Source organism: Rhododendron vialii, chromosome 11a (assembly GCF_030253575.1).
Source record: "Rhododendron vialii isolate Sample 1 chromosome 11a, ASM3025357v1".
NCBI classification, from domain to species: Eukaryota; Viridiplantae; Streptophyta; class Magnoliopsida; order Ericales; family Ericaceae; genus Rhododendron; species Rhododendron vialii.
The window spans coordinates 16570806-16642894 of NC_080567.1; the positions used below are offsets into that span (position 1 = coordinate 16570806).

At 38.2% G+C, this 72089-nt stretch overlaps 3 protein-coding genes, 1 long non-coding RNA gene and 2 pseudogenes across 18 annotated transcripts in view; 2 read left to right on the forward strand and 4 right to left on the reverse strand.

The window, feature by feature from the left end:
• The first annotated feature begins 5241 nt into the window (after window positions 1-5241).
• LOC131306683 (uncharacterized) lies at window positions 5242-8212 on the forward strand. The gene is made up of 2 exons (XR_009193972.1): window positions 5242-5616; window positions 7909-8212. It is a non-coding gene; the product is annotated as an uncharacterized LOC131306683 (long non-coding RNA).
• Window positions 8213-26036: 17824 nt separating this feature from the next.
• Window positions 26037-54970, reverse strand: LOC131306662 (pumilio homolog 3-like; annotated as a pseudogene).
• LOC131306921 (uncharacterized) lies at window positions 29623-35629 on the forward strand. Its single transcript, XM_058333353.1, has 16 exons — window positions 29623-29649; window positions 30335-30839; window positions 30974-30991; window positions 31085-31250; window positions 31311-31406; window positions 31487-31927; window positions 32027-32354; window positions 32426-32815; window positions 32909-33046; window positions 33191-33394; window positions 33482-33623; window positions 33706-34244; window positions 34460-34525; window positions 35116-35229; window positions 35374-35426; window positions 35536-35629. The coding sequence occupies exons 1-16, from the start codon at window positions 29623-29625 to the stop codon at window positions 35627-35629; spliced, it is 3321 nt and encodes a 1106-aa protein (XP_058189336.1).
• LOC131306663 (DNA-directed RNA polymerase V subunit 1-like) lies at window positions 35395-48618 on the reverse strand. The gene is made up of 3 exons (XM_058333059.1): window positions 45349-48618; window positions 44563-44933; window positions 35395-36194 (listed from the first exon to the last, which is right to left on the reverse strand). Exon 1 carries the CDS (start codon window positions 48560-48562, stop codon window positions 47717-47719), a length of 846 nt encoding a protein of 281 aa, XP_058189042.1. The 5' UTR covers window positions 48563-48618; the 3' UTR covers window positions 35395-36194; window positions 44563-44933; window positions 45349-47716.
• A 4348-nt stretch (window positions 54971-59318) lies between the features above and the next one.
• Window positions 59319-68013, reverse strand: LOC131306922 (uncharacterized; annotated as a pseudogene).
• Window positions 68014-69843: 1830 nt separating this feature from the next.
• LOC131306676 (uncharacterized) overlaps window positions 69844-72089 on the reverse strand; it is a 7236-nt gene continuing 4990 nt past the window's right edge. For 4 of the 15 annotated variants that reach the window (XR_009193969.1, XM_058333080.1, XM_058333081.1 and 1 more), the window contains 3 exons: window positions 71468-71516; window positions 71306-71377; window positions 69844-70390 (listed from right to left, as the gene is read on the reverse strand). Coding sequence is in view for 5 of the 15 variants with exons in the window: in XM_058333080.1 (XP_058189063.1) it covers window positions 70272-70390; window positions 71306-71377; window positions 71468-71516 (240 nt within the window). In the remaining 10 variants the exon portion in view is untranslated. Of the gene's footprint in view, window positions 70484-71305 lie in introns of all 15 variants that reach the window. The other 11 variants (XR_009193971.1, XR_009193970.1, XR_009193964.1 and 8 more) reach the window with 8 other exon arrangements.

A 72089-nucleotide genomic window follows, 5' to 3' on the forward strand; every position in this document is an offset into this window, starting at 1 on the left:
ATCACGCTTTCTTCCCATCCTCAAAAAACAAAAAAAGTTTCGAAGCTCCAATAGCAAAGATCGTAATAGTTTTGCTAGGCAATATCTTTCTTCTCTAGCTTTATCAAAATTTCATTTCAAATTCCATGTAAATACCCAATTGCAATTTGAACACTCCAGATTCTATTGCTAATCATTTTCCATAAGTACATAACTTTCTTAATTAATTCCATCCATCCTCTTTTCAGAATAATCTGCAAAAACGATTTGCCAGAGTATCCAGCATTATAAATAAAAATTCAACAAAACATAATAAATGCGCCCATGCAGTAATCTATTACTCTGTTCTGTACAAGAGAAATATGTTTGCCGTTTCATTTACTGATATTGAAAAATTAAATTCACTTACTATTTTGCAATCCAAAATTTCATTTCAAACTCGATTAGGAATAATAAAAATAAAAAAAAAAGACACATAACCACATACAAATTAAAACCAACACCATATCATCCATACATAGAAATCCTAAGCTTAAATAACAAATAAATTCTACAGCGTAACCAAACCCATAGATTCACTTGCAAACATTCGATTCCTGTTCATGATCCCCTAGATCAACACCGCAAGAGTAATTGCTATAACTACAACACTGTATCACCTAATAAATATAACTACAGTTAATACAGTGCTGGAAAGGCAACTAAGACCAGGGATACACTCTCTCAATGCCATCACCTATGAATACTATTACATTCACATCCGTTACATCAAACGCAATAACGAGAAGAAAGTCTAACGGTTGTGGATTTAGAGCATTGAAGAAAAGTTCTAGACTTGAACGATCAACCTGGTAATTTATTCTAGGGACAGCCCACCATTTGTTTCGCATATGCAGAAAGATTTCATTAACACCAGTATCATGAAAAAGATCACGAAAACGCTTCCCAAACACCTGCTCAAAATAATCATATAATTAATATAGTGTGTATTGGTATATACACATGCACATATCTATTGCACCTATAGAGTACTGAAAAAACCAAACCAAACTTCATTATACTATACATACAAGAGAAAAACACGAATTGAGCTCGCAAAGAAACCAGAAAAATGATACAGAGATAAAGACAAACAAATAGAGAAAGAGAGAACAAACATGTATAATTCTTTAGCTAGGCCAATAGAGAATGAAAACAAACTGATGGTTCAGATGAAACATTATGGTTTTGAGAAGTCGATATAAGTTTACATAAATGACTTAATTAAATTAAGTTCAAACCTTAAAAATGCATTTTCCAGAACCACAGTCATATCCAAATTGCATCATAGTATCCTTAGTCGACATTATTGATGGCAAGCAACTGGTACGGAGGTAACCTGCTCATTAATCACATACTGTAGATTAAAAATACCGCAATCATTGCACACATTGAACATCCTTAAAAAGACTTACTTGGTGTGCCTAAATCGTCAGCTATAAAAGGCATAAGGGATGACTCTTGCAACTCATGAGTAGTTGTAGACCAACCATAATACATAGGTTCCAGGTTAGTCTTTAACACGACAATATCAAAGATCCAACTGCGTTCACAACCAAAGACAAGCTTGAAACCTCGCCTCAGCTTATGGCTATCCCAAAAATCAACCCAACCTTCTCCAAATTGATTGTGTATAATATGAACAGGCCAAATTCTCCCACATTTCTTCAACAAAATCCATATAGAAGACTGAGATGAATTGCCAAATCTCTCATCCCAATCAGGTAAAAACTACATAGAAAATATGAAACAAAAGTTAGATCAATTGAATAGTAGTGCACTACAAGATACTACAATAAATAAGACAAGACTAAATCGTGTAATCATGCCAGCTATCTGTGGAAATATCTTTGCTAAACCAACATGGCCCTTCATCTGCATTTATCAGAATTTACAAATCATCATAAATATCAAAACTTGAATACGACAACAAAGGCTATATGGTAATTGGACAAGTGCTAATACATACTTTCATGGCTTCTAATCAGGAATGAAAACCATATCATCTTATCTGCCCATGCAAGCATTGCTTCTTCAGAATTCCAAATTTTTATTGATCCAATAGGAAAAATATACCCATACTTCTCTCGAAAATCAACACACGCTTCATAAATAATCATATTCTCATTAGTCAACACAGAACAAGCTACTTCCTCAATATCACCTACAAAGTTGGCAAGGTAATAAACACTCCGAGCAGCTGCATTGGTGCATCGATTGTGTTTAGGAAAGCACCAAACAAACGAAAATTCAATATCCATTCAGGTACACGAAAATGTGTTGTACCTCTGAAATAAGACAATAAGTGAAAACAAATTTAGTGTTAACTACTAGGATTAACAACACTTTAATCAATAGTGATGCAGCGGATGCTAATGAAGAACGGAACTACTAAATCGAGTCTGAAATCCGTTGATTCATAACGAATATCCGGAGATCAAAATCCTTTTCTAAACCTGTTTAGTCAAAGAATACCCAGGAATAAAGGCAACAAACACTTTGTTGATTCTGTAGAATACCAAAGAATTTTGCATAAAAGAGAACACTCTTTATAATTTCATTAATCATCCAAAAACTGAATAACCCTAAAGCTTACAACTCAATTTATAGTAGGAGAAACCCTACACACTAGGAAATAAAGAAAAAAGGAAACTACCAAAGTTAGAATCGAGTCTTCTTAATCAAATAATTCTTAAAATGAAACTAAGTAAACTAAATTGAAAAACTAAATAATGTAGACACTTATTTCTATAATTGCAAGATTCCTAGCAAAGTAAATAAAACAAAAATAAGGAACTTTATATTCTTTTTTAAATAATATAATCTTTTCATTCTGCATCATTCTCCCCGTCTTGAATAAACTCGTCCTCGAGTTTACATAGTTGAATTCTCCGAAACACATATGCATCGTTCTTGCGCTTCAAATTAACTTGTTCAACCCCAAACTGTAAAGAAAAGTCTTTAAAAATAAAAGCAATATTGTTTGTCACAACTTGCTCTAAATACGCAATCCAAATATTCTTCTTCACAGTAGCTTCAAAATATTCCCAAAAATGATCCGTGAATTGATTACCCCAACAAATTTCACCACCTTCAACTGCTTTACTATCTTGGAAATAAAACTCACTTGTCAAAGTAGAATTGGTGCATCGTATGAAAGATGGGATATCACTGCCGAGAAGAATACATGAGCCGTTGATGAGAATACGGGTTGCTTCCTTAGGTGCCGTTGATATGCCCATTGGGGTGTAGTTAAATGCACAATTTTCTTTCACATGATCTTGACTCGATTTAATATTGGAAATAGGAATATGTATCCCGTTAACTACGATGGGCAGTGGACTGATTTCATAATCATTCTCCCCCAGAAAATTATACTTTCCATCTGCAACATGCACATCCTCAAAAATTTTGCCTTCACAATCTTCAAACTCTTCACCTACGTATTCATCAAATTTTGGAGGCAAATCCCAATCAACTTGAGATCCCAATGAAAAAGTATTCGTGTTAAAAAATATTTCACCTAATTCTTCCTCTAGTACATCGTCAATAGAGTCTCCTACGTCTCCCTCAACTAGAATTTCTTCTATAATTTTGTTTTCTCTCACACCAACCTTTAAGATTTTTTCTGGTGTCATACCTTCTTGAAACTCAGGAAAGTTGATCTTTGAATCAGCCTCCCAAAGTCGCCGATCATGATTACAAACCACGACTGCCCTTGTCCTCCCCGTTGCCTGATGGTTACCTAGCAACGGTTTGGTGATAGAAACACCATCCGAAAAATCTACCTCTGTTGGAAGGCTAGGTTTAAACGGTTGGCGGTGAGGCAATCTCCCAACTTCTAGAGTCTCGAGGTGTTGTATAATTGATGCAACCCTTCGCTTTAGTAGTTGAAATCTTTCCTCCGCTCGAGCATCCCGAGCAGCATCATCTCGCTCATAGACTTCATCAACATAAGTTGTACGACCTCCTCTTCCACCTCAACCTCCAGCACGTCCTCCGACCATAGTCAGGATTAGAACGAGAGCTCTGATACCAACTGATGCAGCGAAAGCTAATGAAGAACGGAACTACTAAATCGAGTCCGAAATCCGTTGATTCGTAACGAATATCCGGAGATCGAAATCCTTCTCTAAACCTGTTTAGTCAAAGAATACCCAGGAATAAAGGCATCAAACACTTTGTTGATTCTGTAGAATACCAAAGAATTTGGCATAAAAGAGAACACTCTTTATAATTTCATTAATCATCCAAAAACTGAATAACCCTAAGGCTTACAACTCAATTTGTAGTAGGAGAAACCCTACACACTAGGAAATAAAGAAAAAGGGAACTACCAAAGTTAGAATCGAGTCTTCTTAATCAAATAGTTCTTAAAATGAAACTAAATAAACTAAATTGAAAAACTAAATAATGTAGACACTTATTTCTATAATTGCAAGATTCCTAGCAAAGTAAATAAACCAAAAATAAGGAACTTTATATTCTTTTTTAAATAATATAATCTTTTCATTCTGCATCAAATAGTGAACAATTTCAGCGTGCATCAAAAAAATCACAGGACGTACATATGTGTGTTTTCTTTCCGCAACCCTTATTTTTTCGAATCTCACTTGTGCTATTAAATCTATAACCCGTACAAAATGTAAACTACCAATATCATTACATCTAAAGCGCTACGCTATCCAATACTAATCATAAATGCAGAATAAATACCTGAGGAATCATTTTGGCACACAACTAATATTCAGATTTGCAGAAAAATCATCGTCATAGCAAATATCCTAACAGACACATACGCAATAGAAAAGGTAACCAAATTAAAGCGCGTAATGCGTACAGTTGAAAGCTGATTTTTGAACCAACAATAACAAATACAATAAATACATCCAACTAAACAGAGCAGTAACCAAGGTGCGGGAATCAATATTAATGCAAAAAACTAATACTAAAATCATAAAGATTTACAAAAGAATAAGGAAATAACTCGGCTGCAATAAGAATCGATTGAACACACACATCGGCATGCAGACATCATTTGACATAACAATGAATAGTGAAGCTGAGACAACGAAACCTTGCTTGTACAATTACGTCTATCGCCTAGAATAGGGCTTTATACTGGTAATAGCACCCTAACTGTAGAGACCCGTGATTTTTTTTTTTTTTTTGGGCTGTATGTTTTTTTATTTTTTATTTTCCTTTGTTAATGTACGGCCCGTTGAGATAGACGGTTCGGATATTCGGTGTGACATCTTCGTGGGAGGATATAAGGGTAATTGGTCGAGAGGTGCGCATGTGTGTGTGGGGTGGGAGCATGGGATTACTCCCCATGCCAATAATTTCACCAGGAGACTACTTTCTCCCATTTCTCTTTTTCTCACTCTCTCGGCCAAACTCTCTCCTCTCCTCTGAAACCCTCTCCTCCTTTCTCTCTTCGATCTCAACACCTTAGAGCATGATTCCGGACGAAGTCCAAGAATTAAAGTTGTTCTACGGAGCACGGGCTTTCCGAATATCCAAGAAAAATCATGATCGGACCACGTGGGAGTTCGGTTGACTTGGTCAAAGGTTCGGGTTTTGCTCAAAACCCATGAGGTAGGGATTTCTTACTCTTGTTATGCGTTTATACGGTGTTTATGTACCTAGATCGTATCTTGCTTCGTTGTTTAAGCTTGTTCCTTCAATTTCCGAAAATCAGCAGAACAGGGCCTGTGTTTTTGGGGTTTTACGCCTTCTTAAGCTCAGATTTGAATTTTGGTTCCTTCGTATAAAATAGAGTAGACTTAGAGCCCGTTCTAATGCCGCTGGAATCATACAAAACCGTTGAGAATTGAATTGATGGTGATTTTTAGAAAACTGGTCTGCAATCTGTCTCGTGTTCTGGATTTCAGCCCACTTCAAATGGCCATAACTTCCTCGTCCGATGTCCGTTTCATGCAAACTTTATATCGATTCGAAGGTCTTGAAGTCAGATTTCATTTGCCACTAGAATCGTCTTAAAACTCTTAGTACACAAAAAGTTATGTTCGTTTTAGTGGAGGTGTGTCAATCTGTCATGCTGCGCAACAGATTCGTGTAGCCTGGGGAAAACCCCTGTTTAACCACCCTTTGAGGGCAGATTTGACAAGGGTTCCTTCGTGACTTTTAAGCTTCGTTCAATCGCGCAACTATTGGGACTAGAATCGCTCAAAAATATTAAGAACTCGATTTATAGTAATTTTTAGAAGATTGAACGAAAATCTGAAAATCTGGGCAGGGTATCGGGCTGCGTTTTTTTTATTTTTTTTATTGTTTGTTATGGTTAAATGACGCTATTGGTTATGGGTCCTTGTGGGTTTAAAGATTAGTAAGTTGGTGATAATTTGGCGTTGGAGTCATTGAAAAATATTGAGTATGCAATTTTTAATGATGTTGTATAATCGTTTTAACTCGATAATGGGTGTGAGATTGATTATGGATGGATTGTGCATAATGAATGATGTTTATGGACCTATGATTCGAGTGTTACGGCTACGTGTGACATCGAACTTTGTATGTATAGTGGTGTGACATGTCATAGCATATGGACAATGGATGGAGTCGTATCCAACTTCAGATGTCGACGAAGGTTACGGGGCCTAACACCGCCCGGAATTCACGTCAATATGGACGGAGCCCGGTTCACCTTCTTGGTGGGACCTTGGCGAGGGTTACGGGGCCCAATACCGCCCGGAATTCACGTCAATATGGACGGAGCCCGGTTCACCTTCTTGGTGGGACCTTGGCGAGGGTTACGGGGCCCAATACCGCCCGGAATTCACGTCAATATGGACGGAGCCCGGTTCACCTTCTTGGTGGGACCTTGGCGAGGGTTATGGGGCCCAATACCGCCCGGAATTCACGTCAATATGGACGGAGCCCGGTTCACCTCATTGGTGGGACCTTGGCGAGGGTTATGGGGCCCAATACCGCCCGGAATTCACGTCAATATGGACGGAGCCCGGTTCACCTTCTTGGTGGGACCTTGGCGAGGGTTACGGGGCCCAATGCCGCCCGGAATTTACGTCAATATGGACGGAGCCCGGTTCACCTTCTTGGTGGGACCTTGGCGAGGGTTACGGGACCCAACACCGCCCGGAATTCACGTCAATATGGACAGAGCCCGGTTCACCTTCTTGGTGGGACCTTGGCGAGGGTTACGGGGCCCAACATTGCCCGGTGCATTGCTTTGCATCACATATCACGCATTGTTGATTGGTTGAGCTAGACTTATGACCTGTGTCACTTGAGAAATGAAAAGAGAGATAAAGCTGTTAATCTAATGTTTGGCTTGTCGTTCGACTTTGAACTGTATCTTGGATTACTATCTTTCCTCACTGAGCCTCTTGTTCAGTACAAATCAAGGAAACTAGTTCTTGTTGCATGGAGTGGCTAATACTTGAGAAATGAAAGATAAATCAATTATGTTCAAAAAGGAAATCCAATGATATGTTTGTGTTGTTCTGCTAATAGATATACTCATTGTCATTAGCATCTTGGGGTTCGTTGTACATATATAATGTTGCTCACCTACCATTGTTGGTGCATGATCATCACATATTCGTATAGATCGAGGCAAAATGGAGTAATTGCGTAGCGATGGACAAGTGACGGTTGAGGATAAGTTGTGGTCTAATTAGGATAATTCGAGTTGGTTTATGCTTCTAGTTTGACGTATGAGCTGTTAGGAATACCTTTATGAAATTATGATCCCCTGGTTGTAGTATGCTCGTTTGTGGTGGAAAACTCACTTTTCTTTATGGTATCTCGTCGCATCACTCAGTCTAGGTGTATGATTCATCGCATTTTCATATAGCTTGCGTATAGATTTCCCTACTGGGCTAGTGTAGCTCACCCTATCATTTTCAGGTACGATTCAAGGAAGTTGACATGGAGTACATGTTGTGCATTTGTGACCAAACCTTTAAAAATGTATTCAAGAAGGATTTCATAGCACAAGATCTGAAAGAGTGTTTTTTTTTGGAAAGATAGTATTTGTAAATTGTAATAATATTTTCCTAGGATATTGGTATTTTGATGATTTGGGGCCTTCGAGTTGGAATGTAATATTTGAATTTTATTTGAGAACAGTGAACAAAAAGATCTTTTGGGTATTATTTGTATTACAGCGAGGACTTTATTTATTAAAAGTGTTTATTATTTATGTTGAAAATCGAGGGCGTGACACTAACGAGAAAAAAAGAAAGGAAAAGTAAGTACTCTGTTGTATTTTTAGAACAAGGCTTTTTTAAAGAGTCCTGCTATAGGGCAATCGACGGATCCCGTAGGGAAATCGTACCAACAGCCACACTGGGCCGTCTCTGGCCACCAAACGGCAGATCCGAGCTATCCAAAAATTCTAAAAGAAAAAATACAATGGCGCCCACATAGAAATCAATGGCATCTTATGTGTGTATGGTGCTTGATCTAAACACCCTATTTTTCATATATATACATATATACACAAAAAAAGGAGTTCAAAAAATATGGTATTTGGATCAAGCACCCGGCCTGGTTGGATGCTAATAAAATTTTGATCCTATAGTTTGATCAACTACGCTTCAAGACAATATTGGGCTCAGACAATACATACCAATCATAAAAGTACTCATATTCAAACCCTATTCAAACGGTAGCAGTAGTGGAAAAAAGAATATCCTCCATTATTGAAAACCTTGTTTTACTCGAAACCCAATAAAAAAACCCTTGTACTATTTCAAACTCTGGATCCCAGAACAACAGGAAAGACAATTCAAACCCTTGTTGAAATCAAAATCTACTCACAAACCAAACAAATCGAAACCCTAAAAAAGAAGTATTCCATTTCGTAACCATACGAAACATGAAATCAACGAAAGAGAAACACACACACACACACACACACACACAAATCAACCTGAACGGAAACCATACCTGAATTTACGAGCAATAATCGACTGCGTACCAAATCGCCACCAAACCCTTTTTCCTGTGCCCCACAGATAACAAATGGGTCAGCAGCAAAAATGAAAAAACCACTCGAGGCTTGGGATTGGGAAAAGGAGATAAGCAAAAGTGATTTCAGCCAAATTCTACCCCTCTACAACCCGATAAAACCCTCGTACCCATCAAGATAAAAAACGGGGGTAAAAAGAAAAGAGACGAACGAATAATAATCTAAAAGCAGCGACAACAGCTTCCTGTCAACCCTATTTGATACTTCTTATATTTTCAATCCTTTTTAAGCTCCATCCAAGTAAGGCCTAAAGACCCTTTTTTCTTTTTGGATCCGTAGGCCTAAAGTCTTGGAACGTAACGAAAATAGAGGAAATGAAAGGAAAAATTAAAAAAATCCATCCATAATTGTTTAATTCCTGCTAAGAGGGAAGACAAAATAAAGTAGAAACAAAATTACCCAAAAAAAATTTAAAAGTTGAAAACAACAGAAGAAAATGGGAGAAAAAAAGCGAGAAGAAGAAAACAACTACAACAAAAGTGAAACCAGAGAAATGACGAAAACCAACATCTCTATACAAAAAACGCATGAACCTGTCAGATGCAAAATATGGAAATACAAACTTACCGCTGAACAAAACTTCAAATGCCAGAAGCTAAAACACAAAATAGAATGAATTTTTTGAGAACACAACCAAAATATTAAAAAAGTCAAAAAACCCATATTAGTAATTTGAAAAATGGACAAACAATAGCTCAGACCCACCCCAAAACACGAAAAATGACAGAAACGCTCTTGTTTACACCAGGTATATGCCAAGATTAATCCACAAGAGAAATAAATTTCCTTTTCTTTCCACAAGTTCCAAACAAACACTAAAGTTAAAGAGAAATAAGCAAAATTGTCTTTTTACATGTTTTCTTTTATTTTCCAAAAAAAAGGGTTAATATACAAAACTACATAAAATTGAATATCACTCTTGAATGAGAAAATACATTCTATCCACCATCAATATAAAACCCCACTTTTGCATCACAATTTATTGGGGAGCTCACTAAGTATCTATTATTGTAAAATTTAATTCTTCAACTTTCCATACATGTAAGTAGCCATATTAATGTATTGCCAATCCGGGTTTTTTATTATACAAAATATTCTTGGCACATACATAATTCATATAAAGGTGTTTTGGAATATACGTGATTCATATAGGGCAGTTTTCATCATTTCACGTATTTTGTGATGGGTCCAATCAAATATAATTTTAAAATGGATACATCACTATTTAAAATTCACAACATGAACAATTTAAAACAACAATAAAAACATGATAACTACAAAAAGTGGTGATAAAAATTTAAAATTTCACACCACTAATAAAAAGAATTTTAGTTCCTTTACTTATTCTGCCAAAATATTAGTAAGTTCCAATGGTTGATTGTTTTCGTACTTGGATTTCGCGCCCAAAATAAAGTAACTTAACGGTTATGAATACAATGTCAAACATATTTAGGAATAAGTGGTATTCTGCTTTTTTTTTTCGAAAAAAAATTTAGAAAAATAATGTAATTTCAAGCTCAAAAATCATGTATTTATGCAAATAATTTTTATACCGACATGGATTTTGTTTGATAGATCTCATTAAGATCTTTTAAACAGTGCCAAAAAAATAAAAAAATTATTTTTCATTCTCATTATATTTGAGTTTGAAATTACCTTTATTTTTTTAAAAAAAGTTTAAAAGAAAAAACGAAACGGAGTATGTTATTATAAAACCACTCTAAAGAAACCCACGGGCGACATTGGCGGCAGAAACCAGGAGACGCACGCTCGGACAGAGGGAGATCAAAAATTGGAAGAGAAGGTTTCGTCTCCAACACAACCCAAACACCTGCGACACAAACCCTTTAGGTAATTTCCAAACCAATACTCTGCAAGATCTTAAATAGGTTAGTTGTTATTCCCAAATGTGATTTTATGTTTCAGTGATCTGCGTTCACCCCACGAATATTACTGTGCATATCTACACGACGGCAAACACAGCCCTTTGCTTATGCAAAAACAGATCGCTCCCCTACTATACAACAAGGCCCTTGGTTTGTACAGAAATCCACTGCAAAAATCACTATCCTTTCTTTACAATGTTCGATTGAAACAATTCTAGGATTACCCTTCTGTTCATTTTGTGTCTTGTTCATATTAATACCCCGGTTTAACTGATCTATTGAAAACTTATCGCATAACAGTGTTTCATCATAGTCTACTTTCACATGACCTTTTTCACCTTTTGCAAATTATCATTTAATTAATTATGATGAACTTTTTGGTTAATTTAAAGATCAAAGTTCAAATGAAGGCAGCATCTTGGCCTCTTGTGTTACAAAAAGACCGTAAAGCTTCTGATTCACCTCCAAGTGATGAAGATTCACATGGTTTTATTGCTCCACCAAACGGCCCAAATTCAAATGAATCAGTTTCAAGCAAACCAACAATTTCATTGAGCATATTCAAAGAACAAGTTGTTGAGTTCATGCAACGTCTAAGAGCAATTGATTCAAAGATGCCATCAAAAATTAGAAATATTATTCTTAAAGAACCTGTGTTGGATTTGGTGCAAGAATGCCATTCTATTGTTGAGGATGAATCTGAGAAAGAATTTTCAAAGCTCGAGGTTGAGTACTATGCAGAATTGGCAGAAGATTACATCAATGAAGAACGTAATGATGGCATGAATGAATCCGACACTTTCGGTACCCTTTAGGATTCTGTAGTTATTCTGTAATATACTTAATGGGATCTTGTAATAACTATATAGGTAGGTACGTATTTTGTAATTTTACTTTTGGTTCAACTGTTGGACAACCATGTGATATGCACAGTTATCCTATTGTCAATCTTAAGCAACAACAGTATGCTAGCATAATTTTTATATGGGAAAATTTCAAAAAAGCCCCTGAACTTTCTGACAACTTGCAAAAAAATACCTGGACTTTCACTATTAACAAAAAAACACCTAAACTTAGCATTCCGTTAGCAATTAAACCCCTGCCGTCCAATTCCGTCAATTTTTAACGGAATGTGTTAACTTTTTATTTTTTTACTTTTTACATTCAAAAATTACTTTTAACTCTTTCTTTTTTTTTGGTAAATAAATATGCAATTAAGTTCTTTTTTTCTTATTATTTATCGAAAATTACTTTAACCCTATTTTTTATTTTCAAATTTTACCTTTCCACCCCCCCCCCCCCCCCCCCCCCCCCCCCCCCCCCCCCGCTCTCTCCCTTTTTTTCTTATTAGAATCGACTCCACACCACCAATTAACCCCACAACCAACCGCCAAAGCCTTAGCCACAATTTCAAAAATTCAAAAGTTCTTTTAACCTCCTCTTTGTAACCTTTTCTTTTTTTTACTACTTTTACTTCCAAAAATTACTTTTAACTCATTCTTTTTTTTAGTCATAAATAAATATGCAATAAATAGTAAAAATGGGTTAAAGTTATTATTATAAATAGTAAAGATTAGAGTTAAAGTAATTTTTGATAAATACTAAGAAAAAAAACTTTATTTCATATTTATTTACTACTAAAAATAAAGAGTTAAAAGTAATTTTGGAAGTAAAAAATATAAAAAAACAAGAATGCTAAAAAAAAGAATAATTTCGAATTTCTAAAATTAGAGCTAGAGCTTTGGCAGTTGATTGGTGGAGTGGGGTTAAAGTTCTAAAAAAAAAGAAGGAGAGAGAGAGAGAGAGAGAGAGAGAGAAGGGGAAAGGTAAAATTTGAAAGTAACAAAAAAGATGGTGGTTAAAGTTATTTTTGTAAATAGTAAAAAATAGAGTTAAAGTAATTTTTGATAAATAGTAAGAAAAAAAAACTTTATTGCATATTTATTTACCAATAAAAAAAAGAAAGAGTTAAAAGTAATTTTTGAATGTAAAAAGTAAAAATAAATAAAAAGTTAACGCCTTCCGTTAGCTCCATCCGTTAAAAATTGACGGAATTGGACGGCAGGGGTTTAATTGCTAACGGAATGCTAAGTTTAGGTGTTTTTTTGTTAATAGTGAAAGTTCAGGTGTTTTTTTGCAAGTTGTCAGAAAGTTCAGGGGCTTTTTTGAAATTTTCCCTTTTTATATTCTCCCTTTCATATTTGATTACCATACATTACTTTATATCAACTGTATATTTCAGAATTGTGCCTACATATCCTGGTACGCATTGGTTAATGTCAATGGAGAACAAGAAGATGCAGCTTTCTCCAAAAAAAGAGCCCCAAAAATCTCCAACATAAATCGTGTTCTCCTCTTGTTGCCAAATATAATCAAATTCTACCAACTGACAATGCAACTAAAAGGGCTTTAATAAAAGACATGAACACATGGTTTTCAAACATGATATACTATTCTTTCTTGTATTTCTCTCATCACCCTAAGTGCAGTTATATTCTTTTAATAATATATAATAGTATTGGCTTTGCTATCAAGCTTAAATTTACACAATCTTCTAGAATTTATGAATGCATCCATTACAATTAATACCTAGGATCTATATTACCAATAACATGCTCCATGTTCAACTTAGTTGACTTATCTAAGATCCCGCTTGATTCTTAAATGGCTTTTCTCTCTTTCTTAGCCCAGCTCTAAACCATCAACAGCGTCAAACAACTGCAGGAATCTACTGATTCAGATTGGAATTTCATGCAAAAGTTATGCAAATAATTCACATATTATACATATACATCATTGATTTCCCTAAAATAATGCATCAATAAATCCTTCATATTTATATATTAAATACAATCTACTCGCTATCACAATTGCGTTCCACAAATTATAATGTCACATCGACGCGCGTAGCGCGTCAACATCACACTAGTTAGTTGAGAAGCGTGATGGTCATAGTGTTAATATCAAGTATTACTATGGATGTTATGATCCTCTGCAATATCCATTGTTGTTTTCGTACGGAGAGCCAGGATGGCATCGTGGCATTAAGAGAAATAGCTCCAAGAAACGTGCTACTCAATTAGCTGATCAGGCATTAGGTAGATCCAACGCATATACAACGCTAGACCAACTTCTCGATGAAGAATCCCTATGTAAGTTTCAGAATTTAATAAGATCTTTATCCCCAAAATTTGTATAAACACATACTTATTGGTGTTGCTTTTTATCTGCAGATTATGGGGATACTTCCCGAAACCAAAATACCGTTTCAGCTCGTGAGTTTTATGCATGTTTGTTTCAAATACGTCCAAAAATTGATTCTATAATCTTAGAATCAGGTAGACTCCTCCAACAATATGTTGTCGATATGTATGTCAAAATTGAAACTTCAAGATTGGATTACTTCAGACATCACCAAGATGTAATAAGAGCAGATTTGTACCAAGGAATTATCGATAGCGTTGCACAAGGAGAATCAAGGGGATCCAAAATTGGAGCTCCTATAATCCTTCCTGGATCATTCATAGGGGGGCCGCGGCACATGCAAAAAAGATATATGGATGCAATGGCATTAGTGGATATATATGGGAAAACAGATATATTCTTAACTATGACTTGTAATCCCAAATGGATAGAGATTTCCAATGAACTCAAGGCACATGAAGATGTGCAAAATAGGCCTGATCTTGTTACCAGAGTCGTCAAGAGCCAATTTGATCAGATGAAAAAAGAGGTGATCAAGAAGAAATTATTTGGTCCTGTTCAAGCATACACTTATGTGATTGAGTTCCAGAAAAGAGGTTTGCCACATGTTCATTTACTGCTAATCCTAAAAAGAGGCCATAAGCCTACAACACCGGAACATATTGATCAATTTATATCAGCTGAAATACCTGATGAGAGTGAAAATCCACATCTTTATGCGACTGTGTTGAAACACATGATGCATGGTCCTTGTGGGAAGCTTGATGCAGGTAACGTTTGCATGAAAAATGGTAAATGCAAAAACCATTATCCCAAAAAATTCACAGAGGCTACAACTGTTGGAATAGATGGTTATCCAATTTACCGACGAAAGAATGATGGTAAGCAAGTGCGAGTGCGCCACCAAATTCTAGATAACAGATGGGTGGTGCCTTATAGTCCATATCTATCAGTTCTGTTAGATTGTCATGTGAATGTTGAGATTTGCTCAACTATAAAAGCTGTTAAATACTTGTACAAATATATCTATAAAGGACATGAGAAAATCGTCTTCAAAATCATTGCACAGCGAAACAATGAAGTTCTGATACAATGCATTAAATCTTTTTATATTTGGTTAATGAAAACAAACCAATAGTATTCGAGTGTTCTCAAATCACGAGAACTAGTACTTAACGTTGCTAGATCTACATCATTGATTTGTACAACTCAACAAATCTACACAAATGCTTTACACGGCACCTCTCAAATTGCATACAAGTACAAGTGTTGTCATTCATCAACTTATGATAGCCCACTTATGTAACCTATAACCTACGTATAAATAGCCTGCATCCTCTGTCTCATAATGTTTACTCTGTCCGCCAAACAAGAATGTCAAAATAATACATTTTTTGCAAGAAAAAATAAAAAATTCTACAATAATTCATTAGATATTGATGAATTCTTTTAATTTATGAAAAAAGTTTTAATTTTTTCTTGAAAGAAATTAATTGTTTATGAGTCCTGATTTTGCGGACCGAAAAAACAATTTGAAACGGGAATGTTATTTATAAATCTACTTATTTTCTATCCACAACATACATATATAGGCAACTTTTGCGGGGTCAAATCCTTGATATTATTTAGCCATTTACAAAAATGTTATCATTAACATAAACCACTCAAAACTTAACGCATTCTATCAACCCATTTTCAATAATTAAAAAATACCAACATCTTACAATGTTAACTTTATGAATAGAATAAGTTATTGTCAAAATTTAGTCCCCGCTGATAATAACTATGTTCACAAACTATTAATAACTTTTTCGTTATTAAAAATAACATGATATTTTTCAATAACTTATTTGCTATTAGAAACTTACTAACCTCTCAATCACAAATAAAAATTAACAAAATTTCCACTACTAGCAACCTCTTCTTAGGTAATTCATAATAACTAAATTAGTAGGATTTAATTTAACAAGAATAATATTGTATTTACAATAGTTAAGACCTAGGATCTTTACAAAATTTCTAGAGTTAACTTAAAAAGCAACAAAAGCTAAACGATTGTTGATAAATTACAAAAAGAAAAAAGAAAAAGTAAGACCATCGAATCGAACATGAGGTAAAATTAGTCCCAAATTGATTAAAAACCGTGTTGATGGGTTTCTATTCCATCTGTTAATAGAACAAACAGATTCAAATTAAAATCCAGGTCATTTAATCAAGTACAATAGTTATCAAGACAGAGCCTAAAAATTGTTGAATTGCGAATCCAATCCAAACCGAAAAAATTGGTTTAAGTCTTTAGTAATATGGTTTGGTCATGTGATTTAACAAAAAAATAGAAACTGCGTTTTGTGATTTGATTTATAGATGCATGTTGACAGTTATGGTTCCAAAATAATATTCCCTCCGTCCCATAATGTTTGGCATTTTCAGGAATGCGTGCCATTTTTAAATTGCATATATCTTTCAATCCATAATGTTTTAGGCAATTTTTTGAACTTTGTATAATAGAACAAATTAAACTCTATCAAACAAGATCCATATTGCTTATAAAAAAATTATGGATTAAAAAATATTGTTAATTTTTTCATAAGGCTAGAATAGTGAAAGTGCCAAATATTATGGGACGAAGGGAGTACCATTTCTCTTTATTGATAATCCCCACATATTGGTTTGATTTTTGGTTTACTACAAAACTAAGGGTGTCAAATGAGCGAGTTTGAGTCAGATTGGGTAAGTTATAAGCGGGTTGGATCTTTAATAAGTTATTGACCCATTTAGACCCGATTAGTTAAGTGTTCAATTATCCATACCCAACACAACCCATTTATTTAAAATCAAACTGAACCCGCTCATTAACGCAATTAAAATTTAAAATGACTAAAATACCTATGTACGCTAAAATGACCATATCACCCCTTGTTCATTTAAATGACCAAATTACTCTTGCATACTAAAATTAACATAATACTCCTGTATATTAAAACGACCAAATTACCCCTATATACTAAAATTACTGAACTGAATGGATATTCTGCTGAAATTTTAGAAATTTTGGACTTCGCAATTCAAAGTTTTGAGGTTTTTTTTTAATTGATTTTCTCTTCTAAATTATTGGTAATTATTATGTCCAGATTAATTTCTTTAAACCTTCTGCCAAATGGGGCCAAATTTGTGGGCTCTCTACACCCCCGATCTCTCTTATAACATATACCTTTAACAATCAATATTCAATAGTAGCTTGCAAAATTGATTTCAAGGAAAGAAAGTGTAAGAAAAAAAAAGTAAAAGTCGTTTCCCATATCTTTTCTTTCCATGTTCTTTCTTTCAAACACGGCATTATAAGCACCATGAACATTAATCTTAGGCAAACCATTATCGATCTTCAAGGTTAGCTTCCAAAGAATGTCCACATCCATACACTCCAAACATGAACTACTACCCTGGGTTAGTACCTGAAAGTGATGTAAGGTTTGAGCTACACTAATCCAGTAGAAAGCTCTAATCTATCAATATATGCTGATGAAATGCAGGAATGGTTACAGGATGAAAGATGGCAACCAAAATCAATGGAAAGGGGCAACAATAGTAATCCGATTCCAACCTTTCATTTTCAAAACCAATCATGTGTCTTACTGAACAAACTTTGAAAACACCATATGTCAAGACGTGTCTCGTACATGTGTCATGAGCCGAAACTCCAATTGGGCCAATTAAAGAACCCCAATGTTCTCTGTCAGGCACTTTACCCATTTGGGATGTCCTGAAGTATCAAATACGAGCATATAGCTCATGCCGGGCCAATTAAAGGACCCTGATGTCCTCTGCTAGGCACCTTACCCATTGGGATGTCCTGAATGTTCTCATTGTGTTCGTAAAGTTCCAAAATCATTTATCCATCATGTTCGTATCGTTCAAACCCAACTTTGATACATAAAGTATTTTTGTGAAATCGTATCCAAACGAGCATTAAAGTAATGAATACGTTCAACAAAGTCATTAAACTACAAGTAACCAAGTTAAGAGTCATTTGGAAGGTATTTGGGTAAATTGGAAGTGATTGAGAACCAAAACGACAAAAAATGAAGCAAATAGTGAAAACTGGAGATAAGCAACAGGTATCGATACCAAGGCCAATGGTATCAATACCTTTTGATCAAAAATCATTCCAGACGCAAGGGTATCGATAACTATGACAATGGGTATCGATAACAAGTAAATTTTTGGCTTTTGGAACACAGAGGTGTCGATAACAATACTAAGAGTATCGATAACAATGGGTTTTCTAGGCTTCGGAACACGGTGTTATCGATAACAAGGAAAATGTTATCGATAACAATGACCTTCGAGCAAATTTTTAACAGATTCTCATGGGTTTCTCAGCAGCAACGACATCAACAACAGCAACGGTCACAAACGAGAATCAAGCTACAAGAAACATGTCATAAACATCTATCGAAAGTTAGAACTCCTTACCTCAAGATTGAAGAATGAATTCAAAGGATTTTTCCAAGTCCTAGCCCCAAATCTCAAAACCGGACGGAATACACCTCCACCGAGCTTAATCCGACAAGAAATGAGCTCCAATATGTGTAGGAATGAAAGATTGGAGGTAGTTTTGTGTAGATTTTGGGTGATTTGGGTGAAGTTTAAGTGAGAGCAAGAGAGGGAGAGAGAGACGCCGGGAGAGGGAGAGAGGGACGGAGGGAATAAGAGAGGGGGGTGTGTGTGATACTCTCACACCCTCCTATTTATACACATAAATCCACAAATTTCCTTTGCACCCTTTCACAATCAATTCTACCACTTTAGCCCTAAATCACATAAACACCATTATTTCACTTTTCTTTCCCAATAATCATGCATTTATAAAATATTAATATTGATAAAATAAATACGGGTCTCTACACTCTACCCTCCTTAAAGAAATTTCGTCCTCGAAATTTAAGTAATCATGGTCAACTACGTCATGCACCACATAGATATGCAACAAGTCAAATAGCATAAAACTTCAATATTAAACACTCACATCGATTCATTCCGAAAATAGGTGCGGATACTTCTCCCTAATCTCGTCTTCTCGTTCCCACATCGACTCCTCGCTACCCTGACTTTTCCACAAAACTCGCACTAGTGGTATCGTCTTACCCCTCAACACTTGATCACGCGTGTCCAGGATACGTATCGGTTATTCCCCATATGATGCGTTGGCTTCCAATTCGAGTTCAGACCATTCTAACACATGTGATGGATCCAGTTCGTACTTTCTCAACATAGAGACATGAAACATGTCGTGCACATTCGATAACTGTGGTGGCAAAGCTAAACGGTACGCAACCTCTCCGATTTTCTCGATAATGTCGAACAAACCGATATAATGCGGTGAAAGGTTTCCCTTCTTCCCAAAACGTGACAAGCCTCGACATGGCAATACTTTAAGAAACACGTGATCTCCCATTTCGAATGATAATGGGTGACGATGACAATCGGCATAGCTCTTTTGTCGACTTTGAGCGGTTTGTAACCTTTGGCGAATAATCTTGACTTGTTCATTTGTTCTATTTTGAGCCTCTAGAAGTCGTTGGCAAATCGATCTCATACTCTCGGTAGCCTCTTTGATCATGTCCGGCCCCACTAATGTAGCCTCTCCCAATTCGGTCCAACATACGGGTGATCGACACGGTCTCCCATGCAATGCTTCATACAGCGCCATTTCGATACTCGATTGATAACTATTGTTGTACGCGAATTCGACTAATGGTAGGTGGTTTTCCCAATTACCCCGAAAATCCATAATGCAAGCCCGAAGCATATCTTCCAAAATCTGAATTGTTCGCTCGGATTGACCATCGGTTTGTGGATGAAAAGCGGTGCTAAACAAGAGGTTCGTGCCCAAAGCGGCTTGCAAACTTTGCCAAAAACGTGCGGTAAACCTCGAATCTCGATCAGACACGATAGATACGGGAATCCTGTGAAGTCGAATAATTTCCCGAATATACAAACGACTAAGCGTTTCCACAGAATCGGTAACATGAATAGGTAGGAAGTGAGCGGTTTTTGTCAAACGGTCCATGATAACCCAAATGGCATCATGCCCCCTCGGCGATCTCGGCAAACCCGTAACAAAATCCATCGTCACATTTTTTCATTTCCACTCGGCCACCGGCAACGGTTGTAGTTCTCCTGCGGGTTGTTGATGTTCGGCTTTTACTTGTTGGCATGTTAGACATTTGGACACGAAGATCACAACATCTCTCTTCATCCCAGGCCACCAAAATTGTCTACGCAAGTCGTGATACATTTTAGTTCCTCCCGGTTGGACGGCTAATGGTGAATGATGAAATTCTCGTAGGATTTCCTCCCGACACAAAACAGGTACGAACAACTTTCCTTGATAACGTAAACTTTGGTTGGCATGAATCATCCACCCATCTCGAGCATTACCGTTAAGGAATTTGGTACGAAGTTCCTCCGGTTCTCCATCATTTTGTTGAGTCTCCACTACTCGTGCCGATAAGGTCGATTGGACAGTGAGATTGCACAATGTAACCCCTTCTTGGAGTTCCTCGAAGTGCGAAGCATAATGTCCTAAGTCGTTCACCATCTTCCACTCACGTATGGCTAGGCTCGCTAAGTGTGCCGATTTTCTACTCAACGCATGCGCCACAACGTTCGCCTTTCCCGGATGATAATGCAATTAGAAGTCATAATCTTCTAAGTGTTCCATCCAACGACGTTGACTCAAGTTAAGTTCCTTTTGGGAGAAGAGGTACTTCAGACTCTTATGATCCGAAAAGACTTCAAATTTCTCACCATAAAGATAATGACGCCAACTCTTCAAAGCAAAAACAACGGCGGCGAGTTCCAAGTCGTGAATTGGATAGTTTCGCTCGTGAGTCTTTAATTGCCTTAATCCATACGCTACTACTCATCCCGCTTGCATCAATACACACCACAATCCTTCCTTAGACGCATCACAATACACGGAGTAGCCAACCCCATATTCAGGCACAATCAAAACCGGTGCGATAGTCAACCTCCGCTTCAATTCCTCAAAAGCTGCCTCACACGAGTCACTCTAAAAGAAACGAGTCCCCTTGCGAGTTAGTCTAGTCATCGGTGCAGCTAGACAAGAAAAGTCGAGAACAAAACGACGGTAGTACCCAGCCAACCCCAAGAAGCTTCAAATTTCAAACACGTTCTTCGATCGTTGCCAATTCATAATGGATTCTATCTTCCCCAGATCAACAGATACTCCACCTTTAGAAACTACATGACCCAAAAATTTAACCTCAGGTAGCCAAAACTCGCACTTACTAAGCTTGGCGTATGAACGGTGTTCTCTCAGGAGTTCAAGAACGATGGTAGGATGAATTCAGTGTTCCTCCTCCCTGGATGAATAAACAAGAATGTCGTCGACGAATATAACCACAAAATGATCAAGGTAAGCACGAAAGATACGGTTCATTAGATCCATAAAAGTAGCTGGAGCATTCATCAAACCAAATGGCATCACAACGAATTCGTAATGACCATAGCGAGTACGGAAAGCGGTTTTAGGACTATCCTCTCTACGAACCCTTAGTTGATGATAACCGGACCTCAAATCAATTTTGGAAAAGCAAGTCGCACCTCAGAGTTGATTAAACAAGTCATCGATTCTTGGCATGGGATACTTATTCTTAACGGTCACACGGTGGAGCTTACGATAATCAATGCACAAACGAAGTGAACCATCCTTCTTTTGGGCAAACAAAGTCGGTGCTCCCCACGGTGATGTGCTAGGATGAATAAACCCCAAATTTTCTAACTCCTGTAATTGAACTTTCAACTCTCTAAGTTAGGCGAGCGCAAAACGATAAGGAGGAATCGAAATAGGAGCGGTGCCTGGAAGCAAGTCTATCGTGAACTCGATTTCTCTCTCAGGAGGCAAACCGGGCAACACTTTCGGAAATACATCGGGAAATTCGCAAACTACCAGGGGTAACTCCCCACGTGTCAACAAGTCCTCATCTAACGTCAAACTCGCCAACAAAGCATAAATCGACTCTCTTTCCCGAGACCCACACAAATACGGTTCTAACGGTTGTCGACGCTCCCCATGGAATTCGAAACAAACACCCTAAGGCGGACATATGCGAACACGACGCTTAAAACAATCGATCGTAGCGTGGAATGCAGTCAACCAATCCATTCCCAAAATGAGGTCGAACCCCAACATATCTAGCACGATAAAGTCAAAGACGAAGTGATGGTCGTAGATAACAAGTTCACAATCTTTACAAATACGACTCAGAGATAACCTTCCCCCTGATGGTGTCTCGATGGATAATGGCAAATCAAGATTTTCGATGCCCAACTCCAATGCATACACAAATGATGTGGCAATGAAAGAATGTGATGCTCCAGAATCAGAGAGTACTCTAGCGAAAGAATTAAATAGAAGGAAGGTACCTCTCACAACAGATGCTTCTGGAGCCTGAGAAACTGAAGGTGAAGCATTGGTGTTGATGTTGAAAACATGCCCCTAGGTACCCTGACCCTGCACCAAACCTCCTCCTTGACCGGAACCTTGAGAAGGTGCGGACGAACTCGCTCCCCGGTCGACCCCAGAACTCTGAACTAACGATGTCATAAAAAAAAAGAAAAAGAAAACCCATTAGGGAGGTTTTGTTTCAACGTTAGAGAGAAAAAGGGAGAGAGAGAGCAGCTGTGGAGAAGAAGAAAGAAGGAGAGAAAGGAGAAATTAGGGTTGGTTGAATTAAAGCTAATTAGGTAATTTTCATCTTCTTAAGTGTTGAAATTCATGTTTTCCATGTTAGGTCTCATGTTCTGCATTTAATATGCACTGAATTGAATCCATGGAAGAGGGTTTTTGAGGTTGGAGTTGAGTTTTGTTCTAGGAAATTCATATATCATATGAATATGCAAAACGTTGTTTTGAGCAAAGTTGAATCTGTCCTGTTTTTGACGAATTTCTCTCATCGACACGCCAACCATGTTATTTTATGGTATTTTTACTATAGATGCCTCTGTGTGTTTAGATTATGCTGTAAAAATTTCAGAATTTTCTGAGAAGTGTGGAAAAAGATAAAAATCATAAACCGAGCTGCTGTCAGATTCGAGTCTGTGCAGACAGCACAGACACGTGTTGGAAAAACATGCATAACTTCTTGCTCGGGTGTCTATTTTGCGAACCATTTCTTGATTCAAGAACTAGACTCGTATATCTTTCTAAATATGTATGGGTTGTGCCGTGACTCTTTCTAGATTATAGCAGTTTTTGAATTAAGGTTCATGTTTTGGGAAGTTCTGGGATTCTGGACAGCTTTTGGCTTGAGTTCCTCATGAAATTCCTCAAGTTTAAGTATTCTGGGTGGACATGAGATCTTATGAGTCTTAAGTATTGTTAAGTTGGTGATGTTTTGGCTTTTGTAATCACTTGAAAAGGTTAAGAACTCAATTTATTGTGAATTTTTGAATGTTGGTCTGATCTTGAGAATCTGTTTTGAGACAGATTTGTGAATCTGTTATGTTTGTCAATTTTTCCATCCTTATAGTTTGAATTTGGTCTTGGTTCCTTCACAACTCTTGAAGTACATCCTCTTGTGAAGCTTTTGACACCAAAATCGTTTGATAATGATAAAAGACTCGACACATAGTGATTTGTCGAAGTTGGGACTGTTTTGAGATGTTTCTATGCGGAATCGGCACATGTTTGGATTCATGTTATGATTTTATTTGAAGTTAGGGTATTCTGAGCATAAATAGGATTGTTTTGACATTTGTTATCTAGTTGAGTTGGTGCAGGACATTATTAATGCATTTGTTAGGCCTTTCAAGTATTTCTATACTAAAACGTTTGGCTTGTGGATAGGTGACGAGTCGGTGAATCAAGGAGCACCAAAACCATAGTAGTACTTTCTTTTGGAGTACAAGGTGAGTGTTTGATTCATAGATGTTGTTCTATATTGAATTGAACTTGAATGTTGGCTTAATGACCAGTGATTGGCTTTATGCCAAAAGGCTTTTATGCCTTAAGTTATTGGCTATGTGCCCAGTGATTGGCCTTATGCCAAAAGGCTTTTATGCCTTAAATTATTGGTTGTGTGCCCGGTGTTGCTTTTAATTGCTTAGTTTACTGTTTGACAAGTTGAGATTATCTTTTAGCTGTACCTTTAATATTGAATTGCATCCATGTCTCATAAACCCTCCTAGATTTCATTTTGGAATCCAGTTTTGCAGGCATTATAGATATCCACTGCTGATTGTTGTGTGGTTGTACCCTCGCTTAGATAGCATGTCGGGAAGGCTGGACTAGTTTTGGCGAAATATTGTAGATAAGGATGTAGTTGCAGCCTATGTTTATATCTAGTTCATCTGTATAGTTTAACGCTTTCTTAAGACTTTCGTTGTGTTTGTAAGAACTATATATTTTGCGTTATCAATAAAATGGCTGTTGGTTAACTTAATTGCTAGAATTTGAGTTATAGGAATGGGTTGGTGGTTGATGTTGCACCCTCACATCGGTTTGGGCTCATTTGAGTGCTGGCCCTGGGTGGGGTGTGATAGCTGCAGTCATATGCCACTAGGAAGTAGGAATTACTTCTTTATTTTCATCTCATCAAGCAAACATGGTCCTTTTATTTCCAACCGAAGCAACAAGCATATGTCTGGAATCTGGATATATAAAATTGATTCAACTCTTACGATCACGGCGACATTGATTCGAGGCAACAAATACTTACTAGATCTAGTACGTTAACTCTAATCCATATTAAGAAGCATTTGTTGCCACGATTGCTTTTGCAACATGTGTATTCGATATTACGTGTCTAACAAGATTTTGACAATTTCCGTTCTCAGAAGCCAATAGTCCTCTAATAGGAATCACATTTTCAGTGACGAGTAGCCTTATATTTGGAGATACATATTATGGCTAGTACTCTTGTTAATCTACTAGGAACCACTGTCTTTTCGATTTCATAATTTCAAAAGCACACTTCTAGAGGTCTTATCAATTAGTGATTAGTAGTCTTTACACCAACTAGGAATCACTATTTCTTTTCACATGACTAGTTGTCTAAACACCTACTAATCGTCATGTGTTTCACAATTTTTCCTTAAGATGACTAGTAGTAGTCTAAACACCTACTAACTGTCGTGTTTTTCTCGTGGTTAGCAATCATCCGCTACACGGAAGTAGGAACCACTTCTTTATTTTCATCTCATCAAGCAAACTTGGTCCTTTTATTTCCAACCGAAGCAACAAACATATTTATAGATCTATAAAATTTATCCAACTCTTGCAATCAGGGCGACATTGATTCAAGGCAACAAGTACTTATTGGATCTAGTATCTAGTACGTAAGCTTTGGTCCATAGTAGATCAAGGCAACAAGTACGTTTTAGAGCTAGTACGTAAACTATGATCTGTATTTGACTAACGTAAAACCGAATACATATGTTCTCGAATGCACACTTTCAGAGTTCTTATCAATTAGTGATCAGTAATCTTTACACCTACTAGGAATCACTATTTCTTTTCACATGACTAGTAGTCTACACACCTACTAACCATCATGTGTTTATCAAAACTTTCAGACCGAAAACAAGGGAATGGAGGGAATTATAACAATTTAACCAAAATGTAAGATCGCAAACATGCCAAAGCCACACATATGGTTTCGAGAAGATCTAATGTGGGTTAAACAAAAAGGATCAATATAAAAAATTAATCATTAACTACGAGGGACATTTAGCAACATGAAAAGAAATATTACATTAGATGATACCTTCTAGAGCACTTGAAAACCATACATTAGAAGGCTTAGGGTCAACACATTCCCAAAAAGCTTGCTGGGCAGTTTTCTCCTCTGGGATGCCAATTCCATGCTCGAAAAACTGAAATTATATAACAGTCACTTATCTAAAATCTACCAAAGAGTTTAAAACCACAATTATGTCCGATTCGTGTGTACAACAGTCAGTGCAATTTATGTTGTGTTGTGTGTTATCGGAGTAGTAAAGCTGGTATTTTGAGTACCATAATTACCAAACTCATCAGTCATCAAAGTAAGAGCTTGGGGAATGATATCCTCAAAAACCATGGTTCTCTCATCTGTTGTAGCTATTTCGAGCTTTTGTTGATTGAATCGGCTTCCATATTTATCTGTACCTTTTTACAAAATGTTTACCATTAGAATTCACCATGATCAAATAGTATTCAAGACCAAAAAAAGAAAAAAAAAGAAAAGCACACACCTAAATTCAATGACATGACCCGCAATTTCAGAAAGTTCAAAACACTTAGCTTTATTGTTCTTAAACTCTTCCAGCAAAGATTATGCGAAGCTATCTTCCGCATTAGAACTAGTCTGTAAGCGCCAAGGTCCCATCACACCCCCACCTAAGTTTCTTATCCCAGTAGGGTATCACATATTTAATCCAACAGGAGAGTTTGGAATGATAAGACTAGCCAAAGGACTCTTAGGATATGACAAACCAACCCCATATGCAGGAGTTCCATAGTAACCAGGGTGATTAGAACCACCAGATTTGTGCCAATGGGACCGCCATATTGCGATTTCTGAGGTGATAGCACAGAACCCAGATAAGCTTTCTGGAGTAAATCCATTTAAGAATTCCCCAAGTAATTTGTATCCAAGCAGGGATCATAAATATGTGCAGATTGTCCTGCCACATACTCTGCCATCCTCAAGTACTGAAGATATGCGGGATCCACCAGTGGTCCCACCTAGTTCCAATTCTGTTCAAATGAGGTGATTCTGATGCACCAGGGCTCACATTTGATCCAAAAGGCAAACCACCGCCTAACATCCTAGAGTCCATTCCAGGGGATGCCATAGGTGATGCTGTTGGACCAATTTCGAATAAAGGTGGCATGTTAGAAGTGCCAGTATTTACAAAGTACCTAAACCAAAGTTCAGAAATGAAGAATTAGTAGCATCCATGTGCTGATAATGGGAAGATAAGCTTCCTTTGCTGTTAAGCATAGAAGTAGAAGATCCTTTCATGTATGATTTATTAGAAGAAGCAGTGGTTCTATGCGGAGCCCCATTGCTCATGCGCAAATCTGGATAAGACGTTTTTGCTGACTGCTCAACAAAAGACATGTGAAAATGCCCAAATTCAGATTTGTTCGCTTACGGATGCTGCTGCGTAACATGATTCTGACTGCTTTGCAAATTGAAGGGATAGGTATTGGGGATCATCCTCATCATGTTCAATCTGTGGGGGGTAAATACTTCTCTACATCTATCATAGCCTTTGAAAGGTTCGTGCCAGATAAAGTGGAGACCAGATTAGCAGACTCTGTAGCCGAAGCTGAGACACTGTTGAATGAGATTGGACTATTAAGGCTTCTCTTTCAGACATGTTTACTCTCTCTCTCCACAAATAGGAGCAAGGCAAGGGCTAGGAGCCCAAGCAAAGAGTTGGGGATCGGGGGTGGTGCTTCAGGTTAAGGAACCAACCAAAATTGCAGCATAGGAATATGATACAGGTAGGCCAACATTTTTCCCATCAGATGAGCTCTGAACATTTACATTGGATTGGATAGGATTTGGAGATGCCAATTTTCTACGCGCATGAGCCAACTCAGCTTCAGAAGAATCAAAGGCCTCACCGTTCTCAAAAGCATTACGGCTGGCAGCACTCGAAGGATTCCTAGAGCCAGGAGTTTTACACACCAAATCATCCTGCATGTAGATATCAAAGTTTAAATTTCACCAACATAATCATGGAGGAACCCTCTAACATCAAATTGCCTATCAGTGCGGGTGCCTAACAGAAAAAAGAGGATCAAAAGATATTTCCATTGTACCAATAAAGAAAACAAGGGCCGAGGGTCCAATTTAGAAGAATACATTCTTTAAAATCATGAGTTATAGTCACTAAACTCATGGACCCACAACCAACACACGCCTCATCTGAGAAAAGCACGAGTTTTGTCTTCACAAAGACACTGCACTAGAACATAAAAATGGCTCCAACAGCAAACAAAAAACACCTTAAGGAATTGCAGTTCTCATCAACACAAAGGGATCATGAGGCTCTTGTTGGGAAATATACAATCTCACCCGCAAAACGGAAGCGTAACAAAAAAACAAAACACACACGAAAGAGACACAAGTTTACGTGATTCGTTCAACGGCACTGCCACAGCCTACAACACAGAGGATTGAGAGAGAGAGAGAGAGAGAGAGAGAGAGAGAGAGAGAGAGAGAGAGAGAGAGAGAGAGACATCTCTTCTTTAAGCTGTGATTTCGGCAAAGTCATTGTACTGGCAGATTCCTAGGAGGCGATTCCTTGAGAGAGAAAGTCTGATGGAGATCGGTTCGATTCTTCCTCTCTCTTAGGTAATTCCTTCCCTTGATTCGGCTCTTTTGTGGTATCTTATGATGGATTTTACGTCTGAATTTCCTACTCTTAGTTCTGTAGTTAAGTCTGGCAACCCTAGTTCTTGTAATCATCATGAACCTGTGGGTACTAGTCCTCGATCTCCTGCTGCTACTTTCCCTGCTGCGGTTAACCTAATTGATGAATTAGAGCAAATTAATGTTGCTTCTGTTGCTTAATTGGCAATTGATGAAACTGATGACCCGGCTATGAGGCGAATCAAATCCTTGAGCGCAGAGATCCTTGTGCTTAAGGAGCAGTTGTGCTCCAAGGATGAGGTTATTCTCTCTATGGGGAATAATCAGAGTAAGGCTACCGAGCAACCAAAGTGGAGTTCAGTGGTGGCTCAATCCTCTTCTGGTGGGTCGCCTATGAATCTGAGTTACTTTCCCCCTGCAGTTACTGCAGAAAAACCAGTAGTGTACCTTCCTCCTTCTGTTGAGGCTACGGGATGTCAGCAGTGGGCTGATTGTGTTGTGGGTTACTTTTTGGATAAGAAAGTGAACTTTAAGTTGGTGAAAGATATTGTTACTAATATTTGGCGAAAATTTGGTATCTATGAAGTTCTTTCAAACGATCGGGGTTTCTATTTTTTCAAGTTCTCTCATGGTGATGCTATTAGGAAGCTAATAGAGGCTGGGCCATGGCTCATTGCTGGGAAACTTATGATTCTAAAGCCTTGGAGACCACAGATGTCCTTGGAGAAAGAGCAACTGTCTAAATTCCTATTTGGGTGCAATTTTCCAGCATTCCTCTTGAATTCTGGAATGAAGAAGGGTTGAGTCCTATTGCTAGTGCGATTGGTGTTCTTCTTTATGCAGATGATATGACGGAAAATTGTCAGAGGCTCATTTTTGCAAGAATTTGTGTTGAGGTTGATGTAAGTACTGAATTGTTGGATTCAGTGGAAGTGGTAAATGCTACTGGGGTTAGCTGTGAAATCCCTATTAAGTATTCCTGGAAACCTACAAAATGCTCCTTCTGTAAGGTTTTTGGTCACTTGGATGCAAGATGCTCTAAGAAGGTTGCAAAGGTTGTGACTAATAGTCTATGAAGCACGGATACTTCAAAACTTCAAAAATGTCGCCGTACCTGTACCGGGTACGGGTACAGTGCCGGTACGGCAAAATTTGATCGGGTACTTTTGATAATTTTGGGTACGGCATGGGTACGTTTTAGCCCAAAATGATTTTTTTTTCAAAATTTCAGGGATTTTTTTGTAAATAATTATAAAATATAGGCTTATTGTGTAATTTTTTTGTCTTTTATATACACATACATGTTTACTGAGTCACTGAGAGAGGCAGCGGTCTAGGGCTCCAAATCGGAACAGAAGACGTAAGTTCTCTCTCTTTTATATACACATACACGTTTACACTGAGTCAATGTTTGTAAGTACTGTTGGTATGTAAGGAACAAGGAACTCGTCTAGCTTTGATCTAGGCACGTTGAACTTGATGTATGAACTTCGAACTTTTATCTATCTTACATTTTGTTGGTAAAATGGGTTTATATTTCATTTAAAGCAATAAAAAATAGAAAAAAATTATATATCTATTCACCGTACCCCCGCCGTACCCGTACCCTACTTTTTTGGGGTTTTGCCGTTTCCCGTACCGGTACCCGTACCCGTACCGCGTACCGGTACCCGTGCTCCATAGCTAATAGTACTCCTGTTGTTTCTAAACCTAGCCCTGAGGTTGGTGGCACATGTGAAGTTGATAGGGTAGTTCCTAAGGGCGGTTCTAGTAAAAGTCCTCATAAATCTTCTGAGATTCCTTGTTCTCCACAGCTTGCTGATAATGCTAACCCTTCAAGGGTGGGTAGGCCTAATGTGTTGGGGAGCCCTTTTCAGCCTTTTGGTATTCCTCAAATTACCAAGCCTGTTAGCCATCCTAAAGTTTTGCCTTGCATTCCTCAGACTGGAGGTGATCAAAAATCTGCTCGACTTCAAATTTGTGATGATGCTGCCATTGAACAAGTGGTGAATCAGTATAGTAGGGGACTTGAATTGGTTGTGGATACCAAACCAGGTAAGCCAACTCTGGTGGATTCCTTTTTCCCTTCTAGGAATGATTTGGGAGATATAGGGTTTATTGCTAGTCCATATGCTCGTAATAGATTCTCTCCTCTTTCTGGAAAGGTGGTAGATGCTACTGGTGCTACTTCTTCTTCAGTTGTTCCGAATGTGGAAGATAGTATGCCTGGCCGTGTCGATGATGATCTTCCTTTGAATGTGAAAGATGTTGCTCCTCCTTTGCCCAAGGGTGGAAGGGGTAAGGCTAAAGGGAAAGGTGGTAATAAAAAGTCTTAACTTTCTTAATGTCTAAGATTGGTGTGTGGAATATAAGGGGCCTCAATAACCCCTTAAAGTAAAAGGAGATTCTGTCCTTTATAAGAGGGAATAAGATTTCTCTATTTGGTGTTGTAGAGGCTAAAGTCAGGCCTGGTAATTTGGCTAGTGTTACAGCTTGATGTTTTCCAAGTAATTGGAGTTGTGTTAATAATCTGGGTAACATGTCAGTGGCTCGAATCATTGTAGGTTGGGATCCTCAGGTTTTTTCTGCTTCTTTGGCGTTTTGCTCTGCCCAAATGATTGTGGTAGTTGTTGAAGTGATTGTTGAGCGCAAGATGTTCTATGCTTCTATTGTGTATGGGATGAACTTAGCTAGAGATAGAATTGGACTGTGGTCTGCTTTGAGGGATCTGTATTCTGCTCTGGGTGACTCTGCATGGATTCTCATGGGTGATTTCAATGTCGTTTGAAGGCCAGATGAGAGGTTGGAGGGCTTTGATGAGTCGGCTGCTTCTGACTTCAATAGTTGCTTGGAGGATATTAGTATGCATGATATGGTTACAAAAGGGTATTGGTTCACTTGGTCTAACAAGAGGAGTTTAAAGCTTGTCCTTTCAGATTCTTTAATTTTTGGATGAATGATAGTAGGTTTCAAGATATCCTTCACTCTTCTTGGAACATTACTTGTGGAAGGAATCCGATGGAAAGGCTCAGTCAGAAGCTTAGGGGCCTTAAGCCTATTCTTAAGGCTTTTCATAAACAACACTATAGTAACCTCAGTAGGAGAGTTCAGGCTGCTCGGGTCAATCTATCTAAAATTCAGAGTTTGTGCCTCAGATTTGGTCATGATCAAGCTTTATGTGACCTTGAGAAGGATTTGGTTCAACAATTCTATGCTCTTTCCAGTGCTGAAGAGGCCTATAAACAGCAAAAGTCTAGAGTGAATTGGCTGGCTTTGGGGGATAAGAATACAAAAAAATTTCATCAAAAAATGAATGCCCATAGAGTGAGGAACACTATTCTTAGCTTGGTAAGTGTTCAAGGTGTTACATTGGATAACCCTGCTGATATTGAGGTGGAAATTCTTGGGTATTATAAGCACCTTTTGGGGTCTCCATTTAGCCAAAAGCGAGACGCCTCTGAGACTCTTTCTGCTGCTATTTAGAAAAAGGTTCCTTTGGGGTATAGGGAGGGTTTAATAAGGCCTGTCTCTGAAGGGCAAATTCTGAGTGCTCTTAAATCTATTCACCGTGACAAGGCCCCTGGGCCTGATGAGTTTAATTCTGCTTTCTTTCAGGATAATTGGAGCATTATCAAGGAGGACTTTGTGGCAGGTATTCTCTTTTTCTTTGAATCTGGATATATGCCTGTGGGATGGAATTCTACTGCTGTTACTCTAGTGCCTAAAGTTTCTGCTCCTCATTCTCTTAAGGACTATAGACCTATAGCGTGCTGTAATACAGTGTATAAATGTATTACCAAAGTTCTTGCCACCGACTTCAAGCAGTTTTACCCAGTATCGTAGGGCCTCCTCAATCTGCCTTTATCAAAGGCAGATCAATTCTGGATAATATCTTGTTAATGCAGGAGATTGTTAGGGGTTACCACAGGGATCAAGGGCCTCCTCGTTGTACTATAAAGCTTGATATCATGAAAGCCTATGATAGTGTCGATTGGGATTTCCTTGTTTCAGTTATGAGGTATATGGAGTTCCCTGTTCAATTCATTGACTGGGTCAGGGCTTGTGTTTCCACTCCTCATTTTTATGTGGTTATTAATGGTGAGCTGAGAGGTTTTTTTCCAGGAAGGAGAGGATTAAGGCAAGGGGATCCTATTTCCCCTTGCCTTTTTTTGTTAGTCATGGAGGCTTTTTCTGCAATTCTGCTTTCTAGAATAGCTCAAGGGGGGTTCACTTATCATCCTAAATGTGTTGATATCAACCTCTCCCATTTGGCCTTTGCTGATGATATGTTTATTGTTTGTGGGGCCTCTAATGCATCTTTTGTGACTATAGACAGTGTGTTTAAGGAGTTCTATTTGTTTTCTGGGTTGTAACCTAATTTTGATAAGAGTGCATGTTTCTTTGCTGGAGTTGGGGATGAGTTGAAGCAGGGTTTGAGGTCTATTTTGGAGATTCCAGAAGCTTCCCTTCCTGTTAAATACCTTGGGGTTCCTCTTATATCTACCAAATTGAGATATTCTGATTGTGTAGTGCTCAAAACCAGGATGCTGGCTAGAATTCAGTCTTGGTCTAATAGGTCTCTCTCTTTTGGTGGAAGGGCCCAATTAATAAGTTCAGTTTTGTTTAGTATTCATGTGTATTGGTCTTCAATTTTTATTCTTCCTTGCAAGCTTATGAAGGAGATTGAGAGCATGCTTAGTGCTTTCCTTTGGCAAGGAATACAACTAAAAACCTCTGGAGCCAAAGTGGCTTGGAGTACTGTGTGTACGCCTAAGAAAGAAGGTTGTTTAGGTTTTAAAAGGTTAAAAGATTGGAATAAGGCTTCTATGCTGAGACACTTATGGGCTCTTTGCAAGAAGGAAGACATCCTTTGGGTTAAATGGGTTCATACGTATGTTATCAAACACAACTGTATTTGGTCTATGAACTTGCCTGGTGACTCTTCTTGAACAATGAGAAAGCTTTTTGGTCTGAGGAGAGTGGGTCTTCAATATATCAAAGCTCAGATTGGGAATGGCAAGAATACTTTTTTGTGGCTAGATAATTGGCACAATCTTGGCCCTCTATTACTCAAATATGGTGATGGTGTGACTACTAATCTTGGTAGATCTCTTCATGCTAAGGTGTGTTCTATAATTCATAATGGAATTTGGAGATGGTATGGAAGCAGATCTGTAATTGTTAGAGATATCGTTGCTAATACTTGACCCTAATCTTTTACCTCATCCTGCAAATGAGGATTCTGTAATCTGGACTTTGTCTCCATTAGGGTGTTATTCTGCAAAGTCTGCTTGGGAGGCTCTTAGATCTTCAGTTTCTGAGGTTGAATGGTATCATTTGGTTTGGCACAAGAGGCATGTTCCGAGGTGGTCTTTTATTCAATGGGTGAGTATTCTGGGGAGGTTGAATACTCGAGACAGGTTAATGGAGTGGGGTATTGTCCATGATAGTAGCTGTGACTTATGTTTGGGGAGTGTTGAATCACATGCTCACTTGTTCTTCTCTTGCCATTTCTCCTCTCGAGTCTGGTTAGGGATCGGAGCTCAGTTGGGTTCTTTCACTCATGATTGGTCTCTTGCTTCTGAGGTTTCTTGGGGTTCTCATTCTTGCAAAAATAAATCTATATGGGCTTCTTTGCTTAAGCTTTGCCTAGCTGCAGCTATTTACTACATTTGGAGGGAGAGGAATGGACGCATCTTTCAACAGATTGGGCATAATCCTGAGGTAGTGATGCACCAAATTCTGGAAGAAGTCAAGTCTTGTGCTAGCTCATGGCGGAATGTTCCCAAGACAGTGGATAACCTCCATACCTGCATGTCATGGGAGATCCCAGATTCTATTTTTTTGTAGTTTCAATTCCTTTGGGTGTCTCTACGGTGATTCTCTTGGTTTCTTTTGTCTAGCTTTGTTGCCTAGGTTTGGTTGTATTCTGTTTGCAGGCTTTTCCCCCCTGCTTGTTGCCTAGGTTTGGTTGTATTCTGTTTGCAGGCTTTTCCCCCCTGCTCGTTTGTTGGGCTTCTGTCCCCTTTATAAAATTGCTTGGTTCCAAAAAAAAGTTTACGTGGTTCCCCAAACTCGGATACGTCCACGGAGAGAGAACAACTACCACTAATATTGAATGAGTACAATGAGATACAAAATACCCTTCTCTAACTCTCAAAATCTCAGTATTTTTATCTCCCTCAAACTCACACAATTTTTATCTCACAATTTTCTCTCTGCTGTTTTTTTCCACACTTATCACGGCACACATGCACTGCCACATTTAAATAGGAATAAAAGAGGGATCTACACACTTGACTCTTCATATTCCAAGCATCACAAATGCTCTTTGGGACTTTCCAAGCACAGCCAGCTAATTATAGAGAGGTTTCTAGAGAAGTCATTCACATGGGCAAAACCCAACAGCTCTTTCATGCTCGATGATGTATTGCTAGATCCCCAAAGCTACAAATTTAGCCAACCTGACCTGGAATTGCTAGAATCTTTGAAACCACTAGTATAATGCTCGTGCTTCGCATGTTTCTATGTGCTCATTGATTTAATTGGTAGTCGGGAAGTTAACATACATATGTTTTTTGTTCTTATTTCGGAGGTGAATGAATTTGGGGCAGTCGGAGGGTCTCCCGAGGCAACCGAAAAATACCTCCGAAGTTCATCTTATTTGGACATTTTAGCAGTTAATGTGACTGTTATATCACCCCATGATGTGAGAAACGAGACTTTGACCTCTTTTTGTTTTATTAGTTCTCAAATTTTGTTAGCCATCCATCATGTGGTCATTTTGGCACCATTCCTTTAGGCAATTTCACTTTTGAATCTTGTCTCATACAAGTAGTGCAAAACGTTGCAGGCAACAATTGACATGAAAAGCTCACTGAAATCAGTATCTTCCAAAATAAATCAGTAGCTTTAACATCATTCTGTTCAACAAGAGATGGACTGCAGTAGTCAAACGTATATAAATCATCTGGAATGCAGTGTTCATAATGTAATTATCCCAATGTTTCAACAGACAGTATCAATTTAACAACTGGTATCTCGGATGCCTAAAAGATCCTGAAACTCCAAAAATCTCATGCATCATCAAAAGAACAGAAGAGCTTTAGAAACCAGTGGGTTTTATTTCATGAAGGAAGGCCCACAGATCAGTCTCAGTGGTACCTGCCATTGTCGCGTCCGTCTAGGCCATTATTTTCCGGCTCTTTAGCGGGTAAGGGCTCCTGCAGTTAAGCCAGGAGTGTTTCTGGTTTCTGAAGCACTGATTGCCCTCTCTTTACCCATTTTGCTCAGTAAAAAGAAAAGCTTAGCAAGCGGCCAACAAAACGAAGAGCTTTTTCAAACCAAACAGATCATTTCCTCCACCTTCAATGTCTGTTCATGAAAAGCAAAGAGAAAAAAACTAAGTTGTCGCAGTAGGCCATTCAAAATTGCAGAATAATAAAAAAGGGACATACACTTGTTAATTTATGTGCTTTAATTAACATCTGTGGTCCATTGATGTCCAAAGAGTCGCTTAAAGCACCTCTACAGATGGAGTAGTTAGCTCCACGACCTACGTATGCCTGTCATCGTATTCAATTGCAACTGAAAATGTACTTGTACGTGATGCAAGAAGGTAACTCAGCGCTATGATTGGCTACCTCTACAGATGGAGGAAATAACTAGATTAACCTGTGTTGAAAAATGTATGCATTATAACTTGTGAAAATTTATATGCATCTCTATTAATTATTTTGATGATTAATTCAATGATATTTTTATTCGGCAAATACAAAATTATCGAAAAGTCGATTCCCGAATTAAATATTTTCGTGACCTTGAAATATAGCATAAAGTCTCTTGGATTCATGATTTATATTTACAAAGACTTTATTGAGCTCAATACATGCTTTAACGGTTTATTTAGATGAAATTGTGAGCCACAGGTTGACGAACCGGCTGACAAGCCGGCTGTCTGAACAGAAAGCTGTGACAACCGGACGACCACCCGGATGACCACTCTATCAAACGGCTAGTTTCCAACGGCTAGTTTCAAACGGCTAGTTTCCAACGGCTAGTTTCCAACGGCTAGTTTCCAACGGCTAGTTTCAAACGGCTAGTTTCCAACGGCTAGTTTCCAACGGCTAGTTCCAACGGCTAGTTTCCAACGGCTAGGAAGCATATGGATGGCTATATAAGGCATCAAGAACTCATTAATGAGTACATACACAAGCTACAACATTCCATATTATTGCAAGAGCAAATTCTCAAAAGATCAAAGCCAAAAATTCTCATTGTTCTTCCACTTTCATATTATTCTCGAGAGAAAATTTGTACAAGTCGTGAGCGATAATTTTCATACCTTCTTCACATACTTGTATTTCCTAAGTGAGTGTTTGAGTCAAACACTTGAAAGCTTAGAAGACCAAATTCGGGTTGGAATTTGGGTGTTATTGTTTTTGAGAAGTTTTCGGAGAAAATTCTTGCGGTTGTGCTAGCTCCTCGGGAAAGCTAGAGGCATTCGGTTCTTGTAAGCACCCGCAAGACTTACAAGTTGTAATCTTTTAAAGATTAGTCTAACCTTCAAGTAATTGCTTGAGGAGAAGTGGAGTAGGGCCGGACCGTGGACAAATCCGGACCGAACCACTATAAACGGGTTCTATCTCTCTATCTCTCTATTTTGATTGCATACTTATTGTTTGCATATATTGTTAGAGATAAATTTTTATTGGTAATTATTACTAGCAATCCTATTCACCCCCCCTCTAGGTTGCATAATTTGGGTAACAATTGGTATCAGAGCCTCGGCTCTTGTTTGTAGATTTAACCATCTAAGAGTTAAGATCCATGGCAACCACTAGTAATGTTTCTTGTATCGAAGGTCAATCGTCCAATAGACCTCCCTTGTTCACCGGAGAAAATTACTCTCATTGGAAAAATAGAATGATGATCTTTATTCAATCCACGGATTATGATCTATGGAAAATTATCAAAAATGGTCCCATTATTCCTACTAAGAAAGTTGGAGAAGAGACTATGCCTAAACCAGATTATGAGTGGAGTCATTTGGAAAAGGCTTCAATAGAAAAGAACTATAGAGCTATGAACCTTCTTTTTTGTGCTATTACTCCCAATGAATATGATTGTGTTTCCGCATGTGAATCGGCTAAAGAAATATGGGATAAGTTAGAAATGTCACATGAAGGAGATAGTCAAGTTAAGGAGTCCAAAATTGATATTCTTGTGCATAGCTATGAGCTCTTCAAAATGAAACCGGATGAATCTATATCTCAAATGTTTGCTAGATTTGCTAGTATTACTAACGGTTTAAAAGCTCTTGGAAAGATTTACAGTCAATCCGAAATGACAAGGAAGGTGCTCCGTTCCATGCCAACCAATTGGGACACTACCACCTCCATCATCCTGCAATCCAAAGATTTCTCAACATACACGATGGACAAGCTCATGGGATCTCTCATGACGGAGGAAATGCATCACAACCTCAAGGGTGAAAAAGAGAAGAAAGTTAAGGATCTTGCCTTCAAAAGTACAACAAGCAAATCAAAAAGCAAGGAGGATTCAAGCAACGAAAGTGAGGATGATGAAATGGCGCTCATCACAAAAACGTTCAAGAAACTCCTCAAAAATAGAGCATCTCACAAAGGCAGAGGATTTTCAAGAAAAGATGGAGGCAAAGAAGAAAATAGTAAAAAGGATCCAATCATTTGCTACGAGTGCAAGAAGCCCGGCCACATCAAAAGTGAATGTCCATATGCAAAAAAATATTCAAAGAAGGACAAAAAGAGAGCTATGATGGCCGCATGGGACAATAGTGACGATAGTAGCTCCGATGAGGACGATGAGCAACAAGAGGTCGCTAACTTGTGTTTCATGGCCATCGAAGAAAACGAGGTAGATCTCGACTCATCCTATTCCTTTGATGAATTATTTATTGCCTATAAAGAGTTGAAAGTAGAATTTGAAAAGGTTGTTTCTAAAAACAAATTTCTTAAAAAGGTTGCTAAAGATCTTTCACTAGAAATAGATGATTTAATTGAAGAGAAAGATATTTTGGAGGAAGAAAATGAAAGTTTAAGAACCTCTTTGGAAAAAGAAAAAGAGTATTTGAAGGATACTTCCAAAAACGAATCTTTAGAAAAACAAATTGATGATTTAACTAATTCTCTTTCAAAACTCACTAGTGGAAAAGAAAGTTTAGACATTCTTCTTGGAAAACAAATGGTTTCTTTTCACAAGGCCGGAATTGGTTATAATCCCACTCAACACAAAAATCTTTTTGAAAAAGATGTTCCTCCTTCTAGCCATTCTAAATTGACATGTCATTATTGTGGTAAAATTGGTCATATTTCTCCTACATGTCCTATGAAAGGATACTCATCTTCTAATGCAAAAAAGGTTTGGGTTCCTAAGAACCGTATCAATGCTAACCTTCAAGGACCCAAGATGATTTGGGTACCAAAAGTCAAGAATTGATGTGCTATTGTAGGTATGCTTCAAAAGTTCTCTCAAGGAAGGAAGTTGGTACCTTGATAGTGGATGTTCAAGACACATGACCGGTGACAAGAGGGCTTTCAATTCTCTTTCGCCTAAAGATGGTGGACATGTCACATTTGGAGACAACAACAAAGGCAAAATCATAGGAATCGGTGATATAGGTAATTCTCCTATTATTGAAGATGTTTTACTTGTTAGTGGTTTAAAACACAATCTTCTTAGCATAAGTCAATTATGTGATAGAGGAAATCGTGTTATCTTTGAAAAATTCAAATGTATCATTGAAAATGTCAAAAGCAACAAGACACTCTTCGTTGGACAAAGACTTGAAAATGTATATGTTTTTAATCTCAATGATTTAAGTAATTGTGATATAAAATGTTTTTCCGCTTTGAGTGAAAATAGTTGGCTTTGGCATAGGCGCCTAGGACATGCAAGTATGGATGCTATTTCAAAACTCTCTAAAAAAAATTTGGTAAAAGGTCTTCCTAAAATCAAATTTGAAAAAGATAGACTTTGTGGTCCTTGCCAACAAGGAAAACAAACCAAGGTTTCTTTTAAGTCCAAAAATGTTGTTTCAACTACTAGACCTTTGCAATTATTTCATATGGATTTGTTTGGACCAACTCGCTCTCCAAGTCTTTGTGGAAACTATTATTGTCTTGTTGTTGTTGATGATTTCTCTAGATATACATGGGTGATGTTCCTAGCTCATAAGAATGAGGCTTATCCTAATTTCACTAAACTTTGTAGAAGAGTTCAAAATGAAAAAGGATTTGTTATTTCTAACATTCGTACGGATCATGGAAAAGAACTTGACAATTCTTTATATGAAAAGTTTTGTGATGAACATGGTATTGGTCATAACTTTTCCGTACCTCGTACTCCTCAACAAAATGGAGTAGTAGAGAGAAAAAATCGTACTCTGGAAGAAATGGCCCGCACTATGCTTTGTGAAAACTCTTTGCCAAAATATTTTTGGGCGGAAGCCGTTAATACCTCATGCTATATTTTGAATCGAGTTTTAATTAGGCCTATCCTCAAGAAAACTCCTTATGAGCTTTGGAATGGTAGAATACCCAACATTAATTACTTTCATGCCTTCGGTTGTAAATGTTATGTATTAAACAATGGAAAAGATAACTTGGGTAAATTTGATTCAAAATCGGATGAAGGCATCTTTATTGGTTACTCTCTTACTAGCAAAGCATATAGAATTTATAATAAGCGCACTAATCTTGTTGAAGAATCTATTCACGTTTCCTTTGATGAATCTAATCCTTGTGCTACTAAGGATGTTGTTGATAATGATGACTTAGAGATTACACATAAGATTCATGACTTGACAATTCAAGAAAAAGTTGATGGTGATACTCAAGTAGAAAGCTCTCAAATCAAAGAAGATGAAGTTATTAATCAACCTCAAGATGCCATGGGAGACAACCAAGATCTTTCCAAGGATTGGAGATTCGTGCAAAACCATCCAAAGGACTTGATTCTTGGAGAAGTTTCGAAAGGGGTAACCACTCGCTCGTCTCATAGAAATTTTTGTGAAAATCAAGCTTTTGTTTCTCAAATTGAGCCTAAAAACTTTCCGGAAGCTCAAGATGATGAAAATTGGATTTTGGCCATGCAAGATGAGTTAAATCAATTTGAAAGGAATAAAGTTTGGGCATTAGTACCTAAGCCTCTTGATCACACTATTATAGGTACTAAATGGGTTTTTCGTAACAAGCTAGATGAATCCGGAAATATTGTTAGGAATAAAGCTAGACTTGTTGCTCAAGGTTATAATCAAGAAGAAGGTATTGATTTTGAAGAAACTTTTGCACCGGTAGCTAGATTAGAGGCTATTCGCATATTACTTGCCTTTGCATCTTTCAAAAATTTCAAGCTTTATCAAATGGATGTGAAAAGTGCATTTTTGAATGGGTTCATAAATGAAGAAGTTTATGTCAAACAACCTCCCGGCTTTGAAGATCATGTATACCCCGATCATGTTTTTAAACTCTCAAAAGCTTTATATGGTTTGAAGCAAGCACCACGTGCATGGTATGATAGACTTAGTTCATTCTTGCTTGACAATGGCTTTACTCGTGGAAAAATTGATACTACTCTTTTCATTAAAGCCAAAGGTAAAGATATGCTCATTATTCAAATATATGTTGATGATATTGTCTTTGGTGCCACTAATGATAATATGTGCAAAGAGTTTGCTAAGTGTATGCAAGGTGAATTTGAAATGAGTATGATGGGGGAGCTTAACTTCTTCCTCGGACTTCAAATCAAGCAAACTAATGAGGGGATCCTAATCAACCAAGCCAAGTATGCGAAAGAACTTATTAAGAAGTTTGGCATGGAAGGATCAAAGCCAACGAGCACACCAATGAGCACATCAACTAAGCTAGACAAAGATGAGAATGGTAAGACCGTCAATGAAAAGATGTATCGAGGTATGATCGGCTCATTACTTTATCTCACTGCAAGTAGACCGGATATAATGTTTAGTGTTTGCATGTGTGCTAGATTTCAATCATGTCCTAAAGAATCGCATTTAAAAGCTATTAAACGTATCTTTAAATATGTTGCCGGTTCTCATGACTTAGGATTGTTTTATCCACGTGGAGCTGCATTTGATTTAATTGGTTATTCGGATGCGGATTTTGGAGGTTTCAAAGTTGATCGTAAAAGTACAAGTGGGACTTGCCAATTTCTAGGGCACTCTCTAGTGTCTTGGCATAGCAAGAAACAAAATTCCGTAGCTCTATCTACCGCCGAGGTGGAATATGTAGCGGCCGGAAGTTGTTGTGCCCAAATATTGTGGATCAAACAACAAATGGAGGATTTCAATTTGCAATATGATCATATTCCTATTAAATGTGATAATACTAGTGCAATTAGCTTAACCAAGAATCCAATTCAACATTCTCGAACAAAACATATTGAGATTAGACATCATTTTATAAGAGATCATGTTCAAAAAGGGGATATTGAACTTAACTTTATTAGTACCGACAAGCAATTGGCGGACATTTTCACAAAACCCCTTGGTGAAGAACAATTTTGTTTCATTCGACGAGAACTCGGCATGTCTAATCATTTATGAAAAAGTTTTGTGTTCTTGATGTCAAAAGTTTTTTTTTGGATTCAATGTTGAGTTGATTGAATTCGTAAATATCATACTTGATGGAGAGTACAAATGATCTTGATAAAGAAATCACCCTCCAAACATTTTATCATATGTTTCATTTTCCTGTGTTTGGTATGAAGAAAATCAGTTTTATGGTCTTTAATGTTACTCCTCTTAAACGATTTCTGGACTTAACCTGCATTTGTCAGTCGGATGTCCAAGCGGATGTCCAACCGGACAACCGTGAGGTTGAGACTTATTCAAGCTTTTGCGTTGCTAACTCTGATTTATTAAGTCTGTTACACTTAGTTTGTATGAACTTCATGGCTTAGTGCTTAAATTGTCTCTTATATACTTCGCCGATATGAATTTCTTGTCTCTAAGCTTGCAGGGATAATCATTCTCGGTAATACCCCTCGCATTCTTTAAAAAGCTCTCTTTTAGGGGGAGCATGTATTAAGGGGACACAACAATAAACACCCGAACACAATTTTCTTCCCCTATTCTATATCTCTTTCGGCGCCGCATCTCTACCGCATCCCCTATCCTATCTCTATCTCTTCATATATATCTCTTTCGGCGCCTACCGCATCCCCTATCTCAAATTTCAAACAATTCGGATATCCTCAATCTCAAATTTCAAACAATTCGGCTATCCTCAATCTCAAATTTCAAACAATTCGGATATCCTCAATCTCAACTTTCAAACAATTCGGCGCGGCATTCCTTATCCTCAAACACTTCTCTCATACTCTATAAATTCAACAACACTCTCTCTATCTCTTCATCTATCTATCTCTCCTTCTCTCTCGGCCTAAATCTCTCATCAAGCAATGGCAAACATACCGCAAGGGTTACCGTTTGAGTTTTACGAAAGAGATGCCGAACGAGCAGAGTTCAGGTTGTTTATCCAAACCATTTGGATGCAACTCTTTATCTTCATTCTGCTGTGTGCGTTACTTACCATGAGAATACCACCATGGTTCGGATGGAATGTAAATGTGGATACTCTGTGGTATTGGATTGGCATTATAGCTGCCGTTGTAGCAGCCATTATTCGAGAATACGAAAATCAAGGACGCCAAGCTCTCAATGAACGAAGATAGAGTGCTACAGGGCAAGAGCGGCATGGTGCTGGAACCATGGCCCTATTGTTTTTCTCTTTTTAGTTTTTTTTTTATGATGTCACAGGGGGAGAAAAAGCCAAGTTTTAATTAATCATAGATAACTGCTTTGGTGCATGTATTAAGGGGGAGATTGGCATAACTCCTACTTGAATAAAAACTATCATTTTGTGTCATCATCAAAAAGGGGGAGATTGTTGAAAAATGTATGCATTATAACTTGTGAAAATTTATATGCATCTCTATTAATTATTTTGATGATTAATTCAATGATATTTTTATTCGGCAAATACAAAATTATCGAAAAGTCGATTCCCGAATTAAATATTTTCGTGACCTTGAAATATAGCATAAAGTCTCTTGGATTCATGATTTATATTTACAAAGACTTTATTGAGCTCAATACATGCTTTAACGGTTTATTTAGATGAAATTGTGAGCCACAGGTTGACGAACCGGCTGACAAGCCGGCTGTCTGAACAGAAAGCTGTGACAACCGGACGACCACCCGGATGACCACTCTATCAAACGGCTAGTTTCCAACGGCTAGTTTCAAACGGCTAGTTTCCAACGGCTAGTTTCCAACGGCTAGTTTCCAACGGCTAGTTTCAAACGGCTAGTTTCCAACGGCTAGTTTCCAACGGCTAGTTCCAACGGCTAGTTTCCAACGGCTAGGAAGCATATGGATGGCTATATAAGGCATCAAGAACTCATTAATGAGTACATACACAAGCTACAACATTCCATATTATTGCAAGAGCAAATTCTCAAAAGATCAAAGCCAAAAATTCTCATTGTTCTTCCACTTTCATATTATTCTCGAGAGAAAATTTGTACAAGTCGTGAGCGATAATTTTCATACCTTCTTCACATACTTGTATTTCCTAAGTGAGTGTTTGAGTCAAACACTTGAAAGCTTAGAAGACCAAATTCGGGTTGGAATTTGGGTGTTATTGTTTTTGAGAAGTTTTCGGAGAAAATTCTTGCGGTTGTGCTAGCTCCTCGGGAAAGCTAGAGGCATTCGGTTCTTGTAAGCACCCGCAAGACTTACAAGTTGTAATCTTTTAAAGATTAGTCTAACCTTCAAGTAATTGCTTGAGGAGAAGTGGAGTAGGGCCGGACCGTGGACAAATCCGGACCGAACCACTATAAACGGGTTCTATCTCTCTATCTCTCTATTTTGATTGCATACTTATTGTTTGCATATATTGTTAGAGATAAATTTTTATTGGTAATTATTACTAGCAATCCTATTCACCCCCCCTCTAGGTTGCATAATTTGGGTAACAACCTGTAATGAACTTTCTTCTGTCAGAGATGGACTTTAGAAACTGTTTTACGTGTCAAATAGGAATTGAAATTTAAAAGGAACACAACTAAAATAGTTCAACCATACGATTCATGCTTTGCTTGGTACGAAAAATTTAAGAGAAAACATGCTTGAGCTTAAAACAGAATAAACCAAACCAAATATACCAAAAACAAACAAGCATCAATTAGAAATCCAAGGCATCTTTTGAAAAAGCCTTCTTTGTTTATGATCAGTACTGGAGCAACCTTTGGTTCTTCAAAGTAATGGCAAAAAAACATTAGAAACCAAACGACGGAGGACCACGAAACCAATCCACTTGAAGATCCTATCCATCTCAATGACCAGGGTTGCTACATCATATGAAAAGCAAAACGATGGTCTAATAAAAGTCAGCTATGCCATTTCAATAAGATTTTCAAAAAATGGCGCAAAACCTGAATTGTAAAAATTTTCTAGATATCTGGGTCAATTTGGCGCAAGTGGGCATTACATGGACTGTGCATCAATTAGCGCAGGGATGGAGTGCTACGACGTGTAATGGAGCCGATTCCAGTCCGGATTTGAACGCTTAAGGGAGACAAGAGAACAGAGCGACACATGAATGTTACAAAAATGATTAGCCAAATAATGTGAAAAGTTTGGGAAAATACCTTGTATGACAGAGCAGCCTGGTTGTCAACGCTTTAAGGGAGACAAGAGAACAGAGCGACACATGAATGTTACAAAAATGATAAGCCAAATAATGTGAAAAGTTTGGGTAAATACCTTGTATGAAAGAGCAGCCTGGTTTGACAATGGACAAGACCGTAGAGACGATGTCGTCAGAGAAAAATGAGATCAATAGATTGCAGATGAACAATGGGTTGCAGATAAACTTCTACTAACAGAATTGGCAGGATGCCTATTAATCATTTCTTCTTTTCGGAATACAAAATGATCAGTAAATCATTTCCCCTCATTTAACAAGCAAAATCCTGTCTTTTTTTAATTGATGACTTGGCTATCCCAATGCCACATCATTCTGCTCATATATTCTATTTGGATAGCATTTACCTGAATAATATTGGAGAAACCTGGACATGAACCAAAGAAACACACTTAGTTTCTCACTTCCTTATCTTCATATTTTTGCTTTACATTTTCTTTCCCTTCATAAATCTCCATACAAATCCTTGATCCCAAGTAGCATTCAAGAAGTTTCTTCCGTTCAAAAAAAAGTACAGCAGTCGCAGAACCCATCACAGATCCATGATCCGAACACAACCTCAATGGTCAAATAGACGCAATCAGAGTCCCAATCAGCAAATCCAAAAGTATGTGGAGGGTCTAACCAGTTCTGCATGTGGACTCCAGTGACATCCAAGTACATAATAGTTTGTTTAGAGGATGAGGCCGCTTCCGCCAGAATAAGGAGAGAATGAGAAGAATATATAGGAAAGAAATGGAAGTAGGGAAGAAAACAATCCAAAAGTGATCAAAGAAGAATACCTTTTGAGTTTCAGAAAGCTCATCAAGAGCAACATATTTGGATTCTGAAAATAGTCCTGTCACTTGTCCCACAATGTTGCAAACCATATCAGTCAGATGCTGAGATACATGAGGATGGTGAAAGGAAAAAACGTAGGATCGATCATGTTCACATTTCAGAGCATGGTTGTCATCAGACATTACCCATGCCAAGGAGTATCTACGTACAAGGGCATCACTCAAAGAAACAAATTCAGATAGCAATCTTAATTTCAAGAAATTACATGAAACCGACACCTAGACCTCGCCCTGAGCCGAGGTAATGAAGACTACAGAAGGCACATATTTGATATGACACAAAATACCAAGAATGTACAACTCGAAGCCCTTGACAATTTGAGTAATACTGAGATAGAAATGAGAGAGTAACTTTCACATGCATAGTTTTGGATGCATTTCTAGGAATAATGGGTTCTTTCCAAAAAGATAGATTGGAAATCAGATTTGTTTACCAGTCCGTTGTTTTCGCACCCTCAACTCCGAAGATCTTGTGACTTGTGAGCAAGATTCATGGATAGGGTACTGCAGTGAGAAAAATAGAAACTACATTTTCCAACTCAAACTAGCTCTCCCGCAATGGAACCCCTAAAGCGAACCAAAACCGAGATTAGCCCAAGTTTCCTACCACATATTCACTATCACTTCACAAACACATGCATACATACATACAATTACTTATATGTTGCCATTGCAATGCATAAATGTTAGAGGAAAGGGAAACCAAGGCTCAGATCAATGCATACTGAATAATCATGCAAGAAAAGTGACTCCGTCATGGCAGCAACCTGAGAAGAGAGAGAAAATGTCTCTGGGGGCCTCCAGGTTGCCCCACCACAAAACAGGTCGGACCTCAACGCCTGATTTGAATGAAGAAATATTATCATCAGAGCCTGTATTGTGACATTCCTCACTGTGCCGTCATAGCAGATAACAACAGGATCGCCATTAAGTTTTTGAACGATGTACTACAAAATGTATCGCGTGGAAATCAACCGTTTGTATGATTCTTTGATAAAAGATAGAAAGAAATCACAAGAAAAGGTAGGTTGCTGCCATTTTGAAAGGATTAAAAATCACCGAAGTTATGCGTAAACCCAATGATTTAAAACAAAGAAAAGATAAAGGATCCCAGAACAGGTTCTTTCAACCTTCTGGATGAACAGACAATTACTTCTCTGGCAGAGATAGAATGAGCCATCTCTTGATACCACACCATGAAAAAGACAGCTTCTCACCAACCCAAATACCTCAGACGGGTAGTTAGCATGAATGGGATACTTGTTATGGAAGAGAGAAGCCATGTCCACAACTAAGCCCCTGGGGGCTGGGGTAAGATTTCCCCCTACTCAAAATTTGAAGCCCCAGTCACGCAATTAGCTGAACAACTTTTGTAATAGAGGAGTCACTCTAGGAGTCAATAATATATCCTATTGCTGATGACCTCAGAATAAAATTAGCAACAGGTAATTTCAGAAGCCGTAAGTGCTTCTCTACTTGCAGCTCAATTAACTCGTTATATGTCGAATGCAAGCTACGAAGCAGGGGTGAAATTTCCTGAATGCGACAATTAATGTCCTCTAAGACAGCTCTCTCAATGAAAAAATCTTCAAATCCTACACTTTTTTTTGACACGTTCTAATCCTACACCGAAACCTTGAGAAAACAAATTTTCCATGAGGCAAGGCTCTAAAGTGTTAAAGAACTTCAAAACCTCATCTGGGCCCTTCTCAGAGAAAATAGAACTGACAATGTCACTAACAATTGACAGCATTACGTCCCAACTAAAATCAATGGTCAAAAGTTCACTCTTCCTAACCAAAAATCTATCACCAGAACAGTCGAAACAAAGTGGTAGAGCTGTCTGTAATAATTGCACCGCAGTCCACTGAGGGCCTGATCTCTTTGCCTTAAATAAGTCTGGATGTGGCAAGGAATTGGAGACAAACATTGCCAGCTGTTGGGCAGCTGGTCTTGTCAAGAAATAATTCTCAAACATAATCTTCAGTGATAACAATGCATCAATGGCTAGCTGCAAGTTGAGGTTGCCAAAATGAGAACTAAGCAACTGCTTCTCTACAGAGAACAGTTCCAAAACCTCTGCTTTTGCAGCAAGAGATTGAGGATAAAATAAATGAACATAGTCCCCATCAAAATAAGCACTTAGAGGCCCACATATAAGAGGGTTGATCTTAACTGTATGGTCCTCGTGAACATAAACTGATAACGCTTGCACGGAATGTTTATGCGTAATCGGAGGGCGATTAACAAAAAAAATATCCCCATCCATCATACTCCCATGTACCACTTGACCAGGGCTTAAAAATGTATGCCCCTTTGAACCTTCCCTCAACGAGTATGTTGACAAACCAGCTGTATAGGTCAAACAGAGCTTATCTCTCGCTCTCTCTCTCACACACACGTGGAAATACGAAAAGGGTTGTTGATAGAACATAAATCATAGGCTTTGGTGATCCTATTTTTGGATAGTGATCATCAAATTTACAGAGAGGGGCAACCAACCTCAGAAACATCCCTTCTCTCCATTTGAGCCTCATTCCTTGAGTTCAATTCCTTGAATTATTCAATGGTCCTTGTTCTCTATCTCTATCTCCCTGTCCATATATCCAAATATATTGTCTTTAGTACTAGCAGCAAAAGAAGAAGAAAATGGAAAAAGATACAAATGCAGGGTTTGGTTCGGTCAAAAACCAAATCCTACCAACAAACACACACCCAGATATATACATACACACATACATACACAAAGGCTGTTGATTTTGTAGACGTAACTGAAATCATAGGGATCAAGATGATCTTTTCAAGAGAGGGGGCAACCACTCTAAGAAACATCCCTTCTCTCTCTTTAGCAGCGTCATTCCATGATTTCAGTTTCAGAACCACCCAAAATGCTGGGTTTTCACAATAAATATATTTCATGTGTGTCAGCCCTGGTTTACCAAACGATCAGAATCAGAAACAACCCAAAATCTTAGTTTTAATCTCAATCAAACAAGGCTCTGAGGCAATCCTTGGTTGTTGCTTTCACAAAAGTTTTCCAAAGCTGTTTGGGAGCTTCTAAATGCACACCATTTCGATCATCGCCTCATTATACCAGGCTCCGAAAAAGAGTGAGGATAAATTAATGGAAAAAGGTGAGGCTCAGATCTGTGTTTTTATTGTAGAAGAGAAGGGTTTTCCCACCAGGGCTGCAACATAAGTTGCCCTGCAAAGAAATGGGTCACATCTTCTCAACATATGAACTTGAGAAAAATATCATCACAACCTCTTAAGGACCATGGTTCTTGCATGTAGCAACTAGCAACAACAGCAGCAGCAGAACAGGAAAAGATAGGAAATGCAAAACAAACAGGTCATAAACCAAATTCTTGGCACAAACTCACTCTCAGATACGTACGCCTACATATGCAAAGGGTTGTTGATATTTTTTAAGTAACTGAAATCATCGGTTTTGACGATCTGAGTAAGGGATGACTAAGACCGTCTAGTTACAGAGAGGGGCAACCACCCTTAGAAAGATCCCTTCTCTCTGCTTATTAGCCTCATTCTCTTCAGTTCCTTTCCAGATACTCATTCAAGTGATTCTATTTGCACACAACTTTCATTAGAGCATCTCCAAAACCCATACTCATTTATTGATAACCAGGGTGTCCGAGCCAACACCAGCCTTGTCTCAAGATGATATCCAGAATTCTAAGGGCGTCTTGAGAGTTCTCGGATTCTTCACCGCTTAGAGCATTGGCCATTGATTGCGACGGAATCTTGGCAGCTAGCTTATCTCCACCTTAAACGTCTTAGAGTTGTATGGTCTCCGTTGCCTTTTACGGTCATCGTTAGGACTTCCAGGGCATCGATTACCGTTTACAAATGTATAAAATCAGCAAGTGTCAACAGATCCAGAAAAGATACCAATACCAACATGGAAAGAGTCCTAAACAGGCTCTTCTCGCCGTACCTGCTAGACACGACATCCTCCAGCACAATGGTGAACTCTAGTTTATTCCTCGGAAGAGGATCCAGCGTAAACAGGCTCTTTTCGCCATCATAGGCAAAGTCCTACCTGCCAGCTCTGTATCGTAAACAAATTCAACCAACAAACACACGCACCCAGATATATATACACACATACTTACACAAAGGGCTGTTGATTTTGTAGATGTAACTGAAATCATAGACATTGACAATCTGATAAGGGATCAAGATAATCTTTTCAAGAGAGGGGCAACCACCCTAAGAAACATCCCTTCTCTCTGTTTATTAGCCTCATTCTAAGATTTGAGTTTCTGAACCACCCCAAATGCATGGGTTTTCAATGTAACTATATTTCATGTGTGTCAGCCCAAGATTACTAATCGATTAGAATCAGAACCAACCCAAAATCTTAATCTTAATTGAACAAGGCTCTGAGGCCGTGCTTGGTTCAATGTTGCTTTCACAAAAGTTTTCCAGAGCTGTTTGGGAATTGGGAGCTTCTAACTGCACACCATTTCGATCATCGCCTCAGTATTCCAGGCTCCGAAGAAGTGTGAGGATAAATTGATGGAAAAGGTGAGGCTCAGATCTGTGTTCTGGTTGTAGACGAGAAGGGTTTTCCCACCATGGCTGCAACATCAGTCGCCCTGCCAAGAAATGGGTCACATATTCTCAGCCTATGAACTTGAGAAAATTATCATCACAGCCTCTTATACTTGCTTATTCAGTGATCATGGTTCCTGTATGTAGCAACAGCAGCAGCAGCAGAACAGGAATAGATTAGGAAATGCGAACCAAACAGGTCATAAACCAAATTCCACGCACAAACTCACACTCTCAGATACATACATACGTCTACATATGCAAAGGATTGTAGATTTTTTTGAAGTAACTGAAATCATTGGCTTTGACGATCTGACTAAGGGACGACTAAGAGTCTAAGACCATCTAGTTACACAGAGGGGCAACCACCCTTAGAAACATCCCTTCTCTCTCCTTAGAAACAACCTACAGACCACAATCAGTTCATGTGAAACAAACAAGAATTACTAAGGCAATGGTTATACCATTTTCCAAACAAAATATTCAGCATGTATTGAAACTTGAAACACTAGACTTAAATAGTCATTCATTCGCCGAATCACCTAAGTTGTCAAACATTTAAAAACGAAATCAGTGCACTAATAAGGTTCTAATTATTCTCATTGTGATTGGCAAGGAAGTAGAACCGCAGACAAAATTTGGTTTTGAGTTATTCACATAGGTGGTTTACTACTCGAATACACAAATAATTGACTTCTTAAGAACTTAAACAACCTACCCACTTATGACAACTAGCAAAAAAACAAAAATTCCAACCCCGGGTAATACCCCTCTCATGGTTCAGAAACAAAAAACTTCGTGATGCTTCTAATTACCCATTTTTCCGATCTCAAAATTTAGCTCAAATGTAAACAGACAGCAAACCAGTTGGTTTTTCTTCCGCTTTGATGAACCAATGAAGTAAAGAAGAAAACAAACTTCTAGCAAAAAAAGGAAAGAACAATGTATTGTAGATAATTTACCAAGGCAAACTTCTAATTTACCAAGGCAACCCAACCCCATATGCAGGAGTTGCATAGTAACCGTGGTGATTAGAACCACCAGATTTGAGCCAATGGGACCGCCATGTTGCGATTTCTGAGGTGATAGTACGGAACCCAGATAAGCTTTCTGGAGTAAATCCATTTAAGAATTCCCCAAGTAATTTGTATCCAGGTAGGGATCATAAATATGTGCAGATTGTCCAGCCGCATACTCTGCCGTCCTCAAGTACTAAAGATACGCGGGATCCACCAGAGGTCCCACCTGGTTCCAATTCTGTTGAAATTAGGTGATTCTGATGCGCCAGGGCTCACATTTGATCCAAAAGGCAAACCTCCGCCGAACATCCTAGAGTCCATTCCAGGGGATGCCACAGCTGATGCAGCAGCACCAATTTCGAATAAAGGTGGCATGTTAGAAGTGCCAGTATTTACAGAGTACCCGCCTAAACCATAGTTCAGAAACGAAGAATTAGTAGGCATTCATATGCTGATAGTGAGAAGATAAGCTTCCTTTGCTGTTAAGCATAGAAGTAGAAGATCCTTTCATGTACGATTTATTAGAAGAAGCAGTAGTTCTATGCGGAGCCCCATTGCTCGTGAGCAAATCTGGATAAGACGTTTTTGCTGACTGCTCGGTAAGAGACATGTGAAAATGCCCAGATTCAGATTTGTTCGCTTACGGATGCTGCTGCGTAACATGATTCCGACTGCTTTGCAAATTGAAGGGATAGGTATTGGGGATCATCCTCATCATGTTCAATCTGTGGTGGTAAATACTTCTCTACATCTATCATAGCATTTGAAAGGTTCATGCCCGATAAAGTGGAGACCAGATCAGCAGACTCTGTAGCCGAAGCTGAGACACTGTTGAATGAGATTGGACTATTAAGGCTTCTCTTTCAGACATGTTTACTCTCTCTCTCCACAAATAGGAGCAAGGCAAGGGCTAGGAGCCCAAGCAATGAGTTGGGGATCGGGGGTGGTGCTGCGGGTTAAGGAACCACCCAAAATCGTAGCATAGGAATATGATACAGGTAGGCCAACATTTTTCCCATCAGATGAGCTCTGAACATTTACATTGGATTGGATAGGATTTGGAGATGCCAATTTTCTACGCACATGAGCCAACTCAGCTTCAGAAGAATCAAAGGCCTCACCGTTCTCAAAAGCATTACGGCTGGCAGTACACGAAGGATTCGTAGAGCCAGGAGTTGCACGCCCCAAATCATCCTGCATGTAGATATCGAAGTTTAAATTTCACCAACATAATCATGGAGGAACCCTCTAACAACAAATTGCCTATCAGTGTGGGTGCCTAACAGAAAGAAGAGGATCAAAAGATATTTCCATTGTACCAATAAAGAAGACAACGGCCGAGGGTCCAATTTAGAAGAATACTTTCTTTAAAATTACTAGTCACAAAACTAATGGACCCACAACCAACACACGCCTCATCTGAGAAAAGCACGAGTTTTGTCTCCGCAAAGACATTGCACTAGAACATAAAAATGGCTCCCACAGAAAACAAAAAACACCCTAAGGAATTGCAGTTCTCATCAACACAAAGGGATCATTAGGCTCTTTCATGCTCGATGATGTATTACTAGATCCTCAAAGCTACAAATTTAGCCAACCTGACCTGGAATTGCAAGAATCTTTGAAACCACTAGTGTAATGCTCGTGCTTCGCACGTTTCTGTGTGCTCATTGATGTAATTGGTAGTCGGGAAGTTAATATACATATGTTTTTTTGTTCTTATTTCAGAGGTGAATGAATTTGGGGCAGTCAGAGGGTCTCCTGAGGCAACCGAAAAGTCCCTCCAAAGTTCATCCTATTTGGACATTTCAGCAGTTAATGTGACTGTTATATCACCCCATGATGTGAGAAACGAGAATTTGACCTCATTTTGTTTTATTAGTTCTCAAATTTTGTTAGCCATCCATCATGTGGTCATTTTGGCACCATTCCTTTAGGCAATTTCACTTTTGAATCTTGTCTCATACAAGTAGTGCAAAACGTTGCAGGCAACAATTGACATGTAAAGCTCACTGAAATCAGTATCTTCCAAAATAAATCAGTAGCTTAACATCATTCTGTTCAACAAGAGATGGACTGCAGTAGTCAAACGTATATAAATCATCTGGGATGCAGTGTTCATAATGTAATTATCCCAATGTTTCAACAGACAGTATCAATTTAACAACTGGTATCTCGGATGCCTAATAGAGATCCTGAAACTCCAAAAATCTCATGCATCATCAAAAGAACAGAAGAGCTTCAGGAACCAGTGGGTTTTATTTCATGAAGGAAGGCCTACAGATCAGTCTCAGTGGTACCTGCCATTGTCGGGTCCGTCTAGGCCATTATTTTACCGCTCTTTAGCGGGTAGGGGCTACTGCAGTTGAGCCAGGAGTGTTTCTAGTTTCTGAAGCACTGATTGCCCTCTCTTTACCCATTTTGCTCAGTAAAAAGAAAAGCTTAGCAAGCGGCCAGCAAAACGAAGAGCTTTTCCAAACCAAACAGATCATTTCCGCCACCTTTAATGTCTGTTCATGAAAAGCAAAGTGAAAAAAACTAAAGTTTTCGAAGTAGGTCATTCAAACTTGCAGACTAATAAAAAAAAGGGACATAAACTTGTTAATTTATATCCTTTAATTAACATCTGCGGTCCATTGATGTCCGTAGAGTCTCTTAAAGCACCTTTATAGATGGAGTAGTTAGCTCCATGACCTACATATGCCTGTCATCGTATTCAATTGCCACTGAAAATGTACCTGTACGTGGTGCAAGAAGGTAACTCAGTGCTATGATTAGCTACCTCTACAGATAGAGGAAATAATTGGATTAACCTGTAATGAACTTTCTTCTGTCAGAGATGAACTTTAGAAACTGTTTTACATGTCAAATAGGAATTGAAATTTAAAACGAACACAACTAAAATAGTTCAACCATACGATTAATGCTTGCTTGGTACAAAAAATTTAAGAGAAAACATACTTGACCTTAAAACAGAATAAGGGGGTGTTCCACTTTTGAAAAAAAGTACTTTTTGAAAAAAGAAGGTAATTTCAAGCTCAAAAATCATGTGTTTACGCAAATAATTTTCCTACCAATATAGATCTTGTTTGATAGATCTCATTAAGAACTTTTAAACGGTGCAAAAAAATTTGAAAAAATATTTTTCATTTTCATTATATTTGAGTTTGAAATTACCTTCTTTTTCCAAAAAATACTTTTTTAACAAAACCGGAACACCCCCTTAACCAAACCAAATATACCAAAAACAAACAAGCATCAATTAGAAATCCAAGGCATCTTTTGAAAAAGCCTTCTTTGTTTATGATCAGTAAGGAGCACTGGAGCAACCTTTGGTTCTTCAAGGTAATGGCAAAAAAACATTAGAAACCAAACGACGGAGGACCACGAAACCAATCCACTTGAAGATCCTATCCATCTCAATGACCAGGGTTGCTACATCATATGAAAAGCAAAACGATGGTCCAATTAAAGTCAGATATGCCATTTCAATAAGATTTTCAAAAAATGGCGCAAAACCCGAATTGTAAAAATTTTCTAGATATCCAGGTCAATTTGGCGCAAGTGGGCATTACATGGACTGTGCATCAATTAGCGCAGGGATGGAGTGCTACGACGTGTAATGGAGCCGATTCCAATCCGGATTTGAACGTTTTAAGGGAGACAAGAGAACAGAGTGACACATGAATGTTACAAAAACGATAAGCCAAATAATGTGAAAAGTTTGGGAAAATACCTTGTATGAAAGAGCAGCCTGGTTTGACAATGGACAAGACCGTAGAGACGATATCGTCAGAGAAAAATGAGATCAATAGATTGCAGATGAACAATGGGTTGCATATTGTGCCCAATAGTCTTGTTAACCTACTAAGAACCACTGTCTTTCTGATTTCATTATCTCAAAAGCACACTTTCAGAGTACTTATCAATTAGTAATCAGTAGTTTTACACCTACTAGGAATCACTATTTCTTTTCACATGACTAGTAGTCTAAACACCTACTAACCTTCATGTGTTTCACTATCTTTCCTTCACATGACTAGTAGTCTAAACACCTACTAACCGTCACGTGTTTTTCCCATGGTTAGCAGTCATACGCTGGTAGGAAGTAGGAACCACTTCTTTATTTCTATCTCATCAAACAAACATGGTCCTTTTATTTCCAACCGAAGCAACAAGCCTATTTCTTGATCTAAAATTGATCCAACTCTTGCAATCATAGCGACATTGATTCGAGGCAACAAATACTTATTGGATCTAGTACGTAAGTTTTTTTTTTTTTTTGGTACGTTAGTACGTAAGCTTTGATCCATTGCAGATCAAGGCAACATCAATTCGAGGCAACAAGTATGTTTCAGACCTAGTATGTAAACTCTGATCCGTATTAAACCGACATAAAATCGAATACACATGTTCCAAAAGCAATCGAGGCAACAAATGTTTATTAATACTGGACTTACAAGATGAATTGGGCCTTTCTTTTGAATCAAAGCAACATATGTTTTAGACCCATCAAATATACATGGTCTAACAAGATTTTGACAAGTTCCGTTCTCGGTAACCAGCAGCCCTCTAATAGGAATCACTTTTTCAGCGACCAATAGCCTTCTACTAGGAGCTACATATTTTGGGATTATGCCCGGTAATCCCACCCGCAACGGAAGCGCAACAAATTAACAAAAACGAAATCACACACAAGAGAACACACACAACCAAAATACGTGGTTCCCCAAACTTGGGTACGTCCACGGGAGAGAGAGAAATCTTCCACTATATGAAAAATAGAGATTACAATGTGAGATGTAAAACCCTCCCGAGGTCCTAACACATGGCTCTATACAATGTTTTACACTCAACCCGAACATCTCTATTTTTTCCTCACATCTACTCTCCTCTCACCTCACGGCCGGTGTATCCGGCAACACTGCCCTCTCCTTTTTTTCACACTCGGCACACACTATGCACTTCTTTAGATACACCTAGAATTGGCACTAGCACAGGTGACTCTTCCACTGCCGAGAATCCTCTAGAGCCAGCACAACAAATGCTCTATGGGACTTGTAGAAATGAACCACCCAAAGCCAATTAATTCCACCGAGCAATTTCCTATACAGCCAAATAAATTCCCTCTGTTTTCATTTTCCAAAAGCATTAACACCATGGGCAAAACCCAACAACATATTGTGGCCAGTAGTCTCGTTAACCTACTAGGAACCACTGTCTTTTCGATTTCATTATCTCAAATACACACTTACAAAGTTCTTATCAATTAGTGATCAGTAGTCTTTACACTTACTAGGAATCACTATTTCTTTTCACATTACTAGTAGTCTATCCACCTACTAACCGTTGTGTTTCGCTATTTTTCCTTCACATGACTTGTAGTCTAAACACCTACTAACCACCATGTGTTTTTCTCGTCGTCAGCAGTCATACCCTATGAGGAAGTAGGAACTACTTCTTTATTTCCATCTCTTCAAGCAAACATGCTCCTTTTATTTTCAACCGAAGCAACACACAAGTTTCTGGATCAATTTTATTGATCCAACTCTTGCAATGGGGGCACATTGTGTCGAGGCAACAAATACCTATTTGATCAAGTACGTAAGCTTTGATCAATAGTAGACCGCTGCAACATCGATTCAAGGCAACAAGTACGTTTCGGATCTACTACGTAAACTTTAATCCATATTAAACCGAGGTAACATCGAATCCATAGGTTCCAAAACCAATCAAGGCAGCAAATATTTCTCAATACTGGACTTATAAGATGAATTGGGCCTTTCTTTTGAATCGGAGAAACATATAGTTAAGACTCATCAAAGATACTTGGTCTAACAAGATTTTGACAAATTCCGTTCTCGGTAGCCAGTCGCCCTCTAATAGGAATCACTTTTTCAGTGACCAATAGCCTTATACTAGGAGCTACATATTGTGGCCAGTAGTCTCGTTAACCTACAAGGAACCACTGTCTTTCCGATTTCATTATCTCAAATGCACACTTTCAGAGTTCTTATCAATTAGTGATCAATAGTCTTTACACCTACTAGGAATCACCATTTCTTTTCACATGATCAATAGTCATTACACCTACTAGCCTTATACTAGTAGTCTAGTTAACCTACTAAGAATCACTGTCTTTAAACAGACTATTACCATGAAATGATTAGCCAGCAGACCGAGCACCAACTTTAATATGTTTTTCAGATATTAAGCAAATGTGGTAACTCCAGACAAACATGCGGCAAAAGCTTTAGCAAGAAAACCAATGCTAGCAGATACAATTCTAGTGCACCCAAATCGCTACATGTTAGAGATCATTTAATTTGAATTCTTACCTTACCACTCAGCAGCTTCTCCACTATTGTGTGTTTTTTGGGCTCTCTCGCAGCATGTGGATCACGGATGCAAATATTCTTTATGCTGAAATTTCAAAATTATTACAAAGCTGTTAAGAGAAATGTCTTAATTGGAGAATGATCAAAGAAAAGATAAGGCAACATGAAAAAGAAAATGAAAAAATGACACATACTTTCCGGCTTCTCCAAATATTCTTTGAATATTTTCTGTTGACTGATCCTCCGGTAGATTTTCCACCAAAACAGTGCAAAACTACTGTACATTAGTTAGATACAATTTCAAACCAAATAACATCATAGTGGAAACTCAAGCTCCGTTTGGATGAATACCTAGGCATCCGTGACCTCACTGGCTAGAAGGGGATGAAGTCGTTTTCTTACGATTCGAACTTACAACCTGCAATTACCAACAAAAAGGGGGTTGAGTATATGCGACGCGACACTTAGGAGAGAAGGAACACTGGATAACCACAGATTTAAAAGAAACACATGAAGACTGCTAAACCAATACACAGAAGCATATGTTACCATTGCTTGCCTGTATCTCACTTGAATAAGATGTAGTCAGAAGCCCAAGATTTTCATATAAAAAACACAAGTACAAATATTGATATCCACACACACACATGCATGCTGAAAAAAGTCTTTTCTCTGTTGAGAAAAGAAGCCTAAGATTCAAGAAACAAATAGGAGAAAAGTCGGAAGATAATAAAGTTATTACAAGACAAGAAGATTCCTTGAGTGTCGCCACTATTAATGACCAGTCCTGTGTGAGCTTTTTCATTTCATTTTCTTAAAAGAAGCAACAACGGCAATGGGAACTGCACAAAGCAGCAAGCCAATTATTGAGATCAGAAGTTAACAAACTTCAGAAAAAAGTAAGTTACACTACAAGAAAAAAAGACTTTCATTTTTTAAAACACCGGCAAAAGTGCCAAAAATGCTGGAAAAAGCCTTCCCAGCATTTTTCCTGGCGTTTTTAAAAAACGTCCCAGATGCCAGTGTCGGGAATACTAAACGGCGTTTTCATAAACGCCGGCAATATTACTGGCGTTTACAAAAACCTGGGAAAAAGTCCACAGCTGGTGACTTTTCCGATTCCGGCAGGAGTCTTGCTAGCGTTTACAAAACGCCCAGAAAAGTTTTTTTTTTTTTTTTCCCAAATCTGCAGGAATGCTGCTTGCTATAGCCAGATTGTTCTTGCATTTGGAATCACTCTACACCACATACTTGTACATTTTAAGGGTGGAGAAATCTTTCAAAACTACTAAAATTCATTAAACCATCAATACATCCGAACTCACACTAAATAAATATCCCAAAAATTCATATTACATTGTGTTCATATTCCACATTCCACGCAATGGAAGATTGAATCCAAGCTCATAACAAAAAAAGTACTTCTAATTTCATGTACTGAAATCGTACGCTTTTTTGGTGCTTCTTGTTTATTGGAGTGATATCTTCTTTTGCACCTACAACATGTAAAACACGGGGGAAAAACAAAAAAAGGGTTAGAAAAACAAGAAAATCCATGGATATGAGCTACAAAACACCACATTCTGAGCAAAACTTTCACACAATACAATTGACATATAGACTTAGAAGCCTTCGCCTTTCGAAGCTCTTTAACTATGTCGTCCATATAATATTGCGATCATGGTTGAGCCAAGACATGACTCTAGATTCATCTAGCTACATACATGCATCGAGTAGGTAGCCTAATTACCAATCTCACATAAAAGTATACATCTAAATATAGTAGTGCTGCAGGTATTCAAGCCAAGACTCGACTCCGTAAGATCACCAAAAAGAGAACCAAAGAAGTTCAGAATCCCAAAAGCTATTGCAATGATGATCATCCCAGAAACTATGTTATTAAAAATCATAAAAACCTTTCAGAAATGATTAGCTTAATGAAAGTCATATATATTGGAAAGGGAAAACTATCTCCATTTCAGATTTTGTAAACAAATCACCCTGAACCACTAAAATACTCCCCCACACACAGACACACGGGGAAACACCTCCAAACATACGATAAATCTAGAAACTTAAAACAACATTCATAACCCTTCCCCCCCCCCCCCCCCCCCCCCCCCTCTGTCTCTCTGACACACACACACACCCCCTCTGTCTCTCTGACACACACACACACACCCACCCCCACACACAAAGAGTTGGTACACATACCAGCTGATAGCTTTTTGAGGACAGGTATTATGTTTGTTCACCCATTGCATATACCAACACAACAAACACCTTTCTTGCACTCCAATGTTGAAGTGGATTAAAGAATTAACGACAAGAATCTTCCAAAACTAAATAGCTTAGATAAGATGGTGGCCAACTAAAAATCCTTGATAACAGAAGTGGCTATACAACCACCTAAGCCCGCAGCAACTCCCTCCCATGTCTTCTTGGGACTAATAGCAATAAGTGGTATCCGACCAATAGTGCTGCCCATACAAAAGTAAATTCTCATACTAGTCAGCCTTGAAGTGTGAGACAACTCGTCAAATTGAAGAGAACGTGACTATTCAGCGGTTAGTTATTTTACGGACGAATTTAATTAGCATGGTGGAGGGGTCAACAGGAGCCTTTCTGACAAAAAAAGATGTTGAAAACCCCTTTTCAAGAACACCCAAGATGGAATGGAACATTCTTCTTTCCCATATAAATGACAGATTCTAGAAATCAAGGTAGCTATATGACTATATATTTGTTTTGGCCAACAAAAAGAAAAAGAATTCAAGAGTTATATGATATTAGCAAGGATCAAAGATGGTATACAAATATTAAAAGATAACATAGAGTCCAACTGCTCGATTATACAAGCACAAGTACCTTGCCACCAACAAAAGCAGAAATATCAGCTGCAATTATGCTGCTAATAGAAATCAACATTGCAACGGGGACCACAGTCCACTGAGTTTGGCCACCAAGAAGCAAAAGCCATACTCCTCCCCCTCCAGCAAAAACTAATGTTTATGAACTATGACATTCATAGAAACACCATTACAACAACAGAGACAATTCCCCCATTATTGAGCACTATTGACAACATTCTTTTAATCCACACGTGTTACTCTGAGAATACACATAAAGGAGGGGGAAAACCTTGTGGAATCGAAACCGCTTAGTTGCACAATCTAAACCCAACGTAAGAACAGGAAGCAAACAGAAAATCTAGTGGCCTTATTCAAGAGCTCCGATGTCGGTGTAAAACCGTTAATCAATGTCTACAAAAGCCCCAGATTTAACCACAATATAACCAAAAATCCCTAAATCTGTCCAATCCCTAACTACAAACCCTAACTTGTCCAACCTCTAATCACAATCCCTAAATTTTATCTTATTTTCTTATCAGCAACCCTATCCTTTTTTTTTTTTTTTTGTTATACGCGGTAGCAGTTGGGAGGCATTAGATAAAAGGGTGATAGTGTAATTTTATGGTAGAGGAGGTCTCCGCTCCACTACAGTAATTTTTGGATAAAAGGGGGATAGTGGGGTTAACCATTTGCATAGAAACATATCCCTCTACTCACACAACACCCGCAAAATATCCCTCTTATGAAGAGTACAATGACAACAAAAGCAACAAGTTTAAGTCTGTCAACATGCTTATAGATCATGAATCGCCCCTCATATATATATATATATATAGTCCGTCTCCCGTAAGGACCACCTCATTTTAATAAAATGCGGACCTCCCTTTTCCGATTGAATTTCGATGATCTGAGCCGCTCAACATGTTCAGAACGTGATTTTAAGGGTACCCGCGAGAAATCAGCAAAAAAAATGACCGGGAAGGGCTTCATCCGAGCAGTTTTTGTTTGTTTTATATCGAACGCTTCAAACAAAAACTGCTCGGATGAAGCCCTTCCCGGTCATTTTTTTTGCCGATTTCTCGCGGGTACCCTTAAAATCACATTCTGAACACATTGAGCGGCTCGGATTATCGAAATTCAATCGGAAAATGGGAGAAATGAGGAGGTCCGCATTTTAACTAAAATAAGGACTCCCTCATTTGAGACTGACTGTATATATATATATATATATATATATAAATTAGTGGGGTTTTGCACAAAGTCACAAACGCGGGCCAAGTATTCCCTTTTTTTCTTGTAGTGAAGCACCTAGAAATATATTGACAATTGCATATCTTCAGTGTTAACTTTCTAAAATCAGAGCACTCTGTTACCTACCTAAATAGCAACCAACCAAATGGGTTAACCATTTTCATAGAAACATAACCCTCTACTCACACAACACCCGCAAAATATCCCTTTTTTGATCGATTTGAAAGAAGCGCGCTTTTTTGCGCCTTTGTCTCTTTTTGCGCTTTTTGCTCACCTTTTTCAAGTCGACTCGCCTCTGGGTCAGCAAGGCGCTGGGGGTGCACCTCGCCTCGCCTTGCGCCCAGGCGCGCCTTTGACAACTATGAGTGGTAGATGCTCTATACGTACAGACAACCGTTTGTGGGTACCAAGTTTATATTACATAGAAGTTGGGAGCATATTGGTAGACAGGCATGAAATAAGAATTATATGCCATGCGGCTCATGCAAAATTAGAGAGGAGAAAAATGTAAATAACCAATATCTGGGATAATTTAAGTTTCAGTGCAAAACTCAGCCAGACTTCAAATGTCCATGCTCTCACATTTATTCAAGGACGGACAAATGAAGGGGAAAGAGGGTTGAAAAGAAGGGGATGCAAAAGAAAGGAGAAGATCGACTATATATCCAATATATACAGCAATACAACTAAAGATGGAACTACAGAAAAAGAGTTCTTAAACAAAGATGTTACCAGCAGGATCTCTAGCATGAGAAACATCTTCCGCGGTGTTGGATTGATCCGGATATGCAGTTCTACAAGCCTCAATGGACACAGACTTATCTGCTTGATGCTCTCCATTCGTAATGTGAGCATTGCAGCTGACTATCTAATGGTCAAATTCATAATAGTGTTCCATCTTATTCAAAGGCTTCATATCGAGGTCAATAAAAGATGCCTAGAAAATAGCAACTTCTGTAAGTTATACATATGGCAGGAAAAGACACTATTCACTGGAAAAAAATATTACTTATGCATTAGAAACTAGATGATTTGAAATTTAGCCACTGTCTGATGTACCACAGCAGTAATAAATGAGAGCATCAGGAGATAAAATCACCACCTATCATATGGAAATGTAATAAACACTAGTGATACATCAAGATAACCATAAATTCATTACACATGCAAATATGAGATCAGTCAGGGCTCCTTAGTTTCACCATCTTATTTGCATTTCGCTCAAGTTGTGTCTCCCTCATTCTCCCACAAGAATTAAAGCTAATAATCTAATTGCAGCCAAAAAAAAATTTAGCATATTTTGCATTAAATAAGCAAATAAGCTAGCAAACCAAACGGGCCCTTGGTTTAGTACATAGAATCCTAAAAATTTGGCTTTGGGTTTTGTGCCAAATTTAAAAAGTTACCACTGATTTAACAGGGTATTCAAAAGTTTGCCTCCTTTTTTTTCTTTAAATCAGAGATTCCACTCATAAGGTGTCCATTTTTAATGTGAAAAATGGCAATGGCTAATGCTTGGTTGTTATGTAACACTTTCAGACGCTCTCTTTGAAAACAAAAACACCTTTCGTTTTCAAATGTTTGAGCAGCGACAATTTTGGGAACAAATAAAAATCTTTTTCGTGATTTTATGAACAGGTTGTTTTCGACAAATTTCCTGAAAACAGGTACAGTTTGTCAACAAGTTCCATGTTTTATGATCATGAAAACAGCAAGCAAAAAACAACAAACAATAAACAAAAATGATAATGTACCAAACTACCATTAGATCCTATGTAAGAACCCATGCTTCAGGGTTTCTGAAAACCATATGATGCACAATCATCCCTAACTTTAGCTGACACCAGTCAGTCACACATGCTGCTTTTTAAATGCCGAGTTTTTAAATGATGTCTTGCGTTGCTGCATACCTTGTCATCAAATGTCTGGTTGGTTGACTTTAAAAATACACACTATATGAAGATTCTGTATCCTTCTCTTTCCTCGGCCGAAAACAAATCATCATGCTCAAGTCCTTTGCTGGTGCAGCTATCAAATAGTTTAATTTTGAAGCTCTCATCCAAAGACAATGAATGCAGATACTGTATCTGTCCGACACTTTGTCTTCACCCAAATCTCTACACACCATACAAGGCTGAGAAATAAAGTTGTAATAGGCATGAATTGCACCTTCTAAGTCATACATCAAGTTTCTGAAGTTTGAGAAGCAAATCTAGTAATCCTGATCTGAAAACAGCTTCAGCAACAAGGTCCAGGAAATTCGTTGTGCGTAGGCCATCTGTCCGAATCGCAGACCTGAGAACGTCTTCTTTCCCAATCATACGACTAATGCTATCACCCCCACCACCCAAGCCTCCATATATTACGGAACCGTTCAAGAAAACACGGAAGTTGTTCTGAGGAGTAACAAAGAGAGCCTTGATTGCTTTATGTACTCTGTCCTTGGATCTAGAGAACATATCGAGCGGATCATATTCACTTATTTCTAATACCTGCAGAGAAAAATGACCCTACTGAGACAATAACCTAAAATGACTTATCAAATCAGTGACTGCATCAGATCTATAAGAAAGCAAGGTGGAATTATATCAAATACTTGAATTTCATAGTTGAATAAGTGCTTTCTCATTCTCAGCTTACACTCAATGAGAACAAGTGGAAAAACAAAATGTACCTCTCTTTCATGCAATTTCAATGACTGGTGCATTCTGCAGCAGGCTATTCTCTTTTTAACGACATTTCCCTCAGATATATATCTTAAAAATGGAAGAAACCCATGTTTTGGCTACTTTGAGGAAAAAACATGTTAGATAGTTTCATAGTCATGCTAACGAAACATTAAACAAAGTTAATAAACCCCCTGAAGATGAGAATGAAACCAAGATGTTGATTGAGGAAAGCACCTTTATCTCAACAGATATGCAAACTTGATCTTTAAGACTACATGGGGGAAAAGAAGTATATCATCATAACCAGCTTGCTTTGTTCATATATAGGAGCGTTTCAAGAATCAATGTGAGGCTACTTACCCAAAAACATTAGAATAATAACAAACTGAAGTCATGCATGCATGTTTTCCCATGAAGACACCAGTCATATCTTTCTAAAGCCAATCATCATATGATAAAGTAGTTAATTACTCAAGCTAAGCAAAAAATGCAAAAATTTCACCCCAACTCCAACAGGCCAATCCATTTCCAATAACAATATATTCTCTTGTCAGCGTGGTCACATGCGCTTCTCTTATTATCACTATTACATGCATGCAATGTAATAGACAGAATCAAAGGGTTACTCAGAAAACAACTTAACTATCACTAGCTAAGAATAGAAGAAGCGGAAAGTTCAGAGAAATGGTCACATCTTCTCAACATATGAACTTGAGAAAAATATCATTATACTTGGTTATTCAGTGCCTATGGTTCCTGTATTTAGAGAAAAATATCATTATACTTGGTTATTCAGTGCTCATGGTTCTTGTATTTAGCAACAGTAGAACAGGAAAAGATTAGAAAATGCGAACGAAAAACAGATCATAAACCGAATTCCACGCACAAACTCATAACCATACGTACCTACCTACCTACCTACCTACATACATACAAAACTACACACGCCTACGTATACAAAGGGTTGTTTGTGTTTTTGCAGTAACTGGAATCATTTGCTTTGATGATCTAATGAACGGATGACCAAGATCATCTAGTTAAAGAGAGGGGCAACCACCCTTAGATACATCCCTTCTCTTTGCTTATTAGCCTCATTCTCTCATTCGTTTGCGTAAATATCCAGATATTCTTTTTGAGTGATTCTATTTGCACACCTTTAATCTCAGTACACACTGGGAGCTTTTAAATGCACATACTTCTTTAGAGGACCATCACAGAACCACAAGAGAATCTCCAAAACGCATACTCATTTCTCGATAACTCACAGTGTTCAGTTCAACTTCCGCGCACCTCAACTAATTCCTGGGATCAATCCCACTGTCCACTAGCAAGGGGCTGTAATTAAAGCAGTATGAACTAACCCTATAAGAGTTAATAGCACCTAGAGGTCCCGAACCCGACACCTAGACTAATGAAATGAGAGAGTAACTTTCACATGCATAGTTTTGGATGCATTCGTAGGAATAATGGGTTCTTTCCAAAAAGATAGATTGGAAATCAGATTTGTTTACCAGTCCGTTGTTTTCGCACCCTCAACTCCGAAGATCGTGTGACTTGTGAGCAAGATTCATGGATAGGATATACAGCAGTGAGAAAAATAGAAACTACATTTTCCAACTCAAACTAGCTCTCCCGCAATGGAACCCCTAAAGCGAACCGAAACCGAGATTAGCCCAAGTTTCCAACCACATATTCACCATCACTACACAAACACATGCATACATACATACAATTACTTATATGTTGCCATTGCAATGTATAAATGTTAGAGGAAAGGGAAACCAAGGCTCACATCAATGCATACTTAATAAACATGCAAGAAAAGTGACTCCGTCATGGCAGCAACCTGAGAAGAGAGAAAATGTCTCCGTGGGCCTCCAGGTTGCCCCACCACGAAATGGGTCGGACCTCAACGCCTGATTTGAATGAAGAAATATTATCATCACAGCCTATATTGTGACATTCCTCACTGTGCCGTCATAGCAGATAACAACATCCCGAAGGATCGCCATTAAGTTTTTGAACGATGTACCAGGTTCTTTCAACCCTCTGGATGAACAGACAATTACTTCTCCGGCAGAGATAGAATGAGCCATCTCTTGATACCACACCATGAAAAAGACAGCTTCTAACCAACCCAAATTCCTCAGACAGGTAGTTAGCATGAATGGGATACTTGTTATAGAAGAGAGAAGCCATGTCCTCAACTAAGCCGCAGGTGTAAGATTTCCCCCTACTCGAAATTTGAAGCCCCAGTAACGCAATTAGCTGAACAACTTTTGTAATAGAGGAGTCACTCTAGGAGTCAATAATATATCCTATTGCTGATGACCTCAGAATAAAATTAGCAACAAGTAATTTCAGAAGCCGTAAGTGCTTCTCTACTTGCAGCTCAATTAACTCGTTATATGTCGAATGCAAGCTACAAAGCAAGGGTGAAATTTCCTGAATGCAACTATTAATGTCCTCTAAGACAGCTCTCTCAATGAAAAAATCTTCTAATCCTACACTTTTTTTTTTTGACACGTTCTAATCCTACACCGATACCTTGAGAAAACAAATTTTCCATGAGGCAAGGCTGTAAACGTTAAAAGAACTTCAAAACCTCATCTGGGCCCTTCTCAGAGAAAATAGAACTGACAATGTCACTAACAATTGACAGCATTACGTCCCTACTAAAATCAATGGTCAAAAGTTCACTCTTCCTAACCAAAAATCTATCACCAGAACAGTTGAAACAAAGTGGTAGAGCTGTCTGTAATAATTGCACCGCAGTCCACTGAGGGCCTGATCTCTTTGCCTTAAATAAGTCTAGATGCGGCAAGGAATTGGAGACAAACATTGCCAGCTGTTGGGCAGCTGGTCTTGTCAAGAAATAATTCTCAAACATAATCTTCAGTGATAACAATGCATCAATGGCTACCTGCAAGTTGAGGTTGCCAAAATGAGAACTAAGCAACTGCTTCTCTACAGAGAACAGTTCCAAAACCTCTGCTTTTGCAGCAAGAGATTGAGGATAAAATAAATGAACATAGTCCCCATCAAAATAAGCACTTAGAGGCCCACGTATAAGAGGGTTGATCTTAACTGTATGGTCCTCGTGAACATAAACTGATAACGCTTGCACGGAATGTTTATGCGTAGTCGGAGGGCGATTAACAAAAAAAATATCCCCATCCATCATACTCCGATGTACCACTTGACCAGGGCTTAAAAATGTATGCCCCTTTGAACCTTCCCTCAACGAGTATGTTGACAAACCCGCTGTATAGGTCAAACAGAGCTTATCTCTCGCTCTCGCTCTCTCACACACGTGGAAATACGAAAAGGGTTGTTGATAGAACATAAATCATAGGCTTTGGTGATCCTATTTTTGGATAGTGATCATCAAATTTACAGAGAGGGGCAACCAACCTCAGAAACATCCCTTCTCTCCATTTGAGCCTCATTCCTTGAGTTCAATTCCTTGAATTATTCAATGGTCCTTGTTCTCTATCTCTATCTCCCTGTCCATATATCCAAATATATTGTCTTTAGTACTAGCAGCAAAAGAAGAAGAAAATGGAAAAAGATACAAATGCAGGGTTTGGTTCGGTCAAAAACCAAATCCTACCAACAAACACACACACCCAGATATATACATACACACATACATACACAAAGGCTGTTGATTTTGTAGACGTAACTGAAATCATAGGGATCAAGATGATCTTTTCAAGAGAGGGGGCAACCACTCTAAGAAACATCCCTTCTCTCTCTTTAGCAGCGTCATTCCATGATTTCAGTTTCAGAACCACCCAAAATGCTGGGTTTTCACAATAAATATATTTCATGTGTGTCAGCCCTGGTTTACCAATAGATCAGAATCAGAAACAACCCAAAATCTTAGTTTTAATCTCAATCAAACAAGGCTCTGAGGCCAAACAAGGCTCTGAGGCAATCCTTGGTTGTTGCTTTCACAAAAGTTTTCCAGAGCTGTTTGGGAGCTTCTAAATGCACACCATTTCGATCATCGCCTCATTATACCAGGCTCCGAAAAAGTGTGAGGATAAATTAATGGAAAAAGGAGAGGCTCAGATCTGTGTTTTTATTGTAGAAGAGAAGGGTTTTCCCACCATGGCTGCAACATCAGTTGCCCTGCCAACAAAATGGGTCACATCTTCTCAACATATCAACATGAGAAAAATATCATCACAGCCTCTTAGTGACCATGGTTCATGCATGTAGCAACTAGCAACAACAACAGCAGCAGCAACAGCAGAACAGGGAAAGATAGGAAATGCAAACCAAACAGGTCATAAACCAAATTCATCGCACAAACTCACTCTCAGATACGTACGCCTACATATGCAAAGGGTTGTTGATATTTTTTAAGTAACTGAAATCATCGGCTTTGACAATCTGAGTAAGGGATGACTAAGACCATCTAGTTACATAGAGGGGCAACCACCCTTAGAAACATCCCTTCTCTCTGCTTATTAGCCTCATTCTCTTCAGTTCCTTTCCAGATACTCATTCGAGTGATTCTATTTGCACACAACTTTCATTAGAGCATCTCCAAAACCCATACTCATTTATTGATAACCAGGGTGTCCAAGCAAAGACCAGCCTCGTCTCAAGATGATATCCAGAATTCTCAGGGCGTCTTGAGAGTTCTCGGATTCTTGACCGCGTAGAGCATTGGCTATTGATTGCATCGGAATCTTGGCAGCAAAGCTTATCTCCACCTTACACGTCTTAGAGTTGTATGGTCTCCGTTGCCTTTTCCAGTCATCGTTAGGACTTCCAGGGCATCAATTACCGTTTACAAATGTATAAAATCAACAAGTGTCAACAGATCCAAAAAAGATACCAATACCAACATGGAAAGAGTCCTAAACAGGCTCTTCTTGCCGTACCTGCTAGACACAACATCCTCCAGCACCATGGTGAACTCTAGTTTATTCCTCGGAATAGGATCCAGCGTAAACAGGCTCTTTTCGCCATCATAGGCAAAGTCCTACCTGCCAGCTCTGTATAGTAAACAAAATTCTACCAACAAACACGCACCCAGATATATACACACACATACATACACAAAGGGCTGTTGATTTTGTAGATGGAACTGAAATCGTAGGCATTGATGATCTGATTAAGGAATCAAGATAATCTTTTCAAGACAGGGGCAACCACCCTAAGAAACATCCCTTCTCTCTGTTTATTAGCCTCATTCTAAGATTTGAGTTTCTGAACCACTCCAAATGCATGGGTTTTCACTGTAACTATATTTCATGTGTGTCAGCCCTAGATTACTAATCGATTAGAATCAGAACCAACCCAAAATCTTAATCTTAATTGAACAAGGCTCTGAGGCCGTGCTTGGTTGTTGCTTTCACAAAAGTTTTCCAGAGCTGTTTGGGAATTGGGAGCTTCTAAATGCACACCATTTCGATCATCGCCTCAGTATTCCAGGCACCGAAGAAGTGTGAGGATAAATTGATGGAAAAGGTGAGGCTCAGATCTGTGTTTTGGTTGTAGAAGAGAAGGGTATTCCCACCATGGCTGCAACATCAGTCGCCCTGCCAAGAAATGGGTCACATATTCTCAGCCTATGAACTTGAGAAAATTATCATCACAGCCTCTTATACTTACTTATTCAGTGATCATGGTTCCTGTATTAGCAACAACAGCAGCAGCAGAACAGGAAAAGATTAGGAAATGCGAACCAAACAGGTCATAAACCAAATTCCACGCACAAACTCGCACTCTCAGATACATACATACGTCTACATATGCAAAGGATTGTAGATTTTTTTGAAGTAACTGAAATCATTGGCTTTGACGATCTGAGTAAGGGATGACTAAGAGTCTAAGACCATCTAGTTACAGAGAGGGGCAACCACCCTTAGAAACATCCCTTCTCTCTCCTTAGGAAAACCTACAGACCCCTGTCAGTTCATGTGAGACGACAAGAATTACTAAGGCAATGGTTATACCATTTTCCAAACAAAATATTTAGCATGTATTGAAACTTGAAAGACTAGACTTAAATAGACATTCATTCACCGAATCACTTAAGTTGTCATACATTTAAAAAGTTAATCAGTGCACTAACAAGGTTCTAATTATTCTCATTGTGATTGGCAAGGAAGTATAACCCCAGACAAAATTTGGTTTTGAGTTATTCACATAGATGGTTTACTACTCGAATACAGGAATAATTGACTTCTTAAGAACTTGAACAACCAACTCACTTATGACGACTAGCAAAAAAACAAAAATTCCAACCCCGGGTAATACCCCTCTCATGGTTCAAAAACAAAAAACTTCGTAATGCTTCTAATTACCCATTTTTCCTATCTCAAAATTTAGCTCAAATGTAAACAGACAGCAAACCATTTGGTTTTTCTTCCTCTTTGATGAACCAATGAAGTAAAGAAGACAACAAATTTCTACCAAAAAAAGGAAAGAACAATGTATTGTAGATCATTTACCAAGGCAAACTTCTGATTCCACGAATCTAAGATCCAGGGCAGCAGCATTCTGAAATCTGAATGACCACCAAGCTAAAATTTGAAGTGCAATCCAATAACAGGAACCCAGTCATGAATTCAGTCGAACAATGTGATGAATTGATATTCAAGATGAGAACTCACTGGGGAATTCTATCAAATAGTTCATGTCCTTGTGTTCAATCCCAAGTACCTACCAATAACAACATAAAACAAAACACAACTATTCAGAACCAACTGGAAAGAATCGTAAATGATTCAGAAACCAAAATGCTCCAAAAGACTAATGAAAAAAGAAGAAAAAAAACTGTGCAATTAGAGTTGTAGACTAAACAAGGTCATAAAACTGAGAACAATACAAGGTAAACAAGACTGCTGAGACATACCACAACTTAAGAGTTTTAAGTCTTTCTGGGTAGTAAATTGTCACGTTCCATGGTTAGAAACATGAAAACAGTTTCCTTCACTTTCCACTAGACTAACCCCTTGTAGCATGTTGAAATAGACACAATGGATTTACCAAGCACCCCCATTAACATTTGATAGGCATTTAATCATCGAAAATTATGAGATACGATGGTTGTTTCATACTATACGCCAAATCAAAATGTGCTCTCAAACATTATGCATGGCTATGCGGAAACAAGCCTAAGACATGTTACTCAAATATATCTCAGAAAAAAGTACGCCCTGAAATAGCTTCCACATCCAATTCCAAAGATTGAATTCAATTCTGCCGAACAATTGTGATTCAAATTCCAAGGCA

Excerpts from the sequence above, each read along its gene's own strand:
- LOC131306921 (XM_058333353.1), top strand. The coding sequence starts at position 29,623 with ATGTCGCCGTACCTGTACCGGGTACGG. Across the intron at positions 33,395-33,481 it reads AGAAGGAAGACATCCTTTGG|CTTTTTGGTCTGAGGAGAGT; the intron begins GTTAAATGGGTT and ends ACAATGAGAAAG. Across the intron at positions 34,526-35,115 it reads CAGGCTTTTCCCCCCTGCTC|GTGAATGAATTTGGGGCAGT; the intron begins GTTTGTTGGGCT and ends CTTATTTCGGAG.
- LOC131306663 (XM_058333059.1), bottom strand. The coding sequence starts at position 48,562 with ATGTTCTATCAACAACCCTTTTCGTATTTCCACGTGTGTGTGAGAGAG.